General features: G+C 57.3%; 1 protein-coding gene and 1 pseudogene across 2 annotated transcripts; one reads left to right on the top strand and one right to left on the bottom strand.

Moving 5' to 3' along the window:
* Positions 1–20,612: 20,612 nt before the first annotated feature.
* On the bottom strand, positions 20,613–27,443 carry LOC123810571 (annotated as a pseudogene).
* Positions 20,916–33,894, top strand: RASD2 (RASD family member 2). Of its 2 annotated transcripts, none has more exons than XM_045826704.1 (3): positions 20,916–20,955; positions 27,856–28,135; positions 31,568–33,894. In XM_045826704.1, exons 2-3 carry the CDS (start codon positions 27,865–27,867, stop codon positions 32,095–32,097), a joined length of 801 nt encoding a protein of 266 aa, XP_045682660.1. In that variant the 5' UTR covers positions 20,916–20,955; positions 27,856–27,864; the 3' UTR covers positions 32,098–33,894. The 2 variants fall into 2 exon arrangements, with proteins under 2 accessions (XP_045682660.1, XP_045682659.1); XM_045826703.1 differs by lacking the exon at positions 20,916–20,955 and adding an exon at positions 21,228–22,078.
* Positions 33,895–69,692: the final 35,798 nt, after the last annotated feature.

The raw sequence follows: 69,692 nt of genomic DNA, 5'->3' as shown, positions 1-69,692 counted from the left end.
GGGGGAGTGAGGGGAGATGCTATTTTATATTTTTCTAAAGATTAAAAGGTAGATTTTTTTGATCATGCCAGTGGTGCCATTTTCCCCCTTTATTCCCCTCCACCCTGCACACCCCTCCCACCAGCGTTTCCCGCCTCAGTACATGTCCATGGGTTGTACATGTAAGTTGTTTGGTTTCTCCATTTCCCGTACTGTTCTTAACCTCCCCCTGTCTGTTCTGTACCTACTGTTTATGCTTCTTATTCCCTGTACCTTCCCCCCCTTTCTTCCCTCTCCCCCTCCCTGCTGATAACCCTCCAGGTGACCTCCATGTCTGTAAATCTGTTTTTGTTCTAGTTGTTTGCTTAGTTCATTTTCGTTTTTGTTTTAGGTTCAGTTGTTGATAATTGTGAGTTTGTTGTCATTTTACTGTTCGTATCTTTGATCTTCTTCTTTTTCTTAGATAAGTCCCTTTAACAGTTCATATAATAAGGGCTTGGTGATGATGAACTCCTTTAACTTGACCTTATCTGGGAAGCACTTTATCTCCCCTTCCATTCTAAATGAAAGCTTTGCTGGATAGAATCATCTTGGATGTAGGTCCTTGCCTTTCATGACTTTGAATACTTCTTTCCAGATCCTTCTTGCCTGCAAGGTTTCTTTTGAGAAATTCAGCTGATAGTCTTATGGGCACTCTTTGTAGGTAACTGCCTCCTTTTCTCCTGCTGCTTTTGAGATTCTCTCCTTATCTTTGACCTTGGGTAACACAATTGTGATGTGCTTCAGTGTGTGCTTTCAGTCACCTCTTCTGCTCCCCCTCAAGCAAACTGGGCCCTTCTGGTGCTGATTCCCAGGTGGGTGGGTTTGTGCACATTCTGGGACCCTGTGGGTCTCTCCAATGCACTCTCCCGTGAGGCTGGGAGTTTCTCCTGTGGCTGCCTCAACTCCCCCACAGATGTTTTAGTCAGAGGGTTTGAGGCTTTATTTCCCTGCACTGGAACCCTGGGTTATGGGGTCTGTCTCACTCCCCAGTTGTTCCTCCTGGTTTATCTGCATGTAAATGTCGGACCACCCAGTCTGCCAGCTGCTGCCTCACCCGGTATACCAGCCACCTTGCTGTGAGTCCCTTCCACCCCGGCCGCCTGTCTCTGCCCCTCCTACTGGTCTGGATCAATGTTTCTTCTTTAACTCCTTGGTTGTCGAACTTTTTGGCAGTTCTGGTTATTTTCTGTTTTTAAATTTGTTGTCATCCTCCTTTTGGTTATATGAGGAGGCAAAGTGTATGTACCTATGCCTCCATCTTGGCTGGAAGTCCCTATTTTTTAAGATTTTATTTATTTTTAGAGAGAGTGGAGAGGAGGGAGAAAGAGAGGGAGAAAAACAGCAGTGTGTGAGAGATACATTGATTGGTTGCCCCTCGCACGCCCCAAACTGGGGACCCAGCCCACAGCCCAGGCATGTGCCCTGAACAGGAATCGAACCAGTGACCTTTGGTTCGCAGGCTGACACACAATCCGCTGAGCCACACCAGCCAGGGTGAGATGCTGTTTTAGAGAGGATGGACCGTGAAGGGCTTTTTAAAGAGGTGACACTTGCAAAGGCTCCAAGGAAAAGGCTGTGAGCAGTGCGGACAGGAGGGGGAAGAACATTCCAGGCAGAGGGAGCAGCAGGCGCCAGGGCCTGGGGGAGGGACACGTTCTGGGTGTTCAGGAACCAGCGAGGACATTTGCGGGGCTGGAAGGAAGGGACCCAAGGGGTGAGAGACTGGAAAAGAGGATGAAGGGGGGCAGGGCCCAGCACGTGGAGGGGCTGTGAGGGCACTGTGAGATCTTGGGGTTCCGGGGGATGGCGTAGGGGCCATGGGCCGTGAGCTGATTTCTGTTAAAGGAGGGTTCTGCTGCGGACAGGAGAGGGCAGAGTGCCCACGGGTGGGGGCAGGGGGACCAGTAAGCAGGAGCTGCTACGGTCACCCAGGCAAGAAATGACGGTGGCTGGGCAACGGGGGCGGTGACAAGTAGGCCAGCGTTGGGGGGATTTAGGTGGACGGAGCCAGTGGGGTTTGCGGACAACTTGGGTGTGTGGAGTGGGTGAGAGGCAGACGGGAGCCGAGGGCCCCTCGTGGGCCTGGAGCCTACGCAGGCGGGTGGTGCTTGTTCAGCTGTTCCTAGGTGTTGGGGCTGGTTCCTGGGTGGGCCGCCAGGGAAAGAGACGACGAAGACATGTTGTCCTCGCTCAGTATCTCAGCTCTCATGAAACACTCACCGAGCCTTCCTCCCGGGACGGGGTAAGATGACGCCTGAAAGCAGGGAGGTCCCCTTCGGGCCAGCTTTCGCCAGTTTATATGATTAGACGCCCCCTTCGGGGCTCCCCTGGTGCGCCAGCATCCTGGGAGGGGCTGCCTCGACCTCGAGGACTCAGCAGAGGGGAGGCCCATAAGTGAGAGGTGTCTGCTATACACACTCGCTAGCGTTGGAGAGGACCGGAGAGGTTAGTTGGGGGGATCAAAGCAGCATCCCGGTGATTCCTGGGTAATGCAAATGTCAGATGGAGCCTTCCCAACCCCTTGCACGCTTCAACAACGTTATAGTGTAAGTTCACCCAATGCCATGCGCGGTGGGAGCCTACTTAAGAATTTCTGGGAGTTTGCGGGGCAAGGTCCCTGGTGTCCAGGCCGCCTCTGTCTCGGGCCGTTGCTCCCCCGAACACTGTCTTGGTGCCACACCAGGCTGATGAGACAGGACCCTCATGTCCTGCCTGACTTTCTGCTGAAACCCGACGGCACACGGGTGGCTCGGTCTTTGGAGGGCGTTGAATTCAGGATGTCCAGTCCAGCAAACGGAGGCAATTTAAAAGTAATTCCAGTCTCCGTTTTCATCCTTTGAATCGACCTGAAGAGGCTCTGAACCGTAGTTCCCAGTTTCTCAAGATTCTCCTTCGCCCGGCCCGCTCTCGCTCCCTCTCCCACGGCGCCCCGACTTCCTCCCAGTCTGCCTCCTTCCCTGTGACCCCTGTGGTCTCTGCTCCTTTCTTTTGGACCCTTCTTCACATTAAGTATCCCAAGAGGGCCGCAACATTGAATGCCGAAGACCACACTTGTGTTCAGGGAGCGCGTGCGTGTGTGTGTGTGTGTGTGTGTGTGTGTGTTAGAGGCGAGTTTTACCGGTGATTACTGTCGCCATCCATTGCCTCGATTCTGTTTATTAAAGTAATGAGGATAATTTTAGCTGTCCCCTTCACTTCTTCTCTTCCGCCACACTCACACAAAGCAGCCATCGGTGCAGCACGCTTCCCTGACGCTTTGGTGGGAGAAGGGGAGTGGGAGACAGCCTGGGTTTCTGTAACAGAAAAAATGCAAGTCACGGGGAACTGTGCCCCGGGCATCCGTGCCCTTCAAAGACTCTCCGGGCTGTGGCCGGCGTGGCTCAGACGGTTGGAGTGTCGTCCCGTAAACTGGAGGATGGTGCCCGCAACACATCCCCCACCCTGGTCAGGGCACGTGCCTAGGTTGTGGGTTCGGTCCCCTTTTCGGGCGTGCACAGGAGGCAACCAATTGATGTTTCTCTCTCTCTTTCTCTCCCTCCCTTCCCCTCTCTCTAAAAATAAATAAGCATGTCCTCGGGTGAGGATAAAAAAAAGAAAGACCTTTCAGCCACCTGCCACCACGGGGGGTTCACCCCACGTGAGTCCACCTCGAGGCATTCTGATGGCTTCTTTGCATCACCCGTCTGCCCTGATCTCCGGCGTCTGCCCCCTGCTCCTCCCAGGAGCAGGGCCACGTGGACAAATTCCAGTCTACGTCTTAGTGCAAAACATTTCTTCCCGCCGGCGAGCCAAGGAATCGCAAGCACGGGCACCGGAGCCGGCGTGTCTGGGTTTGAGTCTCGCCTCTGCTGCTCAGCTGTGGGACCTCGGGAGAGCTCCACGGCTTGCTGCCCCTCCGCTCCTTCACCTGCAAAGGGAGCCGGTGCTCACACCTTCCGCACAGCGTGGCTGGGAGGGCCGAGTTCACCGGCGTGAAGCGCTCAGGGAAGCCCCTGGCGCAGAGCAGGTGCTCACCAGGTGGGATTATAGTGCAGTGGGTGCGGTGCCGGCCCCCCAGAACTGCCATGCCCTTCTGCTTCTGTTAAATCCACAGTCGGGGAGCCGAGCGGCCGGCCTGGTTGGGCTTGGGGATTGGCTTCCAGGGGCGGCCGAGTGAGTGGTCAGGGCAGAACAGAGGGCTGTGGAAGGTTCCCTGCCTGCCAGGCGGAGGTGTTGGGACGGGGTGTTATTATTTGTAATAATAACAACGCAGTAAGAGTGGGCGTCGCAGGCGGCACTCTGAGAGGCCAGGCGCAGCCACGTGGGGGCTGGATTCTCTCGTTCCTCCCGTTGCACAGGTGAATCAACTCAAGCTCAGAGCGCACAAGCCACCCATCAGATCAGTGCCAGGGCCCGGCTGATACTGGGGTCCCCTGACCCCACGTGGCGCCAGGCCCTGGGCGGCAGTGACAGGGGCACTGTCCCGATGTACCCAGCAGCCTGTGTGTATTGCCGGGGTCCCCTCCCAGGATAGGGGGTGTGTGTCCCCTCTCCTTTCTCTTCCCAGAAGGTCACAAACCAGCTGAGCGCTGCCTCAGACCGTCCTCAGCCCTTGGTGGTCTGTCACCCATGGAGTTGAGTTTAATGGCCTTTGGGGGTCTGAGGGGTCCCAGACCCTGTCCCCTGCTTTCCTTGTCTGGCAGGGGTGGAAGGGGGAGGAGAGAATCTTCTCCAATGAGAGGGGACTGCACCTCTGCAACCCTGGTTTGGCATTTTATGTGCTGGGAATGAGAAACCCAGCGTTGCCATGGAAACTGCCATCCCCTGCTCCCTCTGTTATTCTCTGTGGGAAGCTCCCGTGTCAGGGGTAGGGGGTGGGTGTGTAGGGGTACCCCCTGCACAGGACGTGGGAATGCAGCAGGACCGGTTGGGGGGGTGGGGGGGTGCAGGGGAGGATGGGAGCGGGGAGAGGGGCTCGGGCCACCCCACTCCCAGGAGGGGCCTCGGGATCTCTGACTGGAGGGCAGAGCGAAGGGCAGCCATGAGCTCAGGTGGCTTCTGGGGAGCTATCCTGGCAACAGTGAGCGGCACTCGAAAGGCAAAGAACAGTTTGCAAAACACAGCGAGATGGGCTGTTTGGAAAGGGCACAGGCCCCACAGTTACCAAGACTCCAGCTCGAATACCAGCACAGCCGGCCTCCCCGAGCCTCAGCCTCTCCATGTCCAGAAGAGGTGCTGGGTGACAGCACCCTCACAGGGTGGTCGCCTGGGGTGGTGACTCTAGGCACCTGTCCCCTGCCTGGTGTCTGCATAAGAGGTGGCGTCCAGTTAAGGAGGGCCCCTTCTCCTCCCTCCCCGCCCTTGCCTGATCCTACGCAGGCAGGCAGTAGGAGCCCCCCTTCACAGATGAGGAGACTGAGGCCCCGCCAGGGGAAGGGAAGGGGACAGAGTCCTCTGGGAGGCAGGGCAGGGTGGAGACCAAACCAGGAGCCTTGGGCTCTTCCCCCTTCCCTCCAGCCCCACTAGCTTTTGGCTGCTGCCCGGAGCCGGCTTTGACCTCCGGCCTGTGCCCCGCAGGACCCCTGGCCCCAGCCCCGGGCTGGCCCCAGCGCATCAGGGAGACCAGGCCTGCAGCGGTGTGACCGTCTTCTGGCTTTTCCTGTTAAAATAGAATAGAGCGCTGTGCTTTCTCTGCGGGGGGAAGGTAGGGGTGGGGGGAAAGCAAGCCCTCCCCGTGCCGCCTCCTGCCAGCACCCTCTCGGCTCCCAGAATGGAAAGAGTTCCTTACGGGTGATTTGCTAGCTCTTTCTGGGGCAGAAGAAGGTGGAAGACTAATTTTAACTTCTCGGGGATTTTTTTTTTAGCTTTCATGTCTATCAGACCCAGGGTAGGACATCAGGTGCCCCTGGCGGGGGGTCGGGGGGAGACCTGAAGCAGGGGTAGGCTTGCCTCCACCAGCCAGGTGCTGCAAACCCCAGCAGGAGGGATGCCACGACGGTCCAGGGCTGCTGGTGCTCCCGGGACCCGCTCTCCACAACACCCTCTGCTCTGCCTCCCCCAGAGCCGAGGAACGTGTCGCCCCGAGAGTTAGGGGGCTGGGGCCAGAGGCATGAGTTTGTAAAACCTGCATTGGCTGGGTGGCTTTGGGCAGCTCACCTCCCCCTGCTGGGCCTCAGAGGTCTCCTCTGTCACAGGGAGACGGGGGAAAGCCTTGCCCACTTTCCAGGGTAGCTGTGGAGGCCCCAAGCATTGCCGGGCTGACTTTTGGGCCCCGGCCTGGAAAGGGACGTGGCAAAACTGGAGAGGGTGCCCAGAGCAGGGCTCCGAATGAGGCAGGGAGCCTTAGACTGTCCGACGGAGGGGGAGGACCAAGAGATCAGGCTCTGTTTTGTACCCAGCCCGGTGGTACCTGGCACGTGGAGGGTCATTAATACACGTTTATGAACGATAAATCCACGAGAGTCCCCCCGGGAACAGAGACAAAGCTAGGCTGCAGAAGAGGCTTATGGGAAATGAGCTAGCCGGTCTCCACGCAGCAGAATGGCGGTGAGGAGACACGGGCTAGAGATGGTCAGAGATAGGTCCTGGGGACAGACGGGCAGACGCTGTGAGAGGACAGGTTTCCGTCTGCACGAGGGCCGTGGGGGTGGGCGTGGGGAAGTGAACTTGCATTCAGTGCTGGTGGTGTGTCTGGACCCTGGACACCAACAGCTACATTTTATTAAATCCTTGCTGAGAGGCTGTACAGGTTAAGGTGAGGACCCAGTGTCTGGAGCCAAAGCACCTGGGTTCAAATCTCAGCTCTGCCACTGACCAGCTGTTTGGTTCTTAGAGAACTGCTTCCCATCGTGGAGTCTCAGGTTCCTCATTTGTACGCTGGGGACAGTCGTGCTACCGAACTCAGAAGTAGCCGTACGGATTACAGCACGTGGATGAGCCCCGCACACCCACCGGTCCCATAACAGGGCCGGGCAAGCAGTAGGTGTTCAGCGAGTGCTGCTGGAGGGCTGGCCCTGACTTCCCATAAGTCCCGAGTGACTTGGTTTCATGTAAGCTTCACAAGGATCCTATTAGTGGTGCAGCTGTCATCCCCATTATCTGGATGGGGAAATTGAGGTCATGCAGGTTTAGCGACGTGCCCAAGGTTACCTATCTTGAAGGTGGCAGCAGCGGAACTCGAGCCCAGCTCTGCCCCCTTGGAGGCCTGCAGTCCTACTCAGTGTAATCTTCCCATCTGTGTGGGAAGACCAGGCCCCCCTTTCCCAGGCCAGGAGGCAGAGGCCCAGAGAGCAAGTACAGGACCGGAAGCCACAGAGCCGCCCGCAGGCAGAATGCAGGCTTGCCTCCCTAGCCCGCAGGCTTGCTTCCCACCACCCCACACCTTTGGCCCATGGGTGCCATCGAGGCAGGAACGGGTGGCCCAGGATGGAGCGAGGAGCTGCCCGTCGCTGGCCACGAGCCAGTACAGGTGGGATAGGCCCTTCAAGATGGCACCGGGTGACCTTTCTGCTTCCTTGTGGCCTGAGGTTGGGCGGTCAGATGAGATGATGAATGCAGAGGCTCTTGAGGAGGGGAATGTGTCACATGCGGGACAGGGGGGCGAGCCCCGAGTCTTGGTGGGAAAAGCAGGAGGTCCCACGCTCGCCCGGTTCACTCCTTCCCTCCCCTCACCCCCCACCCCCTTCTCCCTCTGTCTCTCCGTGTCTGTGTTGCTGTCCCCTCCCTCTGTCCCTCTGACTCCCATCCTCCTTCTCTCCTTTTTGGGAAAATGAGTGGCGCCCTACCCCGTCCCAGCAGCCCTCAACCGAGATGAGTAATTAATCCCCCCTCTTCCCGATCTGGTCCTCTCAGAGTTTGTTCCTTTTGCCCGAAGAAGATCCACAGACGTGTGCTATCCAGAGGATGTCACAGAATTTAACTGAATTTCTCTGCATGAAAATATGTGGCCCTCAGAGGTCACTTGGTAAAGGGAGTCACTGGAACAGTGTGACACCACACCGCGCCGGCCCCACGGCCGAACGGCCGAGTCGGCGTTAGACGCCGGGGCCAATAGATCGTCGAGGAGTCATTTACACGTCTGCGTCAGGCGCTCACTGTTTATCTCTCCCTAGAATTGAGTTAGCACTGCTCTGCAGGCACTTTAGAGACGGGTCCTGATGTAAGGGGAGGAACAGGAGAGAATCACGGGCAAACATGCAGGCCTCGGGGTTTCTGACATTGAGATCGGAGGAACTGGAGGAGTCTGGAGATTTCTTTCTTTCTTTCTTTCTTTCTTTCTTTCTTTCTTTCTTTCTTTCTTTCTTTCTTTCTTTCTTTCTTTCTTCTCTCCCTCTCCCTCTCTCTCTCTCTCCCTTTCTCTCTCTCTTTCTTTTTTTCCTTTGGGATGGCGGGTCTATTCTGTCCTAGGCCATGGGAATATGAAGGGTTGGAGATAGACACCGATAGGCAGCGGGGACACGTCCCTGTCCTTCTGGAACTTGGGGCCCAGGGGAGGACGAGGCAGGCAGGCAGGCAACTGAGGTGGAGTGTGTGAAATGCTTTGAAGGGGTAAATGGAGACCATGGGGGCCAGCGAAGGGGCCCATTTGCTGGCACTGGGGGCAGTGCTGGGGACATAGGCACAGCCCTAGAAGGGCTTGGAGCTAAAGTGACCGATAGCCTACGGGGGTCCGCTGACCAAACCCAGCCCTGTGGGTGCAGCCTGCAGAATGGCCTGGGACGGTGTGGGGGGGCTTTAGTGATGCGAAGGGAGTCCACTGGGGAGTGGATGGCGTAAGCAAAGCCACGGAGATGGACATGTGCAGAGCATGCTGAGGGGCTGTGGGAATGTTGGGTGACTCCAGCAGAGACTCATTTAGGGGAGTCAGGAGAAGGGGTTGGTGACGGGGTGGAGGCCGTCTTCCGTGGGATGGGGGCCCTGGAGGTCTCTGAGCTGGGAGCGGCCAGGGCAGAGCGGTAGGCTGCTGGGCTTCACGCAGATCCCTGCAGAGGTTGGCTCCAGCTTGGGAAACATAAGCCGGACCAGGTGGAAGGCTTGTCCCTGTTAGCCATCTGTTGAAGAAGGGTCATGTAAGTGCCACCTGGCTTCCTGGGGGGAGATAGCATCTGGGGGGCAGAGAGCACTCCCCGGGGGGAGATGCTTGATGGGGCCTGACCATGATTTATTCAGCAGCATCAGACACCTGCAGTCTGGGGCCGCCGCTGGGCTTGGCCGCTCTCCAGGACTCATTCTGGGTGTGCACGCCTGTCTCTTTGGATGACCAGGGCGTGGGGGATGGGGCATGGAGGCCAGCCCAGACGGAGCGGCCTCCTCCATTTTTAGCTGGGTGGTACAGGGGACTGGGGGGGGTGTCCAGCTCCCCTGGTGGCCCGAGCTGCCTGCTGCAAGGGTCCCAGGGCCACTGCTCTTGCCCAAGGAGCTCCTCTTCTAGGCTCACCATTGCGTGATGCTGCGTCCTCGTAATCCTAGACAGAACTCACCGCCCCCAACACCCTGCCAACCCGGCTCACACTGCCTATGTGTGCTGGTGCCCACATGTTTGTGCCTCCGAGTGCTTGCAACCTGGAGGTGCGCCATGTTTTCATGAACCCACACTAGCTTTGTGTTAGCACAGACTAAGAGTCCATGGTCACTGGTAAAAACAAAGCAAGACAAAAACCAGCTAGCAGTTGCCCCGGGTATGGTACTTTGCCAGAACCTGCTCACGCCCGCATCCCCACACCGGTCTCGAGTGACCCTGAGCAGCAGAGAGGGCCGGGAGCAGGCGGCCCGACTGAGCAAGCAGCAGCCGGGTCTCCTCGACCCCATGTTCACGGTTCACGTGCAGAGGCAAAGGTCTCATCCTCTGCCTTCAGGGCTACGGCACGTACTTCTTCAGGTTGTCCTGACAGTCTTTAAAACTGTTAGTTTGATCATTTTGCTTTAAAAATGTTTTTTATTTAGATAATGGTTTCATAGCGGCCTGGGCACAGCAGCTGGTTAGTGTTCAGCTTAGCTACCTGATGTTGGTACTGGCCAGTGCTTGAATTTGCACTGCGCGTGATAAAACAGATGCCGTTGCCCTACGACGTCCCGCCCACTTCGGATGTGTGGCCATGAAGGCTGAGACTGGCCTCTCCCTGGCCCAGCTGGACCACTCAGTTTCCCTAACGACAATACCCTTATATTTTGTTTTTAAGCAGGTCCTAACCTGAGCACGCTACAGGCATAATCTCAGCGAATTGTGACCACAAACCCGTGACGTGAGTACCAGTGTTATTCCATTTTGCAGGTGAGGAGACCGAGGTTCAGAGTGGCTCAGTGACGTGCTTGCAGTTACACAGCCTGAGGTGGGGGGGGTGCTGACATGCACATCCAGGCGGTCTGTCCCCAGCGTCCCGGAGAGTCACCATTAGGCTGCACTGCCTCCCTCTGGTCCCGTCTCTCTGCCACAGCAGGGCTCCTCCTCCACTGCCAGGAACCCACGGAGGACGGTGGACCTGGGCAGTGGATGGGGACAAAGGGGGAGACCCGTCTTGCAGCAGCGACCCCCCAAGGCCAGGGCAACTGGGCGATGCACCTGCATTAGGCTCCCCATCCCGGCTGCTCTCCACAGCTCCTCGCTGCCGTCCTCAGCCGGGAGCTCCCAGCGGTTCTCCAGTGGGGAAGGGAGGGGAGGGTGGGCGGGCGAGCGTCCAGATGGCCCTGCCGCTGAGCGTGGGCTTCATCTGGTCTTTACGTAAAAGTTGCTCCGCTTCCCAGATTGCCTTCCATGCAGCCATTTAAACACTTGTTTTGTGTTTACGATACAGAGGAAGACATTAAAAGGCCTCCAGGGGAAAAACAGGAAGGAAAAAAAAAACCCAGGAGTGATTCTGGGGGCTCGTCAGGCAAGATGGGGAGAGAAACCAGGTCTGGGACCGGTTTCAAGATTAGAGTGAGCAGGTGGCTTCCCCGGGCTTGGGCGGTGAGATCCTGGATTCCAGGAGCGGGGAGGAGGCGCGTGTCCTTCTGGTGACAAAACAGGGCAAGCAAACTGCTGACGACGGAGGGCCTGCTGTGCGCCAAGCCTGTACGTACTCTCTCTAGTTCTCTCGACACCCCTGTTCTACAGACAGGGAAAAGGGAGCTTGGCCAGTGTCAGACGGTTGGAAGGTTTCCCCACTGGAACTGCTGGAACACACACCTCCTGGTCTGCAGCCCAGGATGGCACCTGCCGAGACACAGTTGCTTCGCCTTGCATTCATTCATCCTCTCCTTCCTTCTTTCCATTTACTCCTTTGTGTGATCACAGGCTCTCTTGCTTTTCCTCGAACGCACCAAGCACATGTCGCCTCAGAGCATCTGCACTTGCTGTTCCCTCTGCATGGAATGCTTTTCCCACAGGTGTCCACCTGGCTCGCCCCCTTGCCTCGTTCTGTGGAAGCACACCGCCCCGACCACCTGTCTACAGTAGCTCCCCATCACTGCCTCTCTGGCCTGGCTCATGCCATTCTTCTTCACAATACCACTCGCCACTTGACCTTTTATCATGTTGTATAGTTATTATGTTACAGTTGTGAGATATTCCCCTCTCTCCTCTACAACCTTAGCTCTTTGAGAGTACGAGTTTTGTTGGCGTGGTTCACCATTCTACCCACAGCAGCTGGATCGGGCTTAAATAGATTTCTGCTTGCTGAGCGGATGAGTACCTACTATGTGCCAGGCCCTACCCTGGACGTGGAGGACACACGCCTGGTGAAGACTGTCTCCTGCTCTTAGCGAGCTCACACTAGAGAGACAAAGTGAGTAACCACAAGGGGATGGTGGGCCGGGGTGTGTTCCCAAGCAAGATGATTCTCTCTGCCCTGGGGCAGAGCCTACTGAATGATGCTTCAGTATCGGTTCTCCTCTTTTTTCTTTACCACAGAACCCCCAATTTAGCAGGGCATGAGGTCACTCATTCAGAATAAAGACTACCTTTCCCAGCTTCCATGGAAGCCTGGTGTGGCTCTGTGACACAGTTGTGGCCAATTTCCAGGAAGTGTCCTTAGAGAAAGGGGGTATGTCCTTCTCCACCCCTTCCTCTGCTTATTAGATTGTGAAGTGATGGCCAGCCTCAAGCAGCCATCCTGGGCCACAGACAAGGCCATACCCCGGGGATGGTAGAACAGAAAGCCCGGGTATCTGACCCTGAGCCCCAGAATTAACTGGCTGAGCAAAAAAAAAAAAAAATAAAGTCTCTTGTTTAATCCACTTGTACTTTGGGTTTTCCATGGCTGACCGTTGAACTGTCCCAATCCTAGCAGATGGAGCCGTGCCTGGAGTGGACAGAGGGTGCCTGGCAGACTTGCTGCCCCACACAGTGCGAGGGGCCCCGTCGCCCACCAAGGGGCAGAAGCTGTGGCTGTCCTGGGTCTGGATCTAGGCCGTGGAATGGGACAGGACCCACCAGCCCTGTGGGTGAACTCGCTGTGGTAGCATTTACTCGGCCTCCACTCATTCAGGTACTTTGTCATTCATTCATTCAATCGCCCCATCATTCACTCGTGAGTTCATTCACTCATCTACTCCTGCATTAAAACGTTCTGTGAATCGGGTACCCGCAGAGCTGGGACTCGTGTTCCAGTTGGGCAGGGAAGCAGCCTGCAACTGAAGCTCCCCTAGAGACAAGAGCAGAGCAGGGCCCTGGCTGGCAAAGCTCAGTGGATTGAGCGCGGGCTGTGAACCAAAGCATCACAGGTTTGATTCCCAGTCAGGGCACATGCCTGGGTTGCAGGCCACGGCCCCCAGCAACCACACATTGATGTTTCTCTCTTTCTCTTTCTCTCTCCCTCCCCTCTCTAAAAATAAATAAATAAAATCTTAAAACAAAAACAAGAGCAGAGCAGGACTGGCTGGTTCACCAGGCCTCAGCCCCGGCTGCAGGTGTCTCTGAGACGGGATCACATTCCAGGCTATAGGAGCACGCAGTTCCTGGGGGAAGGGCACAGGGCCCTCCAGGTTCCTGGGTTGTCCCCTCACCCTTCCTGTGGCTGGGCGGGGGTTTCTCCCACCCCACCCCTGCATGAGAGCAGGGAAGACGGAAGCACATTGCACATTCATATGTCATAAAGGGTGACTGGTTAGCAAAAGAAGGATTTGTGTGTCTTGTGGCCTCTGAAAAAAATCTATAAAGTGTAAAGCCTCTCCTTAGGGCATGATGCTAAGAATGTTCTAGAAGTGAGTCAGAAACTCACAGACCTTGTATATTTGCTGTAAAACTGAGCCAGGAGCCCAGGGGAGGGCGGCATTAAAAAGATCCCAGGCAGAAGGGACACCAGACGCTCTCTGAGGCATCCTCGACAGGAAACAAAGAGTGGCTTTGTGAGAAAAAGGACTCGCTGGGTATTTGCCGTTGGCTCAGAACGAGCCAGCGCTCTTCCTGGTATTTGAGGGACCTGTCTGTCCTTGGAGACACTGTGGTCAAAATCGAGGGTAACAAGACAGAAACAAGGCAAACGGATCTATTTCTGTTGTTTTTTGTTGTAACAAACCATCTCAAAACTTGGTGGCTTAAAATAACAATGGTTTTACAAGTTCTCATGCTTCCATGGGAGGCCAGTCTGAACGAGGGCTCCTAGTTCACGAGTCACGGCTGGACGCGCGTGCAGAGTGAAAGCAGGAGCTTCCATGGCTCCTGAGGCCCAGGTTTGGAACTAGCACAGCGTCACTTCCGCCACATGCTGTTGGTCAAATCCAGTCACACAATATCCCAGCCTCCTGTGGGGAGCAAATACGCTCCATCCCTTGATGGGAGGGACTGTGGGTGGCCATATGGGCAGACAGACTCCCATTGGAAGCTGATAGGGATCATGGAGCCCAGGAGGGAGATAAGACGTGATTCACACAAATCTGATAGATGCATGACATTACGAAATCACGTTTGTTGCATAAAGCGAAGCTCACCGCTCACCTGCATAGGGCTGGTGCTGGGGTTCTGCACAGCGGGCTCTGCCTCTCTTCCACTATCCCGTTTTCCTGCTCTTCAAATGTCCCCATGGGCTGGAGACCACTGGAAGGAAAGAGAAATGCACCAAGGCCACGGTCATTAGCGTCCTGGGACAGTGGACTCTATCCCTGGCAGATCTCAAGTAGTTGGCACACCTCTACCCAAACCCCGCCCCCCCCCCAACTTTCCTGGCTCAGGACTTTGAAGTAATGAGCCCACTGTGTTGTGTGGCATTAGCAGCAGTGCCAGGTGCCGGCCAAGAGAGGAAATAGACCCCTCGCACTCAGTGAGGACCAGCCTGCACCCGGGGCTTGGGGCTCAGCTCTGGGCTCAGCGGAAGGCGACTTGCGTTGATTGAGTGGCTCTGTGTGCCAAGCGCTGCCGGGCATGGCTGGGGCCTGCTTTTCTCCGGAGCCTCATCTTGCATGTACCCTCCCCCTGCTTTCCGGTCAACGCAGGTGTATTTCGGTTTTTCGAATGGGCTCCTCTTTCTCATCCAAGTCTTTAAATGTCCTGTTCCCTTTGCTTGCAACACTCTTTCGCCGGTTAACTCCAGTGCATTCCTCAAATCTCGGGCTCTCTGCCTTCTCTGCTTCACAGTAGGCTCCTAGCCCAGTGCTCTCTAAATGTTTGTTGAATGACTGAGGGATGGAATGAGTGAGTCCTCACAACAGCCCATTTGACAGATGAAACAATGGAGGCTCGGAGAGAACTAGCTTGTCCAAGGCCAAGAGAAGGTGAGAGCCAGGATTTAAACCCAAGATTGTTTGGTGGTCTGACTTGTGCCCTTTCTGCCACACCTGGCTCATGAGGATAAATGGGGGTGGACGACGGTGATGGGGAGTGGGGGACAGTGCTGGTGGCCTAAGTGAGAGTCCAGGCACCTCTCTGTCCATTGCTCACGGGGAGCAGTGCCAGAGCCGGAGGTGGAGCCTGGGCCAGGCTGCCGAGCCACGCAGTGCTTGGCTGAGCCTGCGAGCTGGGCCTCCCTCAGTCTCTCTTGAACTGGGGATTCACAGGCACTTCTCTGTAACGAGAGGCGCCAGGCCAGCGGCTCAGCTGTGGTCAGAGCCCAGAGAATTGGGCAAACTCCCAGGTCCTTGGCAACCTCTGGTTAAAGAAGGGTGGAGTCCAGGTCGGAATCAGAGGTGCTAACCCCCGAGGAGCAGACAGAACGCCACAGTGTAGCCGACGCCCCGTAGCAGAGAGAGCACGGCCTGGGGGGCCCCCGGCAGACGAGGGATCCCATCTCCACCCGTCTGAGCCACGTAGCCTGGTTACTTCACCTCTCTGAGCCTCCGTCTCCTTGTCTGGAAAACAGAGATAATAAGACACTCCTCGTAGGGCTGCAGAGGAAGTTAAATGTGTGAATTATGCAGCATGTTAGAACAGGGCCTGCCTGGCCAGCCCGAACCTGGCATAGGAAGCAGTTGGTAAATATTAGGCTAGAAGGCCTATTGTTCTGCCATTGCCATTGAACCTCTCCTACCTCAGCTTCTCTCAATGTACTGTTTTTGTTCTGCCTGTTGCCTGGGGCTGCGGGAGGACCAGATGTGACTGACAATGGAAAAGACACCTGTACAGCCTTCTCCAAAGGGCAAGGCTAGAGGCAGCTGCATCGCCCTTGTGTCTCCATCTGGACCATACCAGGCCAAGGCCAAGGGTCCGATAAACATCTAGAGAGAAGCAGAAGCCATGAGCTGGGGAGAGGATGATGATGATATCGATGACAGATATGATGACAGAAGTGATGATGGAGGAGATAATGGAGATGATGACAATGGTGAGGGTGGTGATGGTGAGGATGATGAGGAGGGTGGTGATGGTGAGGATGATGATGCTGATGACAATGATGATGATGATGGTGTTGGATGCATGAATGAATAGGGGAGAGGCCCGTTATAGCATGTTCAGGCCGACACTTCAGAAGACAACAGGAAGTTGTCAAGAGATCAGAGGGCTAGTTGTCCACAGATCCAGATGTTTTTCAGTCCAGGCTCTGCCTCTTGCTGGTCAAGTGACTTGGGTAAATCACTGAGTGGCTCTGAGCTTTAGTTCTGTTGCCTGTAGAATGGGAATGAAAACCCAGCCCAGCTTACTTCTCAGGGAGGTAATGGCCATGGTCATTTTCATATCGCAGCTGCATCCAAGAGCAAATTCCACCCCTAGGCAACCATTGGCCCACATAGGGCCAATGCAAGATCTGTTACTTCCTGGCCAGGCGTCTTGAAGCCAGATAGGTCCCTCCCGGCCTCAGTTTCCTCATTTACAAATGAGTCTACTAGTGCCACCCACATATGGTGTTGTGACCTGGCCAAAGTGGGTTCTTGAAGTCACAGGGACCAGCCTAGTGCCTGCAGGGAGTGGGGACTTCAGGGACAGTCCTCATGTTGACTTAGAGCCTCTGGTCCACTCTGGTTGTTTCTTTTCTGGCCACACCCTCAGCTTGGCCCAACCTGGGATCATGACCACGCCTTCCCCGTCAGCACCGCTCCGGGCAAAACTGTGCTGTGGGACGATCTTCCAGGACTGGATGAGGTCCCAAAGGGCCGCCCCGTGTGGCTGTGCAGGCTGCTTACCACTCAAGGGCACCCAGGGAAGGAAATGCAGCTTGTTCTTCCCCCGCTCTCCCCAGCGCTGGGAGCCTTAGAGAGGAGCAGCCGCTGCCTGGAGGAGGCCCCTTTTTCTAATTTGCATAAGGGCTGCCTATAGGCTGGAAGGCACCTGAGTCACCTGTAAGTGGGGTTCATGCAGCTTAGAGATGTGGAGTCTCAGGTGGGGCCTCAGAGAGGATCTGAACCAACCTTCCTGTTGCAAAGAAGAGGGAACGGACTGGTATTCATTCATTCAGTGAACCTTTACTGAACATCTACTATGTGACTAGTATCGTCTCTGTGTTCAGCAGGAGGCAGACAGGGTCAGATGAAAGGAAGGGCACAGGTTGTGGCTGGTTCACCTGTACTCCTGCTGAACTTTGGCCCCGGGGCATGCCTTTGTCCTTATCACTCCGCCTCCAGGGATGTTTGGCAAAGTCCTATCATGCCAGGCGTGGTGCCAGTCCACTCCAGCCAGCTGCTCTCTGCACTGACTGGTACCTGACCCCACGTCCCTCGCTCCAGCTGGGCTTGTGCAACTGGTGACCTACTGACCCCTGACATAGGCTGAAGGCTGACTCTGATGCCTGGAACTGCCGGGGCCAGATGCCCCGTCAGAGGTGGTGCAGCCCTGGATGGCGCATTCAGCGGGAAAGAGCGCTGTGCTAGGAGTTGGGACCTGGGCTCTGGGTCCAGCCTGCCATTGACATGTGTTGAACTGGGTCAAGCCACAAACCATCTCTTTGTCTACAAAATGGGAAGGTTGGGCCACATGACCTCTAAGATTCCGCCAACTCTAACCTTCTGGTCAGGGGTTCTCGAACCTTGGCACGTAATGGAATTGCTGGGAGGGCTGGCTCAAACCCAGAGGGCCGAGCCCCACCCCAGAGCTTCCAAATCAGTGGGTCTGGGGTGGGACCTGTACTGCTGCTGAGGTGGTGCAGACGCTGCAGGTTTAGGGACCTCACTGTTCTAGCAGCGCTGGCTGCACATCAGAATTACCTGGGAAAGCTTTAAACACTGTTGGTACCACACAGATTAAATCCCAGAGCAATTAAATGAGCATCTCTGAGCGGGAGCCTGAGCTTTGTAATGGTTAATATCTCCCTCAGGTGCGTCTTGCGTTCCGCCAAGGATAGGGGCCACCACGCGAGACAAGTGGCTGGGGAAGTGGCAGGGCATCGACTGGGCCCTTCTGGAGGAAGGTCTCTCAGATCCCGGCTCAGCTCTCATTAGCTGCCAGGCTTGGGACAGCCTCCCCGGGCCTCAGTTTCCCCTCCCGTGAGTGGGGTTGTTAGGAAGACTAAATAAAATTCTGCCTCTCCATGTCTGCCCACCCCTTCCTTCCTCCTGTCTCCAAGGAGAGCTTGTGTTTCTCCTGCTCTGAGGCCATTCAGCTGAGCAGAATTTAATAAGCATTTATTAAAAACTCACAGCGTGCAAGAGGCAGCCCTGAGTGATGTGGGAATACAAAGATCAGCCAAGCTTGTCCCACTCCGAGGAGCTCACATGCTCATAGGGGTGGCAGGCAGGCCTGTGTTCCCAGGCACGAGGCTGGATGTGACACAGGCCACACAGGCAGGGATCGTGACAAAGGCCACTGTGTGCGAAGGCCCCGATTCGAGGCACCTGACAGCATCTTTTCATCCTTCTAACAACCTGCGAGAGAGCTCCTGTTACAACACCCGCTGCAGAGGTGAAGAAACGGAGGCTTACACAGGGGTGGTCAGTTCCCCAGGCTCTGCTGCCGAGGGACCCCAGAGGAGGATGAGATTCACACCGTTGTGGGTAGACTGTGGACATCATACTTTGAAGGGTGTGTAGAAGTTCAATGGGTAAATACAGAGGGGGAAAAAAACTATCCTAGATAGAGGAATCAGCATACACAACGGCCTGGAGAAAGGAAATCCAGCGTCTTTGGGGACCTGGAAGGGGTCTGATTTGGCCAAAAGGCAGGTGGATGGTGGGACATGGGGAGAATCAGATCCTGGTGGGAGGCCTTCTACACAGAGCTAAGGAGTTTAGATTTTTTAAAAAATTTATTTATTTATTTTTAAAGAGGGAAGGGAGGGAGAAAGAGAGAGAGAGAGAAACATCAATGCGCAGCTGCTGGGGGCCGTGGCCTGCAACCCAGGCATGTGCCCTGACTGGGAATCGAACCTGCGATGCTTTGGTTCGCAGCCTGCGCTCAGCCCACTGAGCTACGCCAGCCAGGAGGAGTTTAGATTTTATATCGCCAGCAGTGTTGGAGCCATTGAAAATTACTGAGCAGGAGGTGGCATTTTTAGAAACTGATTAAAGTGGTCCTGGGTTATGAGAGAGGTCGGTGACAGGGAGCCCGGTAAGGAAGGAGGCAGCTGTGACAAATGGCTCATGGAAGGTGCTGAGGCAAAGCGGGGCAGGGTGGGAAAGTGGGCACCCAGGGGAGGGGCGCTGTTGCCACAGGAAGCTTCCTGGGGCATTGATCCCTCATGTGCACCTGCTTACTTACTGAGCCAGTCTGCACTGGGGCGGGGGGAAGGGTGGGAACATGGGCCAGTGGGTCTCCCAGGGCCCACAGCTCCGCACGCAGCACCCTTCAATATGGGGATGTGGTCAGTGGAGCGTGATCCTCTCAGGGAGAAGAACTCGGCCGAAGCAGCAGGTAATGGGTTCCCGGGCAGGGAACTCAGCTCTGGCCGCCTGCCACATTTCTAGGGTTGGGGTGGGGGAACTGGCCCAGTGGCCTGGATCCTCCCAACTCCGGCCTTCCAGATGAAGTGTGCCACCCTGTCTGCCTCTCAGGGCCAAGTTTACGACCAGCTCAAGGCTCATAACCTCTTTGCGTCAAGCTGAGCACAAACCGTCCTGGGCTGCAGCCAGTTCCTAGAAGCAAAGTCTGGATGTGGAAAGAGCACTGCATTGGGACCCTGCCACTTGCTGGCTGGGTGACCTTGGCCACATACATCCCTTAGCCCATCCGAGGCCTGGATTTCACTTCCTCCATTTGGGCGGTTAAACACAAGTAGGGCAAGTGCTGTGCCCGCTGGCAGGCCCCCCCCGCCACTACCCTCGCCCCACCTGCCCCTTCTTCTCTGGTTCACTTCCCTGGAGAATCTCAAGACTGCACAGGAACAAGCGGAGCAAGCCGCTTTCTATAATCAAAGTCCAAGGCCATGGTGGCAGTTTAGTCTGTCTGTGGCCCTAGCATGTCGTACCCATTTTACAGAGGACACAACCACAGCCCAGAGAAGTCGCATGACTGGCCCAGGGCCAAATATTTCAGAGGTTACCGAGGCAGGGCTTGAGCACCAATCTCTATTCCGATGGAGCTGGACCCTCAGTTGGGTGCCCCCCGCCACCCCAGATCCCCACCGCTTATCAAGAGGTGGGAGGGTAAGTCTGTTGGGGGTGGGGCGGGGAGGACGGACAGCCATCCTCCCATTGCAGCGTCCCAGAAGTGAGGGCTAGTTCTCTAGCAGATACAAAATATGGTTTGACAGACGCAGTATTGGTCCCTTCACTGCATCACAGGGAGAACGTTCTCTTTTCAGCCTCCAGATAACATGAATGAGAAAGTCTCTGATGGATGCTAATAGGTCTTGAACACCTCTCCATCACTTTCCAACCCCCCCCCCCCCGCCTCTTTTCCAGAGGGCACATCTCAAGCCTTGGCAGGCTAGTTTCCAACTAGGATTTACTAACTTTGTTTTCATTGTGCTTATTTTGACTCTTACCTTCTATTTATGGCAAGTGATACTGGTTTCCCATTTAAGGCAGTGATATAACGATTCTCTGAAAAGCGTGTTTAAGGAAGGGGAACCTGGGTCTTAGATGAAAGAAAATACTAATAAACGGTGTCTAGACACGGCACAGTAAGAATGACTGGCGTTTGCCCTCGTTCTAGGGGTGGAGGATGGAGGTGAGCGAGGCGCTGTGCCAGGCGCTGCCCGGGGGCACCGCGTACGTCCCAGGCAGGGCTGTCTCTACAGTGCTCTCCCAGACGTGCACACAGTGCAGACCTCCATGCCGGCGTTCTAGGCCAAGTTGACTCCGCGGCCCCTCCTAGTGGCACGTGCGCGGCCCATGTGCTATCTCCTGGGGTCCTGAGGGCCACGAGACCTCGGGAGGCTGCGGCTCAGGGTGTACAGCTGGGCATCTGGGGATTTCCACGATGGAGGACGGCGCAGGAGCCATGGCTCGTGGGCTGTGGACCGTCCCAGCGTGAGCAGCTGGGGCCCCCCGGCCAACTGGCGGCGGGACCCTCGCAAGTCACCTGCAGCCGGGGTGGTGTGCGTGTGAGTGAGAGCGCAGACGTCAGCCTCCGAGGCCCGTGCCTCCTTCCGGTCACGGAGCGCGTCCCCGGCCACCACCTCAGCGGTCACAGTCCCACGCGCCCGGGCACGCGGAGCGCCAGACTGCGGAGCCCCAGCGGTAGGGGGCGGGGAGGTAGGGGCGGGACCAGGCAGCGGGACCCACCACCCATTGGCCGAGCGCGGTGCTGGGGGCGGGGCGCCGGGAGAGGGCGGGTGAGCAGGCTCCCAGAGGCGGAGGCTTGCGCGGGGCTGCTGGACCCGCGGCTCAGAGCTGCAGAGTGGGTGGGTGGGCGCCGCGCGGCGGGTCGTCTAGGGACTCTCGCAGGGACGGCAGAGGGCGCCCAGACTACTGCTACTGGGACCGCCCTCAGGACCCTGGGCTCTGACCACTTTTCCGAGGGACCGTTGACCTTGCTCCGTGGGGCGTTCGCCTTAGGGAGCAGGAAGGAGGGAGGAGCCGGGGGCCCTGCCGACAGAAAGTTCGCCGGCTCTGGGGGCCACTGGAGGTGAAGTGGGAGGAGGAGCCGGTTCAGGCGAACTCGGAGCTGCGAAACCTTGGGGCGGCGTTCAAGGCCCCCTCCCACACGCGCACGCGGAGCTCAGCGCCTTCCTCCTCTTTCCGCCGCCGGCATCGCTTCTCAGGGGTTCAGAAAGGAGTCCTGCCTCCCGCGCGGGGAGAGCTTCAGAGCGGCGGGCAGCGGAGGAGGCCGCGGCCGAGCTGGGCAGCTCTCCACCCCGAGCGACCCCCTTTGGGGTGGGCCAGGACGAGTGCGGCCACCCACGCATGCACCCAGAGCCACCTCCAAAGGGTCCTCTGGGAGTCTCTAAGGACTCCCTTTAAGCCCCAGAGTCTCCCCCACCGCTCTCCCCCCCAGCCCGGAGCCCCAGGCGGGGACCCCGGGATCGAACGTCCCCACGCCTCCGGGCACCTGGCTCAGCAGGAGTCCCCCGGGTCGGGGCAGGGCAGGGCCGGCGGCGACGAGCCGGAGCCCGCCCAGCACCCGGGCCCCGCCGAGCCCTCGGAACCCACCCATGGGACACCGGCTCCCCCTGCTCCCTCGCCCGGCTGCGACCAGCCCGGCGCTCAGAGCCGCACAGAGGAGGAGCCCGGCGCAGTGACCCGGGGGCCGCCGCAATCCCTGGAAGGCTCGGCGGCCGGGGAGGCAGGCTGTTCCCCGCACCTCCAGGCGCTTCCAGGCAGCCCTCCGAGCCGAACCAGAGGCCCAGTCCGCCATTCCCAGGTAGGAGAGAGACGCCCTACAGAAATGGGGAGCTGGGTGAAGTGAGGAGCCCGGAGGAAAGGGTTGAGGATGGTCGGAGGAAGGCTGGGTGAAGCTTTACGGGACTACCATGGTAAAACTGGCCCGGCTCCTAATATGCGTCAGGTCCATCAGGCAACTCTACCTATTTAGAGAAAATGAAATTAGTTGAGCACCTATTATGTGCCAAGCTGGGTGTGAGGCCCTTGACTCATACCTGGTAAGAAAGACTTATTGAACTTCTTACTGATTTGGTGCAAGGAGCTTCCATTTAAGAGCCCATTTAAGTATGAGGAAGCAGTCTCAGGGAGGAAGAAGTACTTACCTTCCCCAAACACTGCCACCCTCCTTCCTGGGCCAGCTGCTGCCTGCTTACCTGGACGGGGGTGGGGCTGGGATGTGGCCAGCCGGTGCCCTGTCCCCCCAGCCCCCATGAGGACCTCCTCTGAGGAGGGAGGATTCAGGAACGCCTTCCTTGTCCAGAGTCCCTCCAGCTTTTTCTGGGTGTTTCCTGCCCAGGATGGGTGTCCCCTCCTCAGCTGGCCAGGGGGCCCTCCTCTGACCTCCCCTCCCACCGCCCCCAGCCCTGGGAGGAGGATGGAGGATGTTGTCCAGGACCTCGTGGGACGTAGGAGACCGGGCTGGGAAGGGCAGCCAGCTCAGGAGCCCCTGATTCAGGCTTCCCCGGCACCAGAGAGACAAGATGGGTCCCCCAGACCTCTGCCCGTACTCCAGTGCTGCCCTACCTGGACGCTCCAAGAAGCGCCACAAAGCCAGGGACCCCCTTTGCTGTGTGCCAGGAGCTGTTTCAGCCTTTTGGCTTCTCCCTGACCCCTCAGGGTCGCACTCTGGGTTTGTTTCTGCCGTATCCCTCCGAGGGGCAGACCAGCCCCACCAGGCCAGGCCATCCACCCGGGGTTACGGAGCTGGTGGGAGGCAGAGCTGGTCTGCTGACAGCTGCTGCCCGCCTGCTTTCTTCCAACCCGAGCCGCCAAGGAGGAGAGGTTGGCTTTGCAAAGCCCTCAGGACTCATCTCAGCATGGGCATGGAGGCCAGTCTGTCCGTGTGTGTCCAGAGAGGCTGGGGTGTGCCCTAGTGGAGGAGGCCAGGGGTTGGGGTGGGGGGGAGGACAGGGGAGGACAGTGCAGTGTTGCTGCTCCAGGGGGCTCCCAGGGAGGAGGGTGCGTCCAGACTCTCATTCTCCTGCCCTTGCTCAGCTGACCCCTCCACCTTCCAGGCAGGCGCTGGGGGAGGGGCTCAGAGAAGAAGAGGGTGAGTGCAGGGGTGCATTCGCCGGGAGCTGCTGAGCAGAGTTTGGGGGAGAGCCCTGGGCAGGGTGCCCGCACCCAGCTGCCTGTGAGGAGAGAGCGGGAGTGAGAATGAAATAGGGTCATTTCCCTGCCTGACTCCAGCTGAGGCTTCACGGAGTCAGACGCTGTTTTGAAAGACTCTGGTTGTGGCCTGGGGGTGGGTCTTCACACAGGTAGGAGCCCAGGCTTCGGAGCCAACAGCCTGAGTTTAATCCTGGCCTGGCCAGCTCTCCGTGTGAACCCAGGCAAGTGACACCAGTGTCCCTGTTGGTCCAGTGGGTCCATGGTGGCCCCCTCTTTACAGGGCTGTTATGAAATCCTCGGAATCAGGCACAGGGTACCCAGCATGATGGAAGCCTGCCTGGCTGGGGTGACTGTTCCCCCAGAATGGCCCCACCCCATCTCAGCTCCAGGCCTTTCTGCCCCCCCCAGGTCCCCTTAGAATGGCCCTGGGTGGGGTCAGCCAGGTCACAGAACCTGCATTGGGAGCTGGTGCTGCTGCCAGTTCCCGTTAACTAGCAGGGTGGCACTCTGAACTCTAAAAGAGCCCTTTGAACTCCAACCCTTGTCTGCTTCTCGCTGTGTAGCGTCAGCCTGGCTAAAGAGAGGGAAGAACAGGCCATGGAGGAGGAGAGAAGCTGTGCCCACGGTGCTGCCCACAGCACCTCCTCCGGGGGCAGAGAAGGGAAGACAGGTGTGGGGGTGGGGGGCGTGGCCCACAGAGGTGCTGTCACCTGGTGTCCAGGTGTCTGGTGCCTCACAGAGCCCCACGTGGCGGAGGCCCTATGAAGACTCCCATTCTTCTCTCAAAGAGCAAAGCCGCAGATCTTTTTCCCTCCTTTGCCTCTCTCTGACCCCTTCTCTCCTCTCTCTGACCCCCTGCCTCCTCTCTCTGACCCCCTGCCTCTCCTCTCTCTGACCCCCTGCCTCCTCTCTCTGACCCCCTGCCTCCTCTCTGCTCCTTAGCCCATTCAGTCACTGATATGAGCATGTCTGCACCAGGAGCCCTAGGGGCAGGGGCTGGGGCAGGCAGGGATGGAGACAAACACTGTCCCTGGGGGCTGCTGGCCTCCTTCCTTCTCGGTCTAGACAGAGGTGACCACCAGCAGAGGCAAGCTCCCTGCAGAAGGACGTGGGGAGGGGGACGTCCTGGTGTGGGGCCTCTCCCTCCCGCATCCCTGACGAAGGCCCAGGCCGGCTCGCCCAGGCCCAGAGGAGACTGAGAAGGGCTCCCCGCTGTTGGTCTTGCACCCCTGCTCCCCACTTGGGAGTGTGCCCAGGGCATTGAGGCCCTCCCCATCACAGCCCCTGGGCCTGCCAGGCAGGGTGGGGCTGGAGGGAGAAGCCCCAGACATTTGCTTCGTCCATTCATGGATCACTTACTGAGCGCCTGCCGTGTACATGGCACCAAAATCCTGTGGGACACATGGAAAGATGGCTTCAGACGTGAACTGGGTGAGTGGTGTGAGAGGCTTAGGCTGGAGCCACTGACCCGGCTCACTTATTAAACTCATGGACCAGTCACGGAGCTTTTCAGCACCCGGGGCCTTACTTGTGAAACGAGGAAGATAATGTATAGGGAGGTGGTGAGGAGACTCCACAGCACAGGTTGGACGGCCCGCCTGCTCCTCCTCTCCCGGCTATGGGCCGTGTAGTCACGAGCAAGTTACTAAACTTCTCTGGGCTTCGATTTCTCCATCTGGGCATTGGGAAAACTCCACCTGCCTTCTGGGATGACTGAGGGGTGAAGGGGGTTATTATGCATTCGGCACTTAGAACATTCTGACATACGTTAACTGCAAAATAAATGTCAGCTGTTACTCTTTTATACTTGGCACAGTGCTGGGCACACGGCAGGGGCTTGGAGCGCGGCGATCATTATCCCGGCTGCGGGCCCGGGGTCACGGTGTGCTGAGCGAGCTCATTGTGTGAGCCTCTTTGTAACTCATTCATTGACATCATCTTGGAACCGGCCCGGCGGCCGTGTGCACGCCGCGGGAATTGACAAGCGCGACCAATAAGAGCTTTCTAAAAAGGTATTTCTGAGAGCCGCTCCCGGTCGGGCAGGTGGGCAGGACGCGTGTCGGGAGACCCGCACGCAGGCGCTGTCTCCCTCCGCCTCCGGTCTCTCGGCACCAAGGCGGATGCAACAGCGTGATGTGGGAGAGAGCGAGCCTTTGGGTAAATGGGCCGTTGGGGGGTGCGGGGGCAGGGGATCGGAGCTAGCACATGCGGGGCTCTCTGTGCTGTCTCCGAGCAGAGGACCTGCGCAAAGGCAGCCCCCATTTTCCCACACCCAGCCCGCACCACCATGGGTGGTAGCCCCGGGGAGGGGGGTTGATACTCCAGCAGGCCAGCCTGCATCCATTTGTAGCTTCTCTTCTCTAGAGAGGGGAGGGATTCCTGCTGCGGTGGGTGGGGGTCCGAGGGGCCTTCAGAGAGGAGGGGGCATGGAGCCAGACCCTGAAACCTAAAGGGAAGAGGGTCTTCCAAGGGAGGGACCAGCCTGAGCTAAGGAGCCCAGGCAGAGCTCAGCCTGATGGAGGGACGGGGGCCCCGGGGCCCTGTGAGATTCTGCTGGGTGTGGAGATGGGAGGGCAGGGTGTCTGGGCTGCGAGGGGCCTTTGGGGTGGGGCTGCTGGCTGTGGCCCCTGGAGGTTCACTTATGCCCACTCGGGGTTTGGGGCTTGGAGCCATTTCAGCCTCTTTCTACAAGGCCAGGAGGCTGGCTCAGAAAGTTCTGGGTACATCCAAACCTGGGAAGCCTTGGCATCATGAGGGCGTTGTTCTTGGGTCATTTCTCCGATACACCCCCCTCGCCTGGGTCTCTGGACCTCCTGAGGTGGCAAACTCCCAGGACGCCGGGGGCGAACATTACTGGGCAGCCCGGGCTTGGGCTCGGGCCCGGGGGAGGCTGTCTGGACCGGCCTGCCCTTCCTCTGGGAGGGCTGCAAGGCCACAGCCCCTGCCCCCCGCCCCCACCATGCCCACAAATGCTCTCGTGCCCTCTCCATGCCGTGTCCGGGAGTCACAGGCTTCTGGGAAGCCAGCATTGGGAGGGGGCAGGGAGAGAGTAGGCTCTAAGAAGAGTTCTTCTTCTTCTTCTTGTTTTTAAAAGAATTTTTGAAATGTAATGCAAAATTAAAAAATGAATATGAATAAGAAGCCCACTTTCTTTAATATATAAAAACGTGTGAGGAGAACCAAAAGCACATTAAACACTACTGCGTACGTCACACCGCCGTCTAGTTCTTCATGTCAACGTGACTATTCAAACAATGGAAAGCAGGTGGCAACTGAGGGTTCGGGAGCGGGATGAAGCAAAAACCCTTCTCCACCACGTTTGCTCTGTGTCGGGCAGAGCTGTGTCCGCAGCGTGGGCTTCTTCCCCGCCCCCACGTGCAGGCGTTCGGCTGGGCCTGCTCCAGAGCCGTGGGGACCGGGAGTGAGGGGCCGTCTCCTGGTTCACGTCAGACCGCTCACGCAAGGGCGCGGCCACCGGCTCGTCTTTTTAGGGACAGCAAACAAGGCTTTCTCTGGAAGTCGAACCGTAAACAACAATTTAAGCTTCTTCAGTTCTGTAATATGTGCGGGACACCCAGAGGGTTCAGAATGTGGTCCCCGCCAGGGCCCGGTGCCGTCATGCGTGACCCGGTCTAGCAGGGCTCCCCGTCGATGACCTAGGATCTCTGTCATTAAGCATTTTAGTCCTTCCGTGTCATCTTCCCGGAGGTCGAGGTCACCACCAGGGAGTGCGAAGGAAGTTGTCCTCACTGTAGCAGTGACACGTGGCATTCAGGCCCAACCAGAGCCCCTTCTGTAGAACCCCCCATTCCAATTTTACCAAATCCCTCCCCATGCCTTGAAATCTGGCTGCAGCAGAGCTGCCCTTCCCCTGGAGGGGCTGTTGGTGCCGAAGGTGTGATTGGCTAGAGGGAGCAGGTCGATCGTGCGCTCCAGGGTGGGGGCGTGGTCTGCGGGATGTACGTGCTGCCGGACTGGTGGACACCCTGGTGGCACCGTTTACGAGCTGACATTTCTGAGACCCGGCCAGGCAGGGAGCCCTTTTGAGCAGCCCTGAGAGTTGAGCCATTTCATAGACGAGAAAAGTGGCCCCCAGGGATGTTAGGCTACGTGCCCAGAAGCCACAGTGAGCTGGTGATAAAGCGAGGCTTCAAGCCCCAGCAGTCCCGTGCTGGGATACTTAGGGGGGTGAGTGAGTGAGTGAGTGAGTGGGTGGCAGAACGGAGGAGGAAAGACACAGGGTACGAAGGAATGAATGGGCAGAACTCCAAAGCCTCCGAGAGAAACCCTGCTCCGCCGTTCCCATTTTACAGACAGGAACGTGAGACCCAGTCAGGAGCCAGGCAGAGGGGGCCAGCGCCCCCAGCAAGGGCCGCAGGGCCTCCTCGGGGCCCCCTGACGTCCGTTCCCTGCTCTCTGTCGCAGCCCCGAGCCATGATGAAGACCTTGTCCAGTGGGAACTGCACCTTCAGCGTGCCCGCCAAGAACTCGTACCGCATGGTGGTGCTGGGCGCCTCGCGGGTGGGCAAGAGCTCCATCGTCTCTCGCTTCCTCAACGGCCGCTTCGAGGACCAGTACACGCCCACCATCGAGGACTTCCACCGCAAGGTCTACAACATCCGAGGCGACATGTACCAGCTGGACATCCTGGACACGTCCGGCAACCACCCCTTCCCCGCCATGCGCAGGCTGTCCATCCTCACAGGTGGGTGCCTGGGGTGGGCACGGGCGACGCCTACATAGGCGTGTGTGCTCGGCACTTTACAGTTTGCAAAGCACCTGCCTCTCCGTCCTCTGAGGTGAAGGTCACGAGAAGCCCCCCGTGCACTGACTTTGAGGGGCAGAGAGGTGCTGCTGCTTGCCTGAGCAGCTGTGGGAGCCAGGGCCCAGTTCCCATCCTCCCTGACCCCGGGTTGATCACTCACGACTCCCAGTGCTGCTGTACAGATTGGGAGCTGACCAGGGAAGGCACTGGGGCCGTTCTTCTCCCGGGAACAGGGGCTGCTGCCGCCCTCCTGGGTGCGGGGGAGGTGACTCAGCCTTGCTCCACAGCCCGTGGTCAGTCTGCCGGGCTCAGGTCTCTTGACACCCCCTGCCCTTTGCCACCTCTGAGAGCGGTACCAACAGGACCAGGCAGAGGGGGGCCCTGCCCATGCTGGGGAGTCGGTAATCATTGCAGTAACGGTGGTGGTGTCAGCTAACACTTACCAAGAGCTGTGTGTCTGCACCCAATCTTGGAGCTTGGCATTTGTTTCTTTAATCCTCGCAACTAACCTGGGAGACCGGTGTTGGCCTCCCCTTTACAGGCGGGGCAGCTGAGGCCCAGTGAGGTGCAGTCACTCTGGAGGTAACACAGCTGGTAAACGGAAGTCTGTCTCCTGCTTTACTGCTCGGCTGTCCTGTGGCCTCCTGGCCCTGCCGGGAGTGGCGGGGGACAGAGGGAGACGGCCGCTGGTCGGGGACGATGAGGGCAGGTGCAGATGCGGGGCTGGGGCGTCATCTGTGTGGTTCGGGCAGTTTTGTGTGGTAGCTCAGAGGGCAGGCCCAGAGCCCAGGCTGCCTGGGTCCGAATCCTGGTTCCCCTGCTTCCTGGTCATGTCCCGGACGCAGGCGTCATCTCTCTGTGCCTCGGCTTTCTCACCTGCTTGTGTGCATCACACAGCAGCCATCCCAAAGGTCACCGTGAGAACTAAACGAGTTAATGGATGAGAAGTGCTAGGTAAGCAGATAGTAAGTGCTCAATAAAGACTAGCACCAAACGAAGGCCGCGTTTATGGCGTGCCTGCCTCGGGCTCTGCCTGCTCTCATCCTGAGCCATGCCCCTCCCGTTGCTGGGCAGTGATGAAGGGGGAATGAGCACGGAACCCATCCTCCGGGCACTGTGAAAATAACCCCCAAGTCAGACACTTCTGCGCCAAGAACACCATGCCACGCCCGCCCCTCCCCCCATGCCCCGGTCCAGCCCCCTCTTGGGTAGCCCTGGCAAACAGTCTCCTCCTGAGACTGTCCTCGCTGACCGCCGGGCACAGACTGCACTCAGACCCCCTCAGCCCATGTTTGGGAGACACAGCATGTGGATAGAGGCGCCCTGGGTGGGCCTGGGCGCGAGTTCCGGCCCCCCACTGTGTGGTCTAGACCTGGGACCGGAGGTCTGAATCCCAGTCTCTCCAGCTGCCTGGTGGGTATAGCCGTGCTTCCTCCGGGGGCGGCTGAGAGCACTGGAGGGAGGGAGACACAGGGGTGGGGGGCTCTTCCAGCGCACAGTGAATGTTGCAGGAATGTCTGCTCTCGGGGAGGGGCCTGAGAACCCCGCCATGTTGACGAGGCTAATACCAGAGGGAAGGAGAGGGGGGATGCAGAGAGGGACCCCATGCACGTTTTTAAGATACATTTTTAATTACACAAATAATATACAACACACCCTCCTTCAAACACATAGACAAGGCTAGAAAGCCCCCTTGGCACATGTCACCCCCTCCCCCACCAGGCTCTGCCCCCTCCTGGAAGTGGCTACCCCATCAGCCTGGCGTGAACCCTTCTGGCCCTCCCCCCCATGAACACATCGGCATTCATATTTGCATCCCCATAAAAGAGAGTATTTTTTTTCTGTCTCTCTCCCGTGCATATACCATTCCGAGCACATGTGTCTGCTGCTTGCTTTTCCACGCACCAGCCCGTACCTCATCTTCCAACCTGGTGCTGGTGCACAGGGCACTCTGAAACCACCAGCTCCACCGCCATCCGTTCCTTCCAGCTGCCAGCCCCGCTGGCTGCCTCTGCAGCCTGGTACCGCACTCGTGCGTCTGACTATGTCAAGGCTGCTGCACCCTCCGGGGCCCAGGATCAGCCTAACGGAACGGGCTTGGCGGCCGAGAGGGTCTGGTTACCGGGCGGGGGCTGCCCACACTGTCATTCATCCCGTCCCATCGGGTCCTGCCCACTCGGCCGCTTGCATGAACACGCACCGTGTGCGGGGCACCGGGAGGTAAGGAGAGGGTGACCGAGTCCCCCTCTGCTGCAGAGCGCACTGTTCAGAGCACACCACTGGCCGGACGCAGTTCCGCATGAGGCATGTGCGGTTGTGGGGACAGCTGTGCTCTGGGGTCACGTGGGCCCGTTGCTGACGCCTCTGAGCCTCAGTTTCCTCGTCTGTAAAACAGGGATCTTGTCACCTCGCCAAAGCGAGGAAGGTCCTCTGAGTGTGAGACTGTGATCACCGTAGTAAGATCCGGGAACTGCGGTGAAGGCGCCAGCCCTCTCTGCCGCCCCTGCCTCCTCCACCTCGTCCCTGTGTCCGAGTCAAAGGCCTTGAGAGATGCAGTGAGCCAAAACTAGGGAGGGTGTGGGCCTTGGAGGCCAGAGTTCGATTATTATTCTTTTGAGATTTATTCAAGAAGCAGAAGGCACCTACTGCGTGCTGGGCACTGGCTAAGTGCGGGCAGACGGGGACCCACATCTCGGCCGGGCCACGTCGGAGCTGTGTGACCCGGGGCAGTGGCTCACCCTTGCTGAGCCGCAGTTTGCTCTCCTCTATCTACCGTGAAGATAACGAAATCTCACCCAGGTTTTGTCAAGAGTCAGGGAAGACATGGGCAGGAAGTGTGTGACCCACGCAGGCTCCTGCAAGGGCCTGTTCTCATGATTATTGTTGATACCTAAGGCCACTGACCAGCGACACTGCCGTCATTATCTCCTGTGACCCTCAAGGTCACCCCACAAGGCAGTGTTTCATCCACATGGGACCGATGGGGACGTGAGACTGAGAGGCTGAGAGAGGCTGCTGCGTGGCCGGCTGAAGGCCACGTGGTTTAAGTGGAGGAGGCAAGATGCCCGTTGCCAACAGCCTGGGGTCCTGCCCAGCGTCAGGTGTGAGATTCCAGGCCCTGGGGATGTGCCCCCAGCAAGCTGGGCAGGACCCCTCCTGTCGTGGAGATTGCATTTATTCTTCTTCTAACGCTGCCTCCACACTTCAAAGTCACACGCGGGCCTCCAGCCCTGCAGGGAAGCGTAGGCTGAGTGAGCTGTGTCGCAGCCGTGTTCTGCCACAGATCAGCCGTGTGGCCCCGCGGGGAGGGGAGGGGACCGGCAGGAGCCGCCCGAGAACTCACCGCGGTGGGGGTTTCTCTCTGCCCTGCAGGCGACGTCTTCATCCTGGTGTTCAGCCTGGACAGCCGCGAGTCCTTTGATGAGGTCAAGCGCCTGCAGAAGCAGATCCTGGAGGTCAAGTCCTGCCTGAAGAACAAGACGAAGGAGGCGGCGGAGCTGCCCATGGTCATCTGCGGCAACAAGAACGACCACAGCGAGCTCTGCCGCCAGGTGCCGGCCACCGAGGCCGAGCTGCTGGTGTCGGGAGACGAGAACTGCGCCTACTTCGAGGTGTCGGCCAAGAAGAACACCAACGTGGACGAGATGTTCTACGTGCTCTTCAGCATGGCCAAGCTGCCGCACGAGATGAGCCCCGCGCTGCACCGCAAGATCTCTGTGCAGTACGGCGACACCTTCCACCCCAGGCCCTTCTGCATGCGCCGCGTCAAGGAGACGGATGCCTACGGCATGGTCTCGCCCTTCGCCCGCCGCCCCAGCGTCAACAGTGACCTCAAGTACATCAAGGCCAAGGTCCTTCGGGAGGGCCAGGCCCGGGAGCGGGACAAATGCACCATCCAGTGAGCGGGAGGGACGCTGGGTGGGGCGAGGGCAGTGCCTTACGGGAGGTGGCCCCAGACGCCCGCATTCCCCCACGAGAACTCAGTGGCAGTCGTATTGGGAGAGGCCTGGCTCCAGCGTGGAGGACCCCAGCCTCGAACCTCTCTCTGTACCTTCTCCTGCCTTTCTGCCTCTTCCCTCCGATTCATTCCATGTGCGGGGACGGCTCTCTGCAGAGCGGGAGACGAGGTCGGGAGACACCTGGACTCGTGCGAGGACCCAGGGCAGAGCCTCCTGTCCTTGGGCTGTGAGAAGCGCTGATGCCACAGGGGACAGGACCCCTGCGGTGACAGGATGAAAGCAGCACCCGGGGCGGATGGGAGAGGCTCTGCCGTCCTGGCGTGAGACCCAGCTTGGTTTAGGTGGCGGCTAGGAGACCGCCCCCCCCCACCCCCATACTCCCAGTGTGGAAACCTGCCCTCTGGCTCAGCTGTTTCTACCCCTGACTCCCTGCACCCCACGTTGGCCCCTGACTGTCCCTGACATCAAGCCAGGAGCATCTGTGTGTTTGAAAGGGGAGCAGCCACGTCTCCTGGACCACGTCCCGCTCCAGGACCACTGTCCTCGTCCGCCTCCTCTCCCAGGTCCCTCCCGTCTGCTGGCTGTGCTGTGCTGTCACAGCCGTTCCCATGTCGTGTGTAGCTGTAGCGTAGACTGGGAATCCTCGTACTGTAAAGCCTAGCAGCCCCTCGTTGGCCAGGCCCCCCCAGGTCAGACCCCCACCTCCCCGACGGGGCTCCCAGCCTGTCTGCAGCTGGACACTGCCCTCCACAGTGAGCTTTACAGTTTACGCTCACGCAGGTGGGGCAGGCCGCCGGGGCTGCTGCTGCCCCAGCCCCTCGCCCCCCCCCCGCCCCTGCCTCCACTGAGACTCAGTCAGGACAGAGCTCCACCTGGAGCCAGGCTTTTCTCGACTGTGCTTGTTCCTCAAGCATTTATTGAGCACCTGCTGGGTGTTGCATCCCTGTGTGCAGGGAAACCACGAGGGTGAGTGATGCACTTTACGACCCCAAGGCCAGGGCCTTCCCCAGGCCTGGCCCCCTCCCCTGCACCCAGCTGGCCTCTGCCCACCCCGCTGTCCCCCTCTGCCTGCTGCTCACGCAGCTGTCGGGAGGCTTGGAGGAGCAGCCTGGGGTCGGAGCTGAGCCTGGGCGAGGGAGGGGGAGCTGCTGCAGGCGGCGTTTTCCTCATGCCTGGGATTGGGCTGTACGGGGCACCAGGCCTGGCGGGATTCGAACCTCTAGACCAAAGGCTCTTGTCATCAGCTCTTAACAAACATTTTGTATTTTAATGTCCAGAAACATATTGATGTTTAGGGCCATAAGGAATCTTAGTGGTCACCTAGTGACTCTTTCCAAGGCCCAGAGAGGGTAAGTCAGTTGCCCCAGGTCACACAGCAAGTCTACGAGTGGCAGAAGCAGGGCTGGGACTGGGCGCTCAGCACACACCATGATGTGCGTCCTCTCTTTGTGCCGCCCCTGAGGGCTGCTGCAGAGTCTGTGTACATCGTGCCCACGTATGGAATGTACACACACGTGAACCCACAAATGCACAGGGCCCGGCCCCAGCTCTGCTCACCCTGCACCCTTCCTCAGCCCCTGCTGCTCAGGGCAGCAGCCCTGACCCTGCTTCTGTGCCCCCTCCCAGCCCCGCTTGAACCCTCTAAGCAGACCAGGCACCTTGGCCAGGACGGGTGTGTGGCCTGATCTCACCCAGATCTCTGTGAATATCCTCAATTAAAATGGGTTTGTTTCTAAGCTGCGTCCTTGACCCTGTGTCTTTTCTGTATTTCTAACCCTAACCCTAACCCTAACCCCCACCAGAGCTGGCCTTTCCCTCCCCGCGTGGCCCTTGCCTGGGGCCCTTGCTCTGCGTCCTGGTCGGAGTCACTCTTCAAAGTGAAGCGTGTGGGGGAGGCGGAGGAAGAAAGCCCCAAGCCTCTCTCGGCCCCGCCCTCTGGGCCCTGTGGGTGTGGGTGCTGAGTGTCCGTGACCCTCTGGGGCGGCCAGGTCAGACGGGGGAGGCACCCTGGGGACCAGCAGCCCAGGGGAGTCACCCCGTGTCTGAGTCCTGTGTGGCTCCTGCAGAGCATCGATTTCGCCCCCAGGGACATTTGCCAACGTCTAGAAACACTCTTGATGGTCAAACTGGGTGGGCGGGGGCGTGTTGTGCGACCAGCATCCAGTCGCACAGCAGTGGGAGGGCGTTAGGGGTGCTGACCACCCCTCAGCGGCCAGGACAGCCCTGCAGAAGAGAGCCACCTGCTCTGAAGGGTGGCAGTGGGTAGCTCCCTGCACTTGGACAGTCCGCGCCCGAGGCATGGCCCCGCCCAGGTCTGTGTGTGATTGACAACCGCGTGCGACTTTCCGGATGCTCCTTCCTAGCGCTGGGCGAGCAGCAGTGGGTGGGGTAGCCGGTGGGTGGGGCAAGCGGCGTGGGTGGGGTAGCCGGTGGAGGGAGACGGGGGGTCTCGTCCCCGCACAGCTCCAAACGTGCCACCTTGGCCACGGCTGTCCCTGGGCAGAGGGGGGAGAAGGGAAACGGGCACGCGCCGGCTGCCCGTGTTCCCGGCCTCGTCTCGCGCCGTCCGCAGATCTTCAGCGCCGGCGGAAACACGCTCCTCGTGTTTGTCTGTTTGCAGTATCGTGTTCAAGACGGCACAGCGGAGGGAGCGGCAGATGGGGGACTCCACACCAGAGGCCGTGGAGCTCCACGGGGTGAGGAAGGGATTTACCTCTGGGAGATGGAGACGGGTCCACGGACCAATCAGCAAAGGCCACGAGCGTGTGGGTGCAAGGCCGGAGGTGGAGGTCAGGTCAGGCCGTGCACCGACAGGCTCAGAGAAAAGTAGGACAGGTCCCCAAGTGCCAGGAGCTCACGAACCAGCACGAGAAGCCCCTGCCTGCCTATGCACAAAGCAAGGTGAGCCCGCTTACCGCGGAGGCAGAACCAGGTGAACCTGGGGTGGAGGTGGGGCGCCAGGGAGAGCTCCCAACCTCTGCCTACCTGGCGGGGGAGGGGAGCCCAGCTCCCTCCCAGCTTCTGCCCACACCAGCCAGAGCAGGCCAGTGCGGGAGGCAAGTCGCAGTGCCGCTTTCCCAGACCTGGGTTTTGTAAACACATAACGTGGCGGCGGACACTCCCGCCGCACCGCAGGTCAGCGCTGCTGCAGCGCGAGCCGGGCTACACGGGGAGGCAGCGGGTGCGCCAGAGTGGGCCTCCCCCGCGCCTCGGGCCCAGCCCCAGCCCCTCCGTGTGCTGCTCGCGGTGAGGAAGGCGGGTCCTCTCCCGGGTTCCAGGTGGTTCGGCTCTAAATGGCAGGTGGGGACCAGCCCCTCGCAGCCCTGTGTTGTCTGCAGGAGAATTAATATTCCTGTTACATAACCCACGACATTCCGATCGTCTCTAAACAGAACGCGCTGGCTCCGGCCCCACTCCCTGCAGCCCACGGACTCGCAGCCTGGAGTGGGGCTGAACCAGCACCGGGCTTGGCGGAGAAGGAAGACTTCCCCGGCCAACCTCCTCTTAGCCCAGGGACGGAGGGTGGGAACAGACCGTAGGAACATTCCTCTCCCGGGAGACCCTTCGGAGACAAGCTTGTCACAGCCAGTTTTCATTCCTGACCCTCGGAAGGGAATGTTGAGAATCTGAGTTCAGAGAATTCTGCGCTGTGAATTCTAAGGACTTGTTCTGTTCCGCCTCCCTGAACCTGTCACTTAGTCAAAAGAAAAACTTCAGTCTGCGTCACAGCTTGGTGGGGGCTGATGGGGGGTGGGGGGGACGAGCCGGGGCTCAGGGACAGAGGCTGCTGGGAACCCGGGAAGGGGAGGAGGAGGGGAAAGGCAGCGGATCTGCTCAGACACTTACCGTTCACCAAGCGCTGCGCTGGGTCCGCCCCCATGTCCTGTCACTGGGTCCTATGGCAACGCTACGTAGAAGGGTCGTGAATCCCGTTTTTCACACGTGAGGGACACTGAGGGTCAGAGAGGTGAAACCACTTGCCCAGAGTTGCACAGCTGAGCGACGGATCTGGGCTTGAACCCACGTCTCACTGCAAAGCATGTTTTCCCCTAGAGCTTTTGTGACTGGGCCAGCTGGGGGGCTGCTCTCCGGAGAGAAAGGCCAGCAGGTCGGGGTGCAGCGTCTGGACCTGGTGCAGAGAACGGGGCCAGCGTAATTCACAGGGCGCGAGAGGCCCTGCCACTCACAGCAAAAGGCCCAGCCTCTAGAACAGGAGAACTTGACCTTTCTTTCCATGGGAAAGTCCGAGGTAAGCATGCTAGGCCAGAGGGTGGCTCTGCTCCACCCCGTCATTCAGGGTCCTCCATCTCTAGGGCCTTGTCACCATCCGCAAGGCCAAAGCCACCGCCACACTTGGGTTCTGCGGAAGGGCAAGGGAAAAGCGTGCAGAGGACGCATAGCTGCTGGACACGTGCCTCCCACTCACGCTTCCCTGGGAAGACTCGGTCACATGACCGCACCTCGCTGGGAGAAGGGCTGGGGAATGCAGCTCCTTGCGGGGTGACTCATTACTGTGGAAAAACAGGACTAGCGCCCTGGCCGGCCAGCTGACAGTCTCCACCCGGTCACTCGGTCCCCACATGCCAGGGGGGCCGGCCACACGGCCCCACCTGCAACCTGACTTCAAACAGGCCGTGCTCCTCGGAGAGCACTCTGACCCCCTCTGCTCCTTTGAACTGTCTCTGACTCCGTTTTCCTGTCGTCGCTGCAAGAACGTTGGCTGTCCCGTGATTTCCGTCGTCTCTACCCGAGGTGCTCTGGGTGGCAAATACAGCATCAACTTGAAACCCTTGGCCCACAGGATGAGGGACGTGTCAGTCTTCACTCAGTGGAAAGACTTTCCCTCCTCCCCCGGCCGGCTGAGGTCTCCTGTGCCGGACGCACTGGAGTCTGGGAAGGGGGCGCTGGGCAGGCCCTCTCCTTCACTGTCCCCCCCGCCCCCCGCCGCCCTCTCTCCCCCGTGCTTGGGAGGCGGGTCCGGGGTGGGGTGGAGGAGCTCAGGGGGCCCCGGACGTTTCTCCTGCCTGGGTCTGTGGTGCTGTGACAGACGGTGCCACACCCCCAGAGAAGGCAGATGTGAAGAGACGGTGCTGAAATCTCGGGGACAATTTTGCAGATTTTCCCGAGACCATCTTGCCATCTCTGGGAAGCTCCCTCCTGTGGGCGTCTTGACGCAGTTCTGGGTGTCTCCATGTGGATTGTTTGCTGAGTCCTTCTGAAGCCACTGGCCTTGTTCTGATACCCGTAGGCCTTCTGGGCTGCGGCCCCTGGCCCCTCCACGTGCCCTCCTGGGACGGGGCTGAGGCATCCCCACGCCAGCTTTCCCCTGTGGTCATCCGGCATCCGGTCCACGTGAAACGCACTCCCTTTACCTTAATCAACTCTAAGAGTGTGAGCTGAGCTGAGTTCCATAAGGACCTGTTGCATCTGACCAGGTCACTCTGTCCACCTCTTAGATTTACCAGGCAGAGGCCAGACAGGTCCACAGAGCCCTCCGCTGCAGGGGAGCCCTCTGCACGCCAAACACTCTGGGCTTGAGATGCGGGGCACGCTCCGAAAATGCGCTTTCCCAAGGAATCCTCCTACTGCTCAGTCTTCTGTGTCTTTGACACAGGACAGAAGTCTGGGAACCAAGCAGCTGGTTCTCGGCCATGTGTGTTGAAAATGTTGCCTTTGCCACTTAAAACCCTGCTTTGGACCCTGAGACCGATCTCGTCAGGGTCTCAGCTGAAACGAAGGGGAGAGGGCCAGGGTCGTCAGCCAGGTCAGACTAAGGAAAGGCTCTTAGGGTTGTGGTGGGGGGGACTCTAGCCTCACCTTGGACATGGCTCACCACTGAACAGAACAGGAAAGGGGGGCAGAGCCCAGTGTAAGGACTGAACTAACACAGGAATCCTAGACACGCACCTTCAAGACAGGCATAGTGTTTTAATTCATGACATAGAAGCTGGTCTGAGACTGCCTCGCTCTGATCCTAGCTCTGCTATCTGCAAATTGCTTGTCCTTAGGCAAATTACTTTTTGTATAGGTCAGCTATCACTGCATCAACGCTGTGTAACAACACTGTGTAACAACTGCAAACACTTCTCCTTCTGCATACGGGTCCCCAGGGCAACTGCAGATGGAGTGTTCTGGGCTGGACATTGCCGGCCTCACTTCCACACTGATCCTGTCTTTATGTGAAGTTTTAACCTTTTTTTTCATTGTGGAAGTCTTACTTCATTTAGGCTGCAATAACAAAAACACCATAGACTGGGTACTAACAATGTATCCATACCACAACATACACTGAATTATAAACAGCTCCCATATCGACCATGCGAACTGGCTTATAAATGACCGGCACAGTTTATTGTCACAGTTCCAGACGCTGGGAAGTACAGGACCCAGGTGCTGGCCAACGTGGTGTCTGGTGCCGACCTGCTTTGTGGCTCAGAGTCGGCTGTCTTCTCTCCTTGTGTCCCCACATGGGGGAGGGGGCAAGGGAGCTCTCTGGCATCTCTTTAACAGGTCACTCATCCCAACAGTGAGGGCTCCACCCTCATGACTTCATGACCTCCCAAAAGCCCCACCTCCTAGCTCTATCGCACAGGAGGTTAGGTGTCAACATATGAATTTTGGGGAAACACAAACATTTTGTCTATAGCAATGGATTTTTTGCATTCCTTTTGATTTTTTAAAGATTACGTGAAATATTATTTGGCTTTACCCCTGCGTTTTTTGGCATCTTCTCAAATTTTGCACCTGAGGCCATTGCCACACTCACCTCCCCCTAGTCTTGGCCCTGGCTCCAGGCTGTGGGTGGGTTGTGGTCTGTTCCACCTGTTCCGCATGGACCCCCAGGCTGAGGCCGGCCGCTACCCTGGGTGTGCGCTTCTCACGGTGAATCATCGGGACACGAAAGGGTGGGTAGACCCCAAGAGGCCTTCTGAGACCTCAGCTAAGAACTGACCCTGTCGCTTCCACCACATTGCATCGGCCAAAGCAAGTCCACAGTCAAAAGGAGTCCACAGCCAGCCCCCGGCCCACGGGGCAGGGAAATATGTGTCCACTCCAGGGGATCGCATGGCAAAGGGCTTCCAGGTATGTTGTGGTCCAGGGAATGTGGGAGGGATAGTGCACATGACAGTATACCACAACTCACTTCTCTGTGACTCAGTTTCCTCTTATGAGAGAGAGACGCTAGCACCGACATCTCACTGGGCTGTGATGAGGAGCAGATGAGCAAAGTGCCGAGAGCCATGCCTGGCGTGCACTAAGCACCAGCCGCAATTACTTCTGGAGCAGGGAGGGTCCCTGGGGGCCCATGTGCGGTGGGCACTCACCCATGTGGCACCCCCTGCGCAGCATCAGCTCTGGCTGTGCGCCCCGTAGGAGCCAACCGTGGACACGTCACTCCTCCCCACTTCCGTGTCTGTCCTGAGGCTCAGCGAGGACCGGCGAGAAGGGGCGTCCATGACAGCGACGTCCATGACAGCGACGTCCATGACAGCCCGTGGCGGTTTGTAACATGGGGTGTGAACATCAACCGTTTGACACGTTCACTGAGGGTTGTAAGGCATGGTCCCCAAATTCGTTGTCTCATCTCCCTCCAAGAGGTGGGGTCTCTGTCCCCTCCCCTTGATCTGGGTGAGCTTCTGACTGCTTGGACCAATAGAGTGAGTGTGCTGGTGACTTCTGAGGCTGGGATTCCTTCTCTCTCTCCCTCTCTCCCCCTCTCTCAACCCAGCTGCTGTGCTGTGAGGAGCCTCACCAGCACAGAGAGGCCATGGGGGCGCTTGGGGTGCAGTCCTCCTGAGCCTGCCCAAGTGCCAGACGAGTGCCGGCAAGAGCCTCCAGGGGGCTCCAGCCCCGGTCATTCAGGGTTTTGGACGGAATGGAGCCGAGATAAGCCATTGCCGCTGGGCTCTGTCCAAATCCCGGACCCCAGGGTCTGACAGCAGAGCACAGTCAGAGCTGTTTTATGCCACTGCGCCTGGAGGCGGGAAGGCTCATTGGAAACATTGGCCACGCCCCTTCGTTGTCCAGGTCTTAGGGCACAGAGGAGAATCAGAGGCAGTCTCTGCCCCACAAAGAGCCAGCAAGCAGCTTCTACTCGGGCCATCACAATGCAGTCTGTGACCTGCTGTGACGGGGCTGCGAAAGCTCAGGGGAGGGGTCCCCTGCTCAGGGCGAGGCTCTGGACTAGCCTCTCTGCAGCAGATGACGTTGGCGTGAATCTACGGGCTTCCCAGAAGCTAACCAGGAGAACGAGGGAGTAGGTGTCTAAGTGGAATGTGCAAGGGAGTGGAGCTCAGCGGAGTTGGAGCACAGAGGACAACAGCCTGCCTTCCCTGGACAGGTCCTGAACACCCCGCTGCCACAGGGCCTCTGCACCGGCCGTTATCTCCGCCTGGAGTGGGCTTCCTCTAGAGACCCCACAGGCTCGCTTGCTCACTCCATTCACACCTCTGCTCAAATGCCCCTGCTCAGAGCAGCTGCTCCAAAGCTCCACAGACCGCCCCTCTCCATCCTCTTTCCCCGCGTTGTCTTCCTGACTTGACCCTCTGTGATGCGTTGGTTGACCTCGCGTCCCTTCCACTGGAACATGACCTGCAGGAGATGGAGGCGCAGGTCCTCCCGGCTCAGCACGGCGCTGCGCACACGGCATGTGCGGGTGCAGAAATGCAGAGGGAGGCACGATCAGCCCCACCTCTCAGAAGCCCCTTCTGGCTGCAGGACGTGGGCTGGAAGGGCATGGAATGGGGAGAGAAGAGCAGGTGAGAGGGGTTCTGTTACCAGGTGGGAGCTGAAGGCATGAAAGGGCCTTTTCTGAGACATGGCGCAGCGACGGTGAGAAGAGGACCATTCCAGGGGACAGAACAGGACACCTGGAATCACAGCCCAGGTGGGGCGTTGCACTGTGCAGAGAGTCCAAGGTAAGCATGTGGGCAGCTGGGTGGTTGGCAGTGCCAGTCACCCAAGTGAGGGCCCCAGGAGGAGAGGGTACATGTTGGAAGGCTGTGTATGGTGGGGAACAGGAGGGGAAGACGCGCCGAGTTTGCATCGTGTGGAGTTTGAGGCGGCCTCGTGACCCTCAAGTGCAATTGACTAGCAAGAGCCTGGACGGCAGTGATCTGAGGGTTGTGGCAGCCACGGGGAAAATGCCAATTTGTAGACAGAGCGGGCAGAAGAAGGGGACTGGCAAGAGGAAAACCATGGTTTAGGAACAGACAGGACAAAGGAGGAAGAGGAGGAGTGGGCGGAAAACCAGGGTGTGGGCCACGGAAGCTGCGGACCGGGACAGCTGGAGGAGGAAGAGGTGGGCTTCGGTGTCAAACGCTGCCAAGAAGGGGCAGGAGCTGGCTTTTGGCTGGAGGAGCCCAGCTAAGGGACAGGGCACTCGGGGAGGGGGAGGCGTGGCCTGAGAGCAGCACTCGCACCTCTTTCTCTTCTAGATTTTTAAATCAGCAGGGAACACAGAGTAACACTGGAGTGGGGAGGGGCTCAGGGAGGATCGTGGTTAGTATCCTCAGCTTTCGAGCTGGCTTGAACTCGCTGCAATGCTGTCGAGAAAAATCTAGAAAAGAAAGATGACACAGAAGAGATGGTTGTTGGAGACGTGGGGCGGGCGGGGCTCCGGGTGCAGGGGAGGCTGGGGCCTCAGTGGAGGCGGGTCTCCAGGGGGACAGAAGGCAGGGAGGCGGCTGCAGTGCCGAGCTGCAGGGGGGCCTCGGTCCTGCCTTCCAGAGCAAGGGGCCTCCCAGTGCGCTGCCTGCTGCGGGAGGACGCCGGTCCCCAGAGAGCGTGTTAGCTCTCTAATGTTTTCACAAGAAATTAAACCCAAAGCAGAAGAGCCAGAATTAATTGTATCCAAAATGGGAAAGGAGTGGAGACAGTGGCTGCGGCCCAGGAGGGCGGGCAGCGGAATTGGCCGGAGACACCTGAAAGGAAGAAGCCACGTGACGTGTATTGTAGCATTCACCCCGCAAACACAGACCCCGGCGGAGCTGGGAGTGGGCGACAGGTGATTGAGGTTCTCAGGGAATCGTGGGGCTGCAGGGACAGAGAGGCAGCTTGATTCAGGGAACGGGTGAGAAAGCTTTCTCCGAGGAGGAGGCAATTTTAGCCGCCTCTGAAGGGTCTGTAGCATTTTACCAGGGAGAACTTCCCGGAAGTGAGGAATTCTATTATTCTACTCAATATTAATGTAATTCTACTTCACATAAAAGCTTGTAGCTCAGCGCCTGCCATATCATCAGCTGGCAATGTAGATGAGCCATTCAAACATGATTACTAATACTTTTCGTGCATTTATAAGTTTGACTTCGCCCACCCCCCCACTTCGATTTTTTCCCTATACTTATAATTACTGGAAGCCCTTGGCATTGACGAGAAATCAGACACTTCATCTCAAAGATGCCACCCTGGGAAGTACTGTCTCCAGCATAAACATAAAGGAGCAAAGTGTAAGTGACGTGCGAAGCCACTGTCTTGGGCATTTAGTGACAGTAAGGCGAGGGCTTCTGGGTTATGATCGCGAGTTCCGTGACTCCTCGGCTGCGCCCCCCGGAAGCATCCTCTCTCCTGAGCTGTCCTGCGCTTCTGCTCGAGGGCTCCCTGGAGCCGGCGGGCGGAGAACCCTCTCCCTCGTTTCCACTGCGAGCGGCAGCATATGGCTCGTTGGGAGCTGCAGATCTTCGCCAGGGCCGAATTAGACTCTCTCCTCTTTATCCTCTCTGCTTCTGTTTTGCAGACTAAAAACCAATAATGTTTCAGATGTCGTCATCTTTCTTGCCATGATTAGCACTAGCAATTGGAATTCTTCTGAGGCCATTCTCCTGAGAGACTCAGTTCTTATCACAGGGGCCGGGGGAGGGGGGTAGGCTCCCTCACTAGCTCAGTTCCATGCTGACATGTTTTGCCTCATCAAAACCATGAAGCATTGCAAGCCCCAGGCCTTTGGACCATTTGCAATGAGCCCAGACTGCATCCTAAGCCCTTGAATGTCAAGAACCTTGACATTCAAGGGTTGGAAAGGTTGGCTTTCCAACCTTTCCTCCTCCTGAAGGTAGCCTTTTAAAAAATTCTTTTTCTTTTTTTATTCTTTTTTTCAATTTTTAATTTTTTAATTTTTCATTGTTTCCCCCCCACCCCAGCCATCCCCATGATGGTACCCTTTAAGCCACTTGATGTTCCACACCACCTAACACTCATTTACACACACCCACGTGCACAGGCACACAAACGCATATATGGTGCACCCAAACACACATGTACATGCACAAGCAGCACATGTGTTTGCTCATGCACACACGAACACACATGCACACAGGCATATCACAAGACACACACAGACATTCATGCGCATGCTTGCATACACAGATACTTGTGCTCACGCATGAACATACATTTATGCACGAGGAACACAGGCACACACATATCTGCCACCACACATGCACGCACGCACACAAATACCATGTACACACAGGAACACACATGCAATTACAACCATGCATGCACATACAGACAGAAAATGCTTGCGCACACAACGTGCATGCACAGATACACCCGCACATGTGCACACACAACATGCATGCCTGGAAGACACACCCTTGCATGCCCATGCACACACAGAGCACATGCACACGGACAGGTATCCAGGCATGCGCACGTGTGCACAGCACGGCAGGCACAGGCGTGCACAGCACTCTGCCAAGAACAAATGAGGAGGAGGAAGGTAGACACATCATTCTTCTCCCTCTAATTCAAATGACTTCTCCTCCTTGGCACCAACTTTTGTTTTGATGTCTTCGCTATTTTTTTAGATCACGAAGACATGGAACTGGAACCAAATCCCAGTTTGACAGATGGGAGATGAGATTTCTAGCAATGAATCTTCTTGGACAAAATGACATAACAACAGAAGAACCTGGAGGCCCGTCGGAGTGTTTGCTACCCCTGCAGCACCCCAGGCCCCGGGCCCCCTGCAAGGAGGCAGCGCCGTGGAGGGAAGCACGCTGCAGCAGAAGCCTTGCTCTGTGTCCCCGCAGCTCTGCCCCTCTTCCGCTGTGGGCACTCGGTCAGCTCACTGCCCGTGTCTGGTCCTTCCCGCTTTGGCATTTGAAGGTTCGGGTATCCCCTTACAACAGATGGGGAAGTTGTGGAATTTCCTAGGGCCACATAATAGAACTCAAGTGTTGTAGTTTCCATCCAGGGTCTACTGCCACACACAGGGCTTCTCAAATGTGAACATGCATCCGAAACGCCCGGGGCTCTTGTTAAAATGCAGAGTCTGAGTCAGTAGGTCTGGAGCGGCCCTGAGATTCTTTCTAACAAGCTGCCAGGTGACGCCACTGCTGCTGGCCAGCACCTACATCTGTACTAGAAAGGTTTTACACTCTTCCACACTTTTTAAAAAGTTAGCGTGAGCCCAGGCTGGTGTGGCTCTGTGGGTTGGGTGTCATCCTGCAGGCTGAAAGGTTGCTGGTTCGATTCTTGGTCAGAGCATATGCTCAGGTAGAGAGCTGGGTCCTTGGTTGAGGACATGTGAGAGGTGGCTCACTGACGTTTCTCTTGCGCATCGATGTTTCTCTCCCTCTCTTCCCTTCTCTCTAAAAATAAACAAAACCTTTTTTAAAAAGGTAGGGTGAGGCTAAGGTTGGCCACTTCTTCCTCGTTGCACCCCAAGTCCCTGGCTGGGACAGAGATGATGTCATCTTCTCGCAGAGCTGCTCCTTGTCCCTTTGGCTCTGCCCTCCCCCCTGCCGTGTCCCCACCTCGCTTTTCAGAGGCACCTCGTCCCCTACCCCCACCCATGGAGCTCTGGGTATCAGAAGACCCACAGTTTGCTGGCCTCGGAGCTCCTTGCTCCCCGGGGCAAGTCCCCTCCTCCTGTCGGAGCCCCCGTTTCCCCATCTGCACGAAGAGGGGGCAGGGCTGTTCCCAGCCCCGGCTGCCCTCTGGCAGAGTTTTTACTATGTACCTGGCCTGCGTGCCACTCTCCAAGATTTTATTTCATTGGGTGGGGTGAGGGCCATACACGGGTGTTATTAAAAAGCTGCCCAGGTGATTCTGACGGACACCAGGGCTGAAACCCACAGGTCCCATGTTTGTCAAGGGTCAGCCCAGCGCTGTGAGCGTGGGTCCAGCGGCCGGGTCTGCACACCGACCCCACACGCCCGGAGGCTCAGGAACAGACAGCGAAGCCCCAGGAGGATGCCGGCCAGCCTTGGACAAGGTCACCCGGCCCCACAGGAAAGAGCTTGCGTGGCGACGCTCAGGATAACGACCCTGGCTTCCCGCTGAACTTTCCTTTCTGACTGGCACTTGAGGCACATTTAATTAAAGATTCAACCACACACATCAATCACCCGCAGGCCTCCCCCTCCAACGCACCTTCCCACAGGAGGACTTGCAGCAAGCAGCACCTGTGTATGGGAAGGGGGGGAGGGAAAAGGGGAGGAGGGGGGTAGGAAGGCAGGGGGAGGAGAGAGCTGATGCAGGTGGCTGCTGCGCACTGGGTAACCTGACATCAGGCCAAAGAGGGGACCCAATTAGCTAGAGCCCCCTTGGCTGCCTCCCCACCGAGCCCCAAATGGGGCCCTGAAGAGATTTTCTTGAAGCCAGCGGTGGCATGGCTATAGAGTCCCTTGGTTTCCATAGCGATCTGTCTCTTCCTAGGGCTGGCAATGGGCTCGGTCACTGGGTGGGGGTGCTTTTAGTGTGTAAGAGGCCCGACGCACAATGGGTCACCAGACTCACCTAATCTCTGCTCAGCGATGCCTGCCGGTGGCTGAGGGCAGGTCCTTGGGGTAACGGATGGAGACGCCAGAGGGGCAGCAGCCCAGCTGGCCCCTCAGAGGATGGGAAAGTGGTGATTAGGACCAAGACAGTCCATGCGCACTGGTCCATGGTCAAGGGCAGTATAGCGAGGTGACCCAGAACTGGACGCTGGAGCCAGGCCACCTGCAGCTATAATCCTGGGTCTGCCCCCACCCCACCAGGTGCTCGGGAACTGTGTGCATGTGGTAGCTCTGTGCTTCGGGCTCCCCACCTGTGAAGTGGGGGTAGTGATAATGCCATCCTCTTCATCAGACTCTTCTGAGAATTATGTGAGTTAATTCAGGGAAATCCTTACCACAGCATCGGGCACAGTGCAGCCTCTGAGTTCCTCCCATTGCTTATAGCCCTGCTGTCCTGCACTGGGAGACAGTCTCCAGTGTCCACGCTGCAAAGGGCTCCCTGCTGGCCAGGGCCCTGGGTCCGAGGCTGGGCCTGGGGACTTCTAATTATCCTGATGACCAGGGCACACTTGAACCTCTGAGCGTGGAACTCAGGCACCAGGTTGTAGAAAACTCCACAGGTGGTGCCAGTGCTCATCCAAGGTTAAGGACCCACAGAAACCTGGAAGTACTTGTCTGCAAGGTTTACTCAGCCCGAGTCCCCAGGGAGCACCTGAGGTCGGAGTGGGCTTGGGGGCTGCACGGAACTCCTGTGGGACAGCGCAGGTGCAGAGGCTCTGGCGACAAGCCCGTGCTGTGCACGCACCCAGCAGTGAGGTGGGGGCCCTGCCTGGTGCCGCTTCCTGACTGGTGGGAGGCAGGCACGTGTCCCCACATCACACAGACACCCTGTAAGTACAAGCGACAGTGACAGACAGCCATGAGGAGTGGCTGAAGGGGCCATGGAAGGCGTCCCTTTCTAGTTGAGGTCAGAAAGGTAAGGAGACACCAGCAGGTGAAAGGGGGGCATATTCCGGGTGAAAACCCCCACACAAGTGGCAGGTCCCATGGCTGGACTGAACACGGCACCTTTCAAGAAGCCAAGGGCAGGCGGGGCAGTTAAAGCTGGGAGAGGAGGGGAACAAGGTGGGGGCCCCAGTGAGCTGGGCCGGGCCGGGCCACGCAGGGGTGGTGCGGTCCACCTGGGGCTGTCTGCCTTGATCGGGCAGTGCAAGGCCACGGATAGCCTCTGAGCACCGGATGACATCGGATTTGCAATGTACAAGATCCTTCTCGCTGCTGTTGGGGGAGTGGACTGTCAGCCTCCCAACTGCTGTCAGCTGAGTCTGTTGGGCAAACAGTGGACCTGGGGCCAAGGATGCCTAGTCACCTGCCAGGGTCACATGGATAGCAAGTGGCAGAGGCCGGACTCCAGCCCGGGGCTTCACGCCTGAAGCGGGGTCTTTTCACGCTTGCTCGCTCCCTCTGCTCCCCATCCGCCCCACACCGCCCGCTCAACCCTGCTGCGTTGTCGTCAACCCCCACTGCCACAGGGCCCGCCCGGGAGTCCACTGGGGTGACACCCTCCCCAAAGCGTGAAGCTTCATTCTCTGAAGAGTGATCTGATTTTGAGAAGTGGCCAAATCCAGTGGCAGCCAAGCTTGACAGGATAAGGTGGTGATCACATCAGTTCTCTGTTGTTGTATAACAAATCACCCCAACCCGGGCGGCTTAAAACAGTCATCAGTGTGTATCACCTCACACAGGGTCTGAAGGTCAGGGACCCAGGAGCAGCTTTGCTGGGTGCTTCTGGCCCAGTGTCTCTCGAGAGGCTGAAGTCAGGATGTCAGCCGGGACTGCGGTCACCTGAAGGCTGGACCTGGACTGGAGGGTCCACTGGAGGGTCCAAGGTGGTTCCCTCACATGGCTGACAGCTGGCACTAGCCACTGGCTGGAAGCCTCAGTCCTTGCCACATGAGCCCCTTCACAGCTATGTGTGCGCCCACACACCATGGCAGCCGGCCAGTCCACCCGATACAGTATTATTCAGCCTCAACAAGGAAGGAAATTCAGACTCGTGCTGCAGCACGGATGAACCTTGAGGACATTGGGCTAAGGGGAATAAGCCATCACAGAAAGCAAGTGCTGTGTGACACCACTTCTATGAGGTACCTGGAATAGACAAAGTCATACAGACAGAAGGTAGGAGGGTGGCTCCCAGGGACTGGCTAGGGAGCGGGAGAGCTAGTGTTTAACGGGGACAGTGTTTCAGCCTGGGAAGATGAAGGGTTCTGGCGATGGGTGGTGGCGATGGTCACACAACGGTATGAATGCACTTAATGCCGCTGAACTGTACACCTAAGCGAGACTAAAGTGATATACTGTAGATACATTCTGTGTTATGTGTATTTTGCCACAATAAAAAAAATTGAAAGAAAATCTCCCCAGAACCCCAATTCCAAGATAACTCCTGGCCACCAGGTCTAGTCCCTGGGAGAGACAGGACCTGCCCTTCCAAGGCAGGCAACTCATGTCTACCGAGCTCCTATGTACCCGAGACTTCCTGGAGTGGGGAGGACAAAGGTGAACCCAGCTCGGCCCCCTGAAGAGAGGCGGCTCTGATGGAACCCATAATCGAGTGGGACAGTGGGACATGAGTCAAATAACCCGAGGGAAAGGGAGTACTGCAGATCTGGGAAAGGCTCCTGGGGCATGAAGTGGGGACCATGGAGTGGGGGGTACTCAGGAAGGCTTCCAGGGAGGGGCTATTCAACTGAGGTTAGAAGGAGACAAAAATGCCTTTGATTTCTGAATATTGACTTTGTATCCCGCTGCTTTGCCAAATTCACTTATTAGGTCGACTAGTTTTTTAGTGGAGTCTATAGGACTTTCTATGTACACTATCATGTCATCTGCAGACAAGGACGGTATTGCTTTCTCCTTTCCAATTCGGATGCCTTTTATTTCTTTTTCTTGTCTGATCGCTGTGGCTAGGACTTCCAGTACTATGTTGAATGGGAGTGGTGAAAGTGGGCATCCTTGTCTTGTTCCTGATTTTAGTGGGAAAGCTCTAAGTTTTTGCCCATTGAGTATGATGTTGGCTGTAGGTCTCTCGTATATGGCCTTTATTATGTTAAGGGATGCTCCCTCTATTCCCACTTTGCTGAGTGTTTTATCATAAATGGGTGCTGTACCTTATCAAATGCTTTTCCGCATGTATTGTTATGATCATGTGATTTTTGCCTTTAGTTTTGTTTATGTGATATATTACATTTATTGATTTGTGAATATTGCACCATCTTTACATCCCTGGGATGAATCCCACTTGATCATGTCCCCTAGAACAAGGGACACAAAGGAAAGAATAAACAAATGGGACCTCATCAAATTAAAAAACTTCCACATGGCTAAAGAAAACAGCATTAAAATGAAAAGAGAACAAACTAAATGGGAAAACATTTGCCAATGATACCTTGAACAAGGGTTTGAGCTTCAAAATATATGAAGAACTCACATGACTCTACTCCAGGAAGACAAACAACCCAATTTAAAAAATGGGCAAAAGACTTGAGCAGACACTTCTCTAAGGAGGACATACAGAGGGTCCAGAGACATATGAAAAGATGCTCAGCATCACTAGCCATCAGAGAGATACAAATTAAAACTACAATGAGATACCACTTCATACCAGTCAGAATGGCCATCATAATCAAAGCAACAAACAACAGCGTTGGAGAGGATGTGGAGAAAAGGGAACCCCAGTGCACTGTTGGTGGGAATGCAGACTGGTGCAGCCACTGTGGAAAACAGTATGGAATTTCCTTAGAAAACTAAAAATGGAACTACTTTTTGACCCGGTAATTCCACTGCTGGGATTATATACTAAGAACCCTGAATCACCAATTCAAAAGAACCTATGCACTCCACTGTTCATAGCAGCACAATTTATAATAGCCAAGTGCTGGAAGCAACTTAAGTGCCCATCAGTAAATGAGTGGATCAAAAAACTATGGTACATTTACACAATGGAATTCTATGCAGCAGAGAGAAAGAAGGAGCTCCTACCCTTTGCAGCAGCGTGGATGGAGCTGGAAAGCATTATGCTAAGTGAAGTAAGCCAGGAAGTGAGGGACAAATACCATATGATCTCACCTTTAACTGGTACCTAATCAACAACAAACAAGCAAGCAAAATATAACCAGAGACATTGAAATTAAGAACAATCTAACAGTAACCAGAAGGGAGGTGGGAGGGGATAGTGGAGGGAAGGGGGAAGGGTTTTTAGGAACATCTATAAAGGACACATGGACAAAACCAAGGCTGGGGGTGGAAGCAGGGGAGGGAGGTGGGGATGGCTGGGGTGATGGGGAGTGGTGGGGGTAAATTTGGACAACTGTAATTGAACAACAATAAAATAATTTTTAAAAAAGAAAAGGAGACAACCAGGTAAAAACGAGGAAAAGGAAACCCCCTCCTCCCAGGCCCTCACTGACCTTTTCCGGGGAGGGAGGGGTGAGGAAATGGATGGAGAGATGAAAGGTCAGGGAGGAATGAGCTGGCAGACGCAGCCGGGGCCTGAGCGTGGTTAGAATCACACAGCAGTGGCCCTGTCATGCTGGGCAATTTTCCTGGGAGGCCAGCAGTGGGAGGCGTGCACAGCCCAGCCAGCAGCGGGGCAGCATTCCCGCCAATGAGGCTGCTCACAGCCTCGGCAGCTCCACGGGGAAATGAGCTGTTCAGCCATCAGTTGCCCCTGGAAGCTGGCACCACAAGGCTCACTGGGCCCAGCCCCTCCTACCTGCAACCTCACAGCCTGCTGCCCTGGGGCGACAATGTCCCCTGTCCTGACTCTCTCCCAAGGCCACACCTTCTGGGAAGTGGGAGCTATCTGGGCCATATGCTGCAAGCAGGTCCCAGCCTCTCTGAGCCACCAGCAGCCCCGAAGACCATGGCTACAGCCCCTTCCTTAGGTCTCCCTGCTTCTTCCCACGGCCTATGCCTGGGCGACAGCACAGATCAGACCTCTCCCTAGATGCAAACCATCTGAGGCTCCTGCCTCCCGGGGGAAACTCCCAGACTCTTTCCTGGAATCTCTGAGGTTTGTGCCTCTTCTCTGCCTCTGTCCGTCCAGACTCCTACTCGGGCCTTCTGCTGCGCCTCCCGGCCCCCGGGCTATACCCAAACTTCAGGGCCTTTGTCCCTGCTTTGCCTGCTGCCTCTTCCCCCAGACACATGAGGCTTCATTTCTCACTTTCCCCAGGTCTCCGCTTAAATCTCAGCTGTTTGAAGAGGCCTTCCTTGGCTACTCTGTCCAAAAGGGCCACCTCTCTGGCATTCTCCTCTCCCTCTCTGCTTTGTTTCCTGCATGGCACTGACCAAACTTTGTCTGTACGCAATTTCTGTCATTTATTATCTAGGTCTCCCCTAGATTGCACCTTCCATGGGGTCAGACAATTGGCTTTGTTCCACGTTGTATCCCCAGTGCCTGTAGCAGAGCCTAGTGTATAGTAGGCCCTCAGGAAATATTTGTTGAATGAATGAATAAATTAGGCACACAGTAGCCTGTCAAAATATGGACTGAAGAAAGAAGGATGCTATGATGGCCAAAATCTGGCCCCGAGTTTTTGAGTGGCGAGCGTTTGTTGAATGAATATGTGAACACATATTGACCCGGCTGCTGTTTGAAGAGTTCTCTGGTAGGGTGTGTGACGGCCCTGCCACTCACTGGTCAGCCTCATCCAAGTCTCCTTCGGAGATCTCAGTCTCCTTCTCTGTAATGGTGGGCGGGGGGGGGGGGGAGGAAGGCTTATATTAGACCAGTAATTTAAAAAAATGTCTCCTATTTTTAAGGCAGCTTTCAAATAAAAATTTATGTGGTAACACACTAGTGTTGAACTTGGCTGTGTGACTTAATTTATCCCCCCAAATATGGGCCTCGATGACAGTGTGCCTTAAGAGGCACTGCAGGTTTTCCAAGTCCCTCTTGCGCCCCTGACCCCTGCCATGAGAATACAATATCCTAGGTCCTAGAAGGAGAGGCATGTGGGGCAAGTCTGCCCCTGATCTCAGCCTGGACCAGGGCCACACCAGCTGGGCCCCTGCCGTGGACATGCAACACCAGTGAGAAATACATGGGTGGGCATGAGTAGGTTTGCAGTGGTAATAGAAATAAATAACGCAATGATTGATAAATACTAATACAAGAATAAATGCCGTGTTTCACGCACTCACAACTGTGAGTTGTTGCTGTGGGAAATTGAGGTTTGGGGTTGCTTGTTATACAGCACAACCTGCTGAAAACTGACTGATACAGGTCCCTTCTAGCACTGATGTGATGGGCTCTCAATCTGGAGGGAGGAACCTAGGTTTGGAATTTCTTTTATCAACTTTCTGGCCATTTCCTCACCTTGTGGTCCTCCCCTAAAAATACTCTTCCTCCTCCTCACTTAATGCAGAAGTCCCAAAGTGGTGGGTCCTGGCTACGTACAACGTGAAGAAATGCCTTTTTTTGGATCCAAATTATTCATTCGTTTGTTCTCTCATTGGTTGGGTTGTTATTTCATTCATTTAGCAAGCACACTACGTGCCCATCCCCTACACATGAACACGGAGCATCGCACCCTGTGGGTTTCGGAGCCGCTGCTTGGGCGAGGCCTCCTCTCAGCGCACGTCAGCGGTGCCCGCTCTGCCGGGGCCGCAGGGATGAGAAGAAACAGTCCCTGCCCCCTTGAACTTCAGGGTAGAACACTCCGAGTCGGAAAGGCGTCTGAAATGAGTAAACCACTCTCAACAACACAAAAAAAACCCCTCTTCATCTCAAATTCAAAGAGCACAAGCACCCATCATTTCTAGTTAGTGAGGCTGGATATTTTTTTTTTGAAATTGATGGATGCTTATAGCATACACAAGAAGAGCATTTTTGCAACAAAGCCTTTTATCTGGCTTATAGGCAGCTAAAAACATCCCCAAACCATGCTTTTTAGCTATCTTTCCTGAGGCTAATTTTCACAAACATCATTTCGCAAGTGGGCCCTCTGTGCCCAAGGGGGAGAGTGTGCCTCGGGCTCTGACACACCGGTGGCTGGGTGAGCTGGAGGGAGTCACGTGAGCTGCTCTCCAGGCAGTGCGGGCCGTGTGAACAAATGGGGCTGGACCCCGTGACCTCTTCTTGTTCTAAGGCTCTTAGGCTGGACTCGGAATTTCCAGAGTGTGTTCTTGTCCATTGGCTGAGTCCGAGTGCTCGTTGCCCTTGGGGTGGGGGGCGGGCAGAGTTTTCAGAGGAGTGGTCCCAAAGGAAGCTCCCTGTTCCCCACCCAACAAGACAAGGCTGGGCTTGGGGGTCTCCTCCCCAGCTCCCCATGCACAGGACCCCTAAACAGCTTCCAGACCACCTCCGGCCTTTCCTTCTCTGACCCCATCTGCTTCCCTTGCCCTCTTCCCCCGCCCACTGCCCTCATTGCACTCCGGCCCCAGGGCCTTCTTGCTGGCTTCTTGAACACGCCCAACAGGTCACAGCCTCAGGCCCTCTGCCCAGAATGCACTCACCCCAGAGGTGCACATGGCCCCCGCCTGACTTTCTTCAGGCTCCTGCTCGAATGCCATCACCTCCTCCCCCACCGAGAGACCTTTCAGTCCACACCTCTCCCCTCTGCTTCATTTCCCTTCACAGTGCTCGCCGCTGCCTGCTCCATGGAGCCTGGCTGCCCCCGCCAGAACATCAGCTTCCTAAGGTGAGACTGGCATCACTGCTGTACCCCCAGCCCCTGCAGCCTGGCACACAGCAGGTGTGCAATTGGCATTTGTGGGAGGAGTGAGCAGAGGAGCGAATGTGCAGGGTAGGAGAAGGCTGCCCCCACTGCCACCGTCTCACACCCTCAGTCTGCCCAGGCCGACCCCTGGCCCTGTAAGCCTGGAGGTACCTGCCCAGCCCACAGGATGGTAAAGCAGATGCTGTTCTTGGGGACCCAGTTGTACAAAGGGGTCACTGAGGACTGGAGAGTGGTGGTGGGGGGGGGTCCTGCACTCAGCTCTGCAAGGTCACAGAGCAGGTTGTCCTGAGCCACTTTCCTGATGTCAAGAACCTGTGGCTTCTTCAGTCCCACAGGCCACCCCAGCCCACACCGGGCCTCCAGCCATTGCCTCCGCTAAACTCCTGTCCCTATGACAAGATGCCAAAGGAGGCCACTTCTGTCTCAGACCAGGAGTCCCTCTCTGCCTCCAAAGGGGACGGGTGGGAAGGAAGTGACAGTGTTTTGCATGCCTGCTCCTTCTCCTATCACCTTCACCGCAGCCTGGTGGGGTAGAGGCGACTGTCCCCATGTCAGGGATGAGCCAAGCGAGGCCCAGAGAAGTACAGAAGCTCGCGCAGGTCCCACTAAGCCAGGAAGTGGCCCGGCCAAGCGCTCTCCAGTTTCCTGGTCTGTTAAAAGGCACCCGGGGTTAGGGCTGCAGCCCGGGGAGCTCCCTGCCCCAGAGGGAACGCTGTCAGCTGTCAGTCAGCAGGAGCTCATCTCCTCCCCCCTCCCACGGCACCTGCCACCTGCCGCCCACCAGTGTCACACGTCACATGGCGCTGGGAGGGAGTGGAGCCTGCGGGGGCGTGTCCCCTGGGAGGCCGTGCAGGGAGCCCTGGGAGCTGCACCTGGTGGGTGGCAGCAGAGGAGGAGCACATGTTCAGGTGCACGCATGTGCTCGCACGCTTGCTCTCCCCGCACTTTCCGCAGCTCCTCCAGAGGCAGGGCAGCCGGCGGGGCCTGCGGCCCCCAGGCTGGGAGAACTCACACGGAGAAGTCTCCACCAAGCTCCACCGTCAGAAACGGCAGGGAGCCTTGGAGACCAGCCAGACCAGCCCTCCACTAGACAGAGCCCTGTATGTTAGATTTAGGGCAGGGCTGGGGCGACGTCAGGGTCCTTCTGGGAACATACGCTGAGCGTATCTGTGCAATGCAAGGGCTCCGATGTCAGACCACCTGGGTGGTCATCTGGGCTGTCTCCCAGCTGGTCGACCCCAGACAAGTCCTTCGACATCTCCCAACCCCCATTTCCTCGTCTACTTTAAGATAAGATTTACTGAGCCTTTGTTTGGTGCCAGGCATGGCTCCGGGCCCTGGGCCAGTATTTACTCCTCCAACCATCCTCACGAAGCAAATATGTTTGCCATCTGATTTATATCTGACGGAACCGAGGCACAGAGTGGTTAGGTAACGTGCCCAAGGTCACGCAGCTGGGAAGCAGTAGAGCCAGGATTTGATCCCAACCAATGAGGCTCCGGAGTCCCTGAGCTACACCACTATTCCTGTCTAGGTCTACCGTCCCCTGAGGATTACAATGAGATACAGCACATTAAACACCGAGCGCTCCGTAAGTAATGATCAACAGCAACAATGCCGTGGACCTCTTCAGAATCCGATGAAAGAAACAGATCTTCCCGGTCAAAGATGGCGCGAGCGCACACAGAACACGGTGCACAACTTCAGGGGGTCCCTGCTCCCACCCACAAGCCCATCTTGGGAACCCTGCTCAAGCACAACCCCGTTATTTACATACACATCAGGAAGTGGGGGGGGCATGTCGAGTGCGTCCCGTCCATCATTCATTTCCTTGACGGAGGTGGGTATCACTAGCCCATGGGCAGGGAGAAAACTGAGGGGCACGACAAGGTCCCATAACAAGCTAGCGGCCGACGAGGCTCTCCTCTTCTGGGGGTGGGGTCGGGGAGGGGCGGGGGCTGCCACCCTGGCTGTGTGTCGACTGCCCCGGGGCCGAGGTGAGAAGTGAAGTCCCCAGGCTCAGGTCCTTGTGCGGTGCACACCCAGAAACAGGCAGCTGGTGATCGAGTGAGTGAAATGGAGTCGTGGGTGGGTCCACGCTGGGCCCAGCCAGGTCCAAGGCCAGGGACGCAGAACTCCCCTAGCCCAGCTCTTCTCCTGAGCCTTCGTGGCTTTTCAATGAGGAGAAGGAGACGGGGAGAAATGGAGGAAGAGCCGGAGGAATCACAAGTCAGAAGCCACACCCACTATCCCCTCATTTACCGGCGAAGGAATCCCGGAGGCCCCAAACCTGGTTTGACGCACACAGTTGCACGTTGTTGGGGTGGCGGCCAGCACTGGACACCAGGTCCCGGGATGCCAGTGGTGGTCACTCACGGGCACTGGGACTCTAGGCACACCGCGTGGCCCCAGTTTCCACCTTTGCAGAATGGTGATAGCATCTGCCTTGCAAAGCTGCCTTAAGAATTAAGCAGTCTGACAACCTTCTCGCTGAGGCTGTCCAGCACGTTTCCCTTGCTTGTCAAACAGGGACAGGAGGGCTCCGTGAGGGCGCGGGCAGAGTGCCTGGCGTGAAACAAGTGTTCAGTGAGCCGCCGCTACTGCTGTACGTGTTACTGGTACGATGCTGGGCACCCGAGACCTGCCTCTAGGAATGCTGTGCGAACAGTGGATGGACCGAGAGGCAGGCTGATGAGTTGGTTGGCGGAGGAGTAGGAAGTGGGTGGGGAGATGGATGGATGGACGGGAGGAAGGTGGGGAGTGCGTGGATGGGTGGGGAAATCGGTAAGGGGACAGGTGGGTGAGTGCATGGGTAGAACAATGGACAGGCAGAAAGATAGGTTTTGGGGCAAATAATGGGTGAATGAGAGAGTGTAATAGAGGGATGGATTGGATGGGTAAGGAGGGGATGGACCAATAGTAATCAGAGACTGATGGTTGAATGGATGGATGGATGGGGTAACTGGATAGATGGGTGAAAAGATTAAATAATGGACCGGGGGCAGGAAGATAGGGCGGTGGGTGGATGGAAGACCAGGGAGTGGATGGATGGTGGATGTTCCTTCCCCTTGAACTGAAGCTGACGAGCTGGTAGTGGCAGCTGCAGAGCTGACATGACTATGCACAGGGTGCGGAAGAAAGAGAGGTCAGGAGCTCCTTGCTTCAACAGGGCAACCGTGGCAGCGGGGCAGCGAGCAGCTGCTTGCAGTGTCCCGCCGTCTGTGTTCGGACGGAAACCCTGTGGGGCAAGATGCCTGGGAGGAGGGCAAGCCCGGGGGGGCCCGGCCTAGGCATGCAGGCTCCTCTATGCCAAGTGCGGTGGGAGGGCTGTCCTCCGAGGGCACAGCTTCTGCCAGACGTGGCAGAAGCTCCGAAGCCTGGAGGGGACCCTTAGCTGGAGAGGCCTTGGCAAAGGCAAACCAGAATGTGCCCCTGGGGACCACTGGATCCAGCTGGAAGAACAAAACGTCCCGTTCACGTTCAAGGAGGGCTCTGCTGCAGGAAGGACCTGCTCTGGGTGGGAGAAGCCCTGGGCTTAATAGCTGACGCCTCTGGGGCACTGAGTGACCTTGGGCAAGCCCCTTCCCCTCTCCAGCCTCCTTTCCTTACCTGCCATTGAAGCCAAATCACCTCCAAGGTCCCTTTAAGTGCTGACACCTTATGACGATCAGATTTGCAAGAGCATCATATGGAGGGGGCGGGGCCACAGGGAGGATCTGGGTTTCAAAGGTGTCGTGGACAAAGCGGACACCTCGGACGGCTCCTACCTCACTCGAGTGAGAGCCAGCGTCCGCCCTGCGGCCACCGTGGTCTTTGGCTCGGCTGTCACCCTACTATGCCTCTGGCTTCTCACTGCTTGCCCCGCTGGGGCCACACAGGCCTCTCAGTGTTGTGTGACCATGTTGGGCAGTCCCCACCACCCCCCGCCACCCAGTCTCACTCTGCGGGGAACAGCCCTCCCTCAGAGCACCCCATGGCCACCCCCTCCCGTCCTGCTCCACCTGTTTCCATCATACCCCACTCCCCCCCACCCCAGCATGCCCTGTCACCCCAGCACTCACTACTTTCTGACATATTCGTTAAGGTTCTCATTTTGTTTATTGGTTGTTTCCCATTGGACCAGACTGTCAGTTCTAAGGGCAGGGACTTTTTTGTGTGTGTGTTGGGTTCTGTGAAAATTAATAAGGAAATTTCAACTAACATCGGAGCTGGGACAACCTGTAAAGAGAACTCCTTACCATTCATCGTCAACCACCCCACACAGGAAGAGACATCCCTGGCATTCCCAATAAGAAGCTGCATCTACTGACTATCCCTGCAGGAGGAAGGTTTTCTTCTTGCCCAGCAACAAGTCCAGCCAATAAAAAACACTGCAGCTCAGGCAATGAGAAGCCATGATCACCCCGAACTCTTACTTTCTTCCAATGACCTTCCTTTCTTTCCTTCCTTCCTTCCTTCCTTCCTTTCTTTCTTTCTCTTCTTCTTCTGCTGCTGCTTCTTCTTCTCCTCCTCCTCCTTCTTCTCCTTCTTCTTTGCTGACGATCTCCTTATCCCAACCTCCCTGTCTCACCCTTCTTTCTACAAAAACATTCCATTTTGTATAACTCCTCAGAGTGTTTCCCTGCCTGTCAGATGAGCTGCTGCCCGATTCATAAATCATTTAAGAGAGCCAATTAGACCTTCAAATTTTTCTGAGTTGAATTTTGTTGTTTTTTAACAGTTCCTGGCACACAGAGCCACGCAGTATCATCTGCGGTTATCCAGGAACTGCCGTGTGATGGGGGTGGGGCAAGCTCTAATGGAGTGTCTCCTTGTGTGCCAGGCACTGGGCTCACTCACTCATTCCCCCGGGCACCCACCCCCATGAGGTGGACACGGTTGTTATCTCCTAGTTTACTGTGAGGAGAGCAGAAACTCAGAGAGGGGTTTTGCTGGGGTCCCACAGCAGAACCGGGACCAGAACGTGCCGGAGTCGGCTCCAGGGTCATCCCACGAGAGCTCATGGGGTTAGCACACTCCCAGTGCTGCCACAATGGGACCTTGACTTTGGGCAAGTCTTTTCTTCTCTCTGAGCCTTGGTTTCTTCACCTGTAAAATGGGACAGCAGCAGCCTCACTTTTGCAGAGCTGTAAGGACCGAGGATCCCAGCAGGCGTGAGCACTTTCTGTAACAAACGTGCCTGGCTCCACCGGACCCTGCGTCCAGGGGACTTCTCACTGCCGTCAGGACTGGGCCGCTGGGAGGAGCCAGGGGGCGGGGACGGGAAGGCCTTAGTGCTTTCCCAGGCTGAAGGCCACTAAGGAGTTGCTCTTTAATTCCTTCGCCACAGCTGGGCTGCTCCCGAAGTGGCTTTCCCAGACCCTGATGGCCTGTCTGCTGGGGATAATTACGGAGGAGCCCGCTCCCAAGGGGGAGGGGAGAGCTCGTGAAGAGGAGGATTCTGGGGGTTCTGAGCAGGCACATCCTGTCAGCGTGGGTCTGGGGCTGCAATGCTCGTGGACAACGCCAAGTCTTCGTTTCTCGCCTAGAAGATGAGTTTGGACGGCACGACTTCGTCCCAGCAGCCCAGGGCTGGAGTCCAGAAGAGCAGCTCCCTCCCACCCCCGCTCACCTCTGTGGGACGTGGGGTGCACGCGAGCTGTTTCTGAACTCTGGCCTCAGGCTCCATGCGTGAAGCGGCCTGGTTGTGCGGGAAGATCCCAGAAATCTTTTCCTCCTCTGCCATTCTTTTGCAGCTGGAAGGGGGTTAGGGCCAGGAAGGAAGGAGCATATAGTGAGTTCCAGCTGTATGCCAGCTGCTTTTTGGATGTTGCTTCATGTGTCCGTGTACTAGCTTCCTGTGGGCGCTGCAACAAGTCACCGCCAGCTCCGAGGCTTGGGAAAACACACGCTTATCACCTTGCGGTTCTGGTGGTCGAAGTCCCAGATCAGCCTCCCGGCGTGAGAGGTGTCCACAGGGCTGGCTCTATCTGGGGGCTCTAAGGGAGAGTCCTTTTCCTTGCCTTTTCTAGAGCGGATGCTGTCTTCTTCTCCCCATCACGGGGCCCTTTCTCCCTCTCCTTCCTCCGTCCCATCTGCTTCCTCCCACTCCCGCCCTCCCGCCTCCCTCTTAGAAGGATCTTCGGGTAATCCAGGATAATGTTCCTATCTCAAGATCCTTAACTTAATCACATCGGCAAAGTTCCTTTGGTCAAGTAAGTGTTCTGGGGATTAGGATGTGGAGAGCTTTGGAGGGCCATTATTCAATTTATAACATCTGTCAACGCCAACCCATTGTGGAGCTCTGTTTTAAATCCCAGCTTCTGACACTTGGTAGCTGTGTGGTCTTGGGCCTGTCTCCTCACCTGTAAAATAGAGATAAGGACTCAGGATTGTGAGGAAAAGCTCTGAATGTAGTGCTTGCTACCATTGTTGAGTGAATGAATATAGTAACCACAATAATAATAATAATAACAGCTCTGGTTTATTGAGGACTTACTACGTGCTGGACCCTGAACCGAGTAGTGAGTTTACATGGGTGAGCTGTGTAGACATGATCCAGGCGCTTGTGGAAACCACAACAGAGCCAAGAAGAGAGACTTAGAGGAGATAATCACAAATAATTAGTTAATTGCCTCAGTGGCCCGGAGAGACCCACGGTCACACAGCTGGGAGGAATGGTGGGTGGGATTCACACCCAAGTCTGTCTGATTCCCAAGCCCTTATTTTCCATGACACGCCTTGTCTCTCAAGGCTGCCTGAGGCCAACGGAGGACCCGTTACGCCAAGCAACTTGCCAAACGCAGACCCAGATCTCTGGGCGCCCTGCCCAGGCTTCTTCCTAGGGGACGCTGGGACACGTAGAGTAGTAATGACTAGTGACAGGCAGGGCTCATGGAGCCCCGTTCTGGGCCAGGAGGCAGCATGGACATTTTACACACCCAACGTTCTTGGGTCTCCACGATGCCCAGGGGAAGAGACTTGTTATCCCGCTTCACAGACGGAGAACCTGAAGTTGCAGGTCACAGGACATGCGCCGGGTCACCCGGAGAGTTCATTGCCGAGTAGAGACCCAGAACACTCACCGAGAGCAGGGCCCTGCATGGAACCTCCAAGTTCAAGTTTGCCTGACCCTAAAACCTGTCTTTAACCCTGACACACACTGCCTCTGCCCGTCCGCCTGGAGGCCGTTGTCCTGAGGGTTTAACCTCCAGGGTGGGTTCTCCCTGAGAACAGCCTTCAGGAAGGCAGGTGGCCTGCTGGCACCACCTAGTGGTCAGAATGTTTCTTCTTTAACTCCTTGGTTGTCAGACTTCCATACAGTTTGACTTTCTGGCAGTTCTGGTTGTTTTTTGGTTTTAAATTTGTTGTTGTCCTTTTTTTGGTTGTGTGAGGAGGCACAGTGTGTCCCCCTATACCTTCATCTTGAACGGAATGAAATCCTATGATTCTCAGTGACAAATGAAGCTGGAGAAATCCCCTGATTCTTAGGCAGCAACATGGTCCCTGACCTCAAGGAGCTTGATACTGTTATTACTTCCTCTACTCGGTAAGCAATCACTGGCCACCTACGCTGGGCCTGTCTTGTGACGGGGGCTGAGGACCCACAGACAAATTGGACCTGGCCCCTGCTCTGCAAGATGCCACATCCCAGCGGGGCAGACAAACGGACAGTGAGGCCTGGACAAGAGGAATCAGTGAGGTCCCCCGCCCCTCGCCCCAGGAACCCGGCTCTGCTGCTGGACAGATCTAGCTGTTGGTACCAACACAAAAAGTGCAGCTGGCATTTATTGCATGCCTACTATGTGCCAGGAACTGCTATAGCACTTTCCATATATTGACTATTTGGGTGAAATCCTGAGTCTCTCTCCTAACTATGCGACTTGGAGCAACTTCCTTAACCTCTCTGATCCTTGAGATTCTTACCAGCAAAAGGAGAGCTGTAATACCTACCATGCTAGGTTACTGTGGGTTTCGATGAGATGGTGTGCGTGTGTGTATGTGGGGCGTGCCTGGAATATAGTAGGGACCTCCTAAGTGGCAACCACTGTCGAAATAGTTAGTGTCACGAAGGGATTTCAAAGCAGCCCCGCGATCTCACGCCCTGGTATATACTACCGTAGGGTTGGGGGCGGTTGTGTCTGAGGTCAGGAGGAGATTGAAGGGAGCAGATTAGGACAGACCCCTGGGAAGGAGGCGAGACTTGGCCAGGGCCTGGACAGAGTGGGGGCCCTGTGTTCTCTTCCTGCTCCCCCTGTGTTTCCTCCGTGGCTCCCCCAGAGCAAAGGGCCCGAGAGAGCAAGCGGAAGCCGCAATGTCTTTTACGACGTAGCCTTGGGAGTCACACTCCGGCCACTCACACGATATCCTGTGGGTGACACAGATCCCCCCTGCTCAGCGTGGGAGGGGCTGACACAAAGCTGTGAATGCTGGGAGGCCAGGTGCCCGGGAACCGTCCCAGAGGCTGGCTAGCCTGCGTGGTGCTTCAGGGATGAAGCAGGGACCGCAATCCCAGTTCTGGCTCCCACGGTTGAGTATGACTCTGTGCATGCGTGTGTGTGTGTGCGCGCGCGTGCGTGCTGTGAGTGCAAAGTGCAAACTACAGCACTGCCAACCCGAAGAAACGTGGTGAGACACAGTCCACAGCAGAGTGTCCGAGGGAGCCATCTTTGGGAGGAGGCGTCGGGACTGAGGCTCGGTGGTGGGACCAGCTGGCAGGAGCCGGGCAGGAGGAGGGGCGTTCCAGGCAGAGGGGACAGTGCCCGCACGGTGAGGAGCTGAGGCCTCCACCGGCAGCCAGTACACCCTTGCCCTCCATGTGTGGGTGGGGGGGCGCTTTGGGAGAGGATCCTCCAGCCCCGGTCCGTCCAGCCTTCAGACCCTGCCTCTGGCCTCATGAGGATCCTGAGCCAGACTCGGCCACGCCGCTGCCGAATTCCTGACCCACGGACACTGTGTGTGGTGACGTTGGCTGCTTGAAGCGACTAAGTTTTCATACTTTGTTAGGAAGCCCCAGGGGTGTCCAACCTGCCGCCCGAGGGCCAAGTGCAGCCCGGATGGCTATGAATGCGGCCCAACACAAAATCGTACATTTACCTAAAACATTTTGAGATTCTTTTGTGATTACATGCCACACTATATTTAATAAGTGGCCTGAGACAACTCTTCTCCTTCCAGTGTGGGTCAGAGATGCCAAAAGGTTGGACACCCCTGTGGCCTCGATAAATGGGTACAATTCTTACTAAATATTTGCATCGCAGGTGGGAGGATGGGGGGGAGGGACAATGCCAGCTGCCACTCGCCAAGCCCTCTCTCTCTCTCTCTCTCTCTCTCTCCCCCTCTCTCTCTCTCTCTCTCTCGGACCCCTGCCCAGGGTTCCGCAGGCATTGATGCAGAGTGAGTTGTCACGGCGACCGTACGAGATGGCTCCTGCCCTGTGCACATTGTAGGGATGCAGAGCTAGGTGCAGCGAGTTGAAATGATCCCCCAGTGTCACACGGGCCGAGCTCGGGCCCCACCCTGGCAGTTTGGGGCCACAGGTTTCACTGCTACGCCACGGTGCCTTGTCGGTCCCTGTCCCATCCCAGTGTCCCCTTGACAGCTCACTGGGCACCAGGCAAGGGTCCCTCCCTGAGGCCCGGTGGTGCCACAGGGCTGACCGACCCTGGAGCCAAGTGGACATGGGCAGCAGAGCCGGGCATGCCCGAGCTCGCAGCCCAGAGCCAGCTCCCCCTGTCCATCTGCTGGGAGGACTGCCCTGTCCCCTGCCTGCGGGTGCCAGCTGGACAGGACAGGAGAGAGAGGGCGGCTTCTGTCAAGTCACCCCCAGTGGGACCGAGTCCCTGTGGGGGTGGTGTGGGGTCAGAGAGCTCAGATTCTAGTCAGCTTGTCATCGCCAGGCTCCTTGGCTAAACCGCTAAGGTCACCCAGTGCAGGGTGCTGGCTGGGCTCTCGAGGACCTCAGGAGCTCCTTTCCCTGGATTCAAAACAATGCGGTGGGGGTGGAGCTAAAAATAACAATGGCGAACCACCGGCCCCCTCCTCCTCTAAGAAAAGGAGGCTAAAAGGGTCTGTGGGCCGCGTGGGAGCATGGGGTGCCACTGCCCACGCTGTCGCAGGAAGGACACGAGCTGAGCCCCGTGGGAGAGGCATGGGGTCCGAGGGGCCTGGGCACTGGTAGCCGGGGTGCAGGTCGGGCTCTACCTGTCACACTGCAGTGTGACCTCAGGCAAGTTCCTCAGCCTCTCTGCGCCTCTGAAAAGTTCATGTGGAAACGGTGGGGGACACCAGCACCCGTGCCCCGGGCATGACTGAGCCCCATGTGAAACGAATGCTCGTGTGCACCGGGACCACAGGTCCCCAGGGTCTTTGCAAGGACCTGATGGGCGGGTGCTGTGGCTGCCATTCACAGAGGACGGAGCCGAGGCTAAGGCTCTCAGGGCCGCACAGAGCTAACAGTAGCTGGAAACGGTCAAGGTTCAGAGCTGCACACTGTTCTCGCCTGTGTCACCTTGTCCCTGTTCATTTTTGAGACTTGAGGGCCTGCCACTGTGTGTGACACCTGTTAAATGCAGTGACTGCTGTCAAGCAAATCCAGTGGGTTTTGAGGGTGGATAGTGAGCTCCCCGTCATTCCGGAGGTATGCAAGCACAGCCTGAGCATGGTAAGGGTCTTTAAGTGTCGGATTTGGAGTTGAACTCAGTGTCGTTGGAGGGTCCTTCCTGCCTCTAGATGCTGGGGGTTATCGCTGTCCCCTCCTAGAAGACAGAGAGGACGTGCAGATGGTTAAGCTTGTTTTTGTTTTTTGCATTTTTTAAACCCTCACCTAAGGACGTGCCCATTGATTTTAGAGAGAAAGGGAGGGAGGGAGAGAGAGAGGGAGGGAAGTGTTTATGTGAGAGAGAAACATCAATCCGTTGGCTCTCGCATGCGCCCTGACTGGGAATCAAACCCGTGACCTTTCGGTTTTATGGGATGACGCTCCAACCAACTGAGCCACATCAGCCAGGGCTAAACTTGTTTTATGGTGGGGCAACCTGAGCCCAGAGCCAGCGTGTTCCCCGCGTCACGCGTGCAGCCCAAGGTGAGTCCAGGCTGGGGCCTCCGTCAAGGCAGATGCTCAGCTAGCCCACCTCCCTCTCCTCCGGACCCAAGGGGGGCACGAAGCAGGAGGGGGGGGCTCCTGCCTCTGAGTGATGGGGAGACACTGGTGGGGTGAAGACCTTGGACAGGCGTGGGGCCTGTCCAAGGGCCAAGGGTGGGTGCTCGGGGGGGCAGGGGTGTGCAGGGAGCCGGCGAAGGCCGTCAAACATTCGGACCTGGGACTGCTTTGGTCCAGTCCCGTCGCTGGGCGGATGAACAAGTGAGAACCCAGGGAGGACAGTCTCGTGTCCCAGACCTGTAATGTCACTCAGGGCACAGGGCTGCTGAGACGGTAGGGGGAGGGGAAGAGCGGGGCTGGGCTGGGCTGGTCTGGGCAAGCCTGCAGCTCCCGGGAAGGCGGGTAAGTCCGACCAGGGAGCAGGACTGGGCCCGGGTCTCTGGCCTCACTCAGCGCCCCTCCCACTCCTCCACCAGACAACCGAAAGGGCCATTGTTTCCCCAGCAGTCAGGGCGCCTAAGCCCTGCTCCTGATGTTCCACATAGATTCCCTCACTCCTCCTGACCCAGCCCCCTGGCAGGTAAGGACGGGGGGCATCCTCACCCCATTTCTTCCGAAGAGGAAACTGCGGCCAGAGAGGTTAAGTAACGTCCCCGAGGCCACAGAGCCAGTGCGTGGCGGGGCTGAGAGTCACACTCTGGCCGTGGCCGCCGAGTCCCAGGTCTCTGTCCCAGGTCTCTCTGCTCTGGTGGCCTCCTTCTGAGGGCAGAGGGCGGACCCTCCGTCCTTTCCCTCCTCGTTCGTCTCACCTGGCCTTCAGGGTGAGACTCCCCCGGCCTCAGCTCCACCCTCTCTCTGCAAACCGACTCGAGCTCTGGCCAGAAACCGCAGCCCCCGCCCAGGACGCACGGCCAGGTGACAAAGCAGCCACAGGGTCGGGGCCCTGGGCCCTGGGCACCCACATCTGCCAGCCACCCGCCCACTGGGCACCTTGTTTTTATCACCAGCTTTTTCTGGAGACAGAACTCGCATTCCGTACACGTCACCCATTTAGAGCGCACGGTTGAGTGGTTTTAGTGCTTCCAGAGCCGGGCAGCCATCACCGCCACGCATTTCAGAGCCGCCCCCGAAGAAAACCCGCACCCCTGAGGGTCGAGGCCCTGCTCCTGCCCTCTTCCCGCCGCCCTGGGCAACCACCACTCTGCTTCCTTCTCTGGGGGTTTGCCGCTTCCGGACAGTGTGTAAACGGAATCACGACACATGGCACCTCCTTTTGAAGCTTAACGTCACCTTTTGCAGTAAAACGGTGCTCTTTTAATTTCACAGGTGAGGGAATGGCGGCTCAGAGTGGTCAAGTAACTTCCCCAAGGTCACCCAGCTCGGAAATGGTGGACAGATTCGGAGGGTGTCTGTCTGGCTCCAGATGCCCCAGGTCACTCTCTTGGGCCTGGAACCCAACTTTGCTCAACAGCGAGCGTCAGGGGCCTGGGGCAGGGGCCATCTGAGAGGTGGGAGGAAGGCTGAGAGGGTGGGGGAGGTGTGTGGTGTGAAGGGTCAGATACCAGGGTCACTGGGAGGAAAGGAAATAAGCAGGGCAGGTGGTGGGGACAGGTGGGGGCAGGTGGGGGCAGGTGGCAGGGCAGCAGAGGGAGAGGGGTGGCTGACTGTCCCCTCCGGGAGACAGTCCTGGGCTCTCTGCCCTTCCGGCTGGATTGGTTTGGTCCCATCTCCTGACCTCCCCACCCTGCCTCTCCCCCTGGGAACAGCCCTCTCCCCTCCTCCTGCTCCCAGGCCCTGGCCGGCAGGATGACTCAGCCTGAGCCCTGGAGCTGGCTGTCCCTCTGCCACCTCGCCCCCCCAACACCTGTCCCTGTCTGGCGGAAGCGCCCAGAACATAATTATCACCAATACCAGGGTGGCTGTGCCAGGACCTCCTCCCCGGCCAGCATCCTAGGGCTGGCAGCTGTGACCCCACGTCCTCTGGGTCAGCCTTTCATTAGGGGGCACCACGTACCCCTTGCTGGCAAGCCCCCTTTGGGGGAACAGGAGAACCTCAGGTCCTCTTGCAAAGCTCCTTGTTGTATTTTTTTTAAATGATTTCCCTATCTTGATCAAAAGAAATGAATGTTTAGAATGTGCTTTTTCAGGCTGTTCTCAGCTTTGGACCCCAATCCAGTCCATCCCACCAGCCCCTAAGGAACCCCTGACTACACGAACCCCTGACCCGGGGAAAGCTTCCCCTTTGACAGGCGGGGAAACCAAGGCTCAGGGCGGGAAAGGGGCTCCCCCAAGGCCGCTTCCCCAAGGTCACTCTGCTGCGAGGGGCAGGCTGGAAGCATGACTCTGTGTCGTGGCTCCCGTCACCACGGTCCCATTGAAGTGCGATCCTGGATGTGAGGTTGAGGGCCCGGCCTGCCAGTGTGGGGACAGGGGCCTCTGTGACCCTTGGTGGCCCAACTCGAATGCTGGCGGCAGCTGCTCTCTACACTTGAGCACCAGTACGTGACGCACGCCCTCACCCACAGACTCGTTTAGAGCCTGGCAACCTAAACTCAGTGCCCTGTGACTTCGGGCAAGTCAGCACCAGCCTCCTCGGGCCTCAGTCTCCTCATCTGTAAAACGGGCATGAAAACAATAGCCCCGCCTCATCCGGCTACCGTGGGGATTAAGTGATAAATGCACAGTGCCTGGCACGGGCTGAATGCTTCATGAGTGTGAGCTGTTCTTGTTGTGACTATGCTGGGCGAGTGCGTGACGTGGGCAGAGCCCGATCCCACCCCGCCCCCAGCCTCAGGGACCTCATGGGGAAGTGCAGGGGACAGCGAAGAAAATAGGGCTGTTGTGACCCAGAGAGGTGAGGCCTGGGATGAGGTTTCTCTACGGCTGGGACCTGGCCCAGCCTGTGGCCCTAAGGAGGTTCTCGTGCTGTGGAGGTGCCAGCAGGGGGTCAGAGGCCAGGATTCTGGCGCCAGTCCCGCTGCCCACCTGCTCTGTGACCTTGGGCAGGTCACTCGCCCACTCAGGCTGCAAGTTCTCTCTCTGCACGGTGGACACGCTGGACCATCTCTGGAGAGGCCCAGCCGCCAGGCGTCCGGAGGTCAGCCCGACTCCCGGGCTATTTTTACCAGGCCTGTGGGCAGCCGCACCACTCTTCTTGGAATCAGAACCCCGCAGGTGCAAGGAGCCCAAAGGTCGTGCAGCCTGACCCCTCCCCTCCTGGGCCTGAGGCCGGGCCGGGTCCCCGCCCAGCCACCCTGGGCCTGTGAAGTCCGACCTGGGGGCACAGCTGGACTCCACTCTGAGCCCCCCCCCGCCACTCCGCCACCTCTCTGCCTCCTGTGTCTGCGGCCCGGGCCCCGAGGTTACCACCCGCTCTCACCCGCACTCTGCGCCGGTCAACATTTTTATTTCGGGCTGTGTGCAAAGTCACCGCAGGGTGATGGGATTGGGAAGAGAGGGAGGGATAGAGACAGCTCCCGAGTGACAGAGACAGAGACACAGACAGAAACAAAAACAGGGGGAGAAGAAGACAACAGTGGAAAGAGCGAGAAAGAACGCTAGAGACGAGTTTAAAGAGAAGGAGGAGAAAGGCACAGAGAAAGAAACAGTGAGAAGAGAGAGCCCAGGACAGAGGAGAGAGAAAGGCAGGGGCAGAGGTGGCCGCCCCAGGACAGCGCCCTCGGGCGAAAGGGGCCAGGCCTGGGGCCCCGACCCAGGTTTTGGTTCTCTGGGACTCAGTTTGCTTGTCTGCAAAACCAAATCTGAGCTGAGGGCCCCCGAGGGCTCCCTGAACGTGGGTGTTCAGGCCCTGTGGTGTGGGGCAGCGTGAGGAGGCACTGGGACAGACTCCCAGAGCTGCTGAGTGCACGGGCCTCTGCCACCTCCTGCCTCCTGTGCCTGCGGCCCGGGCCCAAGTCTCCCCCGTGGCCGTGCCGCCGCCTCCTGGGCTTTGCCCCCTCTCTGGCCATCGGTGCTCGGTGGGCAAGGACAGAGGTGACCCAGCCACACACGGACACTTCCCACAAGGTCGGGGGCCCTCTCTCAGGCACAAGGAGATGGGGTCCACCTCCTGCTGCCACCCACCCGCGAGGCTGCCCCCCACACTCACGAGTTATGACCGACGGGGGAGGGCACCCAGACACGCTGGCAGCCATTCCAGGAGCTTGGTGGATGCTAATTCCTTCACTCCTCACGAAGGCCTTTTGGGTATTATTTTTACTCCACAGATGAGGAAACTGCAGCGTGGAGCAATGGATTAACTTGCCCTCAAGTGCACCCTGGGAAGGCTGGCTCGACAGCCCTCATTGATGATGGCTGAGGGTATGCCACACCGTCTCCTGGTTTTACCTTCACGCATGAGTCTGTCCAAGGGTGACGGCTCACCCTCATGGAGAGTCCCCATGTCCCATCATCGAGCCAAGTGCTGGGTACTCCTGGGAACTTCTTATTTTCAAAGGGGGACATGAAGCAGAGACTTGCCTTTTCCTGCTTTTGGACGTTGGGCGAAGATGTGATGCTGGGGGCTGTGGCAGCCATTTTGTGATCTTGAGGGGAAGGTGAGTGATCGAGAGGCAGACCGACAGCCGTGTGAGCGACCCTGAGCTGAAGCCCTGTCCCTAAGCACTGTCAACCCCGAGAAGCATGAGAGACGAGCATGAAATATTGAACTGTTACATTTTAAACCATGACATTTGGAGTGATTTATTACGCAGCAACAGAAATCAGACCAGTGAGTGTTTCACAGATATTTGGCGAATTAAATGTACTAGGTACATAACTAGGTAATTTTTTTTAAAAAAGAGAAGCAGCTATGTAAAAGAATCCAAAGCACTCCATCGAGTGCCAGTGACCTCAGGTCCCCTGGGGTGGCTCACCTCTGCTCCGAGACTCCCTCAGTGGCTTCTCATGGACACTCCCACGTAAGGTGAGAGGGAAGATATGAGCCACCCAGATCTGGCCAACCCAGTAGCCTCTGGAACGCCGCCC

Source organism: Phyllostomus hastatus, unplaced genomic scaffold, assembly GCF_019186645.2.
Source record: "Phyllostomus hastatus isolate PE091 unplaced genomic scaffold, TTU_PhHast_1.1 phas_scaffold_755, whole genome shotgun sequence".
Lineage (NCBI taxonomy): Eukaryota > Metazoa > Chordata > Mammalia > Chiroptera > Phyllostomidae > Phyllostomus > Phyllostomus hastatus.
The sequence above is the reverse complement of the archived record's forward strand: the minus strand, read 5'-3'. Positions and strand labels throughout refer to the sequence as shown.

What these genes read in the sequence shown, in the direction of transcription:
- RASD2 (XM_045826704.1), top strand. Translation starts at nt 27,865, where the DNA reads ATGATGAAGACCTTGTCCAGTGGGAACTGCACCTTCAGCGTGCCCGCC. An exon ending in CAGGCTGTCCATCCTCACAG is followed by an intron (nt 28,136 to 31,567) that starts GTGGGTGCCTGG and finishes TCTGCCCTGCAG; the next exon opens with GCGACGTCTTCATCCTGGTG.